The following is a 72,089-nucleotide window of genomic DNA, read 5'->3' as shown; positions in this document are numbered from 1 at the left end:
GAGAATCTTTGTTAAACTTTCAACAAAAAAAAACAGATCCTAATTTTCTTTATTCTTATAAAACTTGTCAGAATTATCAAACTGCATCAAATAGTTTTGGGTCAATAGACAGTTACTCTGTCCTAAATGGGCTAATAAATTAGTTTTCTATTTCTTATCCAATATTACATTGTAACCATTCAACATTTACCTGCAGCTGTGTTTAAGGACATTAATTCCAACATGTCATTTTATTCTCATCTCATCTCCTGTATAAACATAATCTCTGACCTTACAAATAACCTGAATTACGCAAAGTACACATATAAACCCTTTCATGTATTTAGAAGAGCCAAAGGGGTAGATAAGAAAAATAAATAAATTTGGGCCTCCGAACACAGACTTTACACAGGATTTAACCCAGATATAACATAAGGATGTGCATGTGGGACTATTGCAGGCGTCCAATCACAGACTATACGCAGAATTCAACCTAGATATGACATAAAAATAGGCATCTGGGACAGTTGATTTGTCAACTCTATGCCACGAATGCGTGTATTCCTAATTGTAATTGTAAATTATGCTTTTATCATAGACCTACTAGTAGGTCCATATCATGCTTGTTTCAAGTGAACCATTCAAAGAGGTTTCAATAAACCAATTTAAAAATCACCAATGATTCAAATTCAAACTGTTCAGTGGATAACAGATTCCTGGGTTCATATGCAGATCAACCTAATAAGAAAAATCTCTTTTTTTTCTTAATCATTCATTTTTCTAAATATTTCAACTCAAAGGGTACAAAAGAAGCAATTTATCCCACAAATTCACACTAAGAGCATCCTGCAAAGGTTTTTTTTCTGATAGACAAAAGAAATTACATACATGCCCACATACAACAAGCTGATGAAGTGACTTTGGTCATTTACTAAATTCCAAATATATGAAATGGTAATTTCAAATGTAAATTGGTGTAATTCATTCATTCTAGACAATGGCACTAATTGTTGTCAATTTTTTATCATTTTCAGGATTAAATTAAATCTAGAATTGCCAATGCTTTATGATTAGTTGATAAAGGTACACTTAATGAATGATACACATAATATTGTCGATATCGTAAACATGTAAACATCCTATACTTGTGCAAAAACACAACACAAACAAAAACATGATGTTCAAAGATTCTTTTTTTAAATCAAATCCATCTACTACTTTGGCAATTGCTATGGATTTTTACATGAAAAGAGAGAGAAATTTCATTTTATATTTTGTTTTATAAGGTTAAGACAAAAATTCAAAATAGTTACAATAATTACAGGCTAATGTATTTCAATAATTAACTTTCAAACCTATTTGACAGGTAACAAGAATGATACCATGGTCACATTTGTTCTACGGCGGCCGTACGGCGAATCAAAAACAGCCGTTTTAACATTTTTGTACCAGCTAAATATAGGTGGTTTGAATAAAAATGAATATAATGGCTGTTTTCGACTCGCCGTACGGCCGCCGTAGAACAAATGTGACCATGGTATAAGTACGCATGCAGCGCAGCAAGTAGTGCATCATCATCTCATAATTGGTGTGAATTATAATTGCTAACTAATCAACCATACTTAAATCTGACATTAAGGAACATGGGTAGCTTCTGCAACAGAATGAACCACAAATAACCTCAGGTGTGTCCTATATACTCCAAAGGTAATCAATAGAAAGCATCTAGATCGTCTTGGATTAAAGGATCTATGTATCTGTTCACTCAAAACATAGTTTCATAAATAAGTACAAATTGGTGGCAAAATATGAAAAATCTATGAAACGAAAAAGCATTGTAAAGAAACATGCTGATACAAAAAATAAATCAAAGGGCTTAGGTCTCATCAAGGGTCAATTAACTTTTCCTCTTTGACCTCAAATTAAACTCTATCAGGTCACTGGAAGGCATAAATGGTTTAACACCTTTTGACAGGTGGGATAGAGGAAGGGGATTATAGGCTAATCTACCCAATTGAAAGGGATTAATGGGAAGGTGGGGCTAAATCAATCATTGTGCTAATCAGCTGGACACAGTGCCACTCATAATCCCCTCTACATCAGCTCACCAATGCCATGAACCTCCAAGGTCCTACTCTATGTACTACCATGGTACGACAGGAAGTCTGGACTGTTCATCACCATTCGATCAAATTTTCTGTGGTGCTAATTTTGCTAAATTTACACTTTATAGAAATAAGGAATCCAGGATTTTGAGGGGGAAGGGAGGGGGAACATAAGCAGATGATTTTTTTTTATTTCACTAATGTGATTCACTCAAAGATGCAAAGTGTATTACATGCACAAAATTGTAGGTTGGACACTTTTTTTTTACATGTACATGTATGTGGTTTACCTACAGTACTCCAAATCAGTTTCACTCGCTTTTTTGGGGGGGGGGTCAACTGTAAAAATATGCAAGCATGAAATTTGAAAGGCAATAAATGCAAACCATGGACATTAAAAGTCATTTGAAAATAATGGGGATCTCCATCATAATCCTACAAAAGGCCATCTTCCATTTCGGGAATGTTATATGTATTGCATACAATTGACCTTTACTTCCTGGGTCAAGCTTACTGATCTGCTAAGCATTGTGGGTGGGCTTAAAAATAGTGGTAAACAGTGCGACTGAACACTTGGCAAAACTAAACTAGTTTTTGCACTCGCATTTTGAGTTGCAACTTTGGATTGTGATTCTAGCTTGGGAAAAAAAATTGATTGAACACATTCATATCTTGCTGATGCAACAGGAAAATACATTTGGAAGTACTGTAATAATAAATGTGTCTCCTTGGTAATGCAGACATGATCATCACACCAATGAGGACATGACAGGAAATATTCACCATGGTGTGGAATAAATCAGAATGTGAGAGCATGACAGAGTGATGTATATGGAGAACTATGTCATGGCACATGATCTGGGCCAAGGTGTTTCATCAATTATCCTGCTCGGCTGTTTGTGTCAAGACCCTCCTCAGGCTCCAGCTAATCTTGCAGTTCTCTATTCATAGATTAATCAACTTCATCTTATTGACTAAATCCCATACATGAATTTCATTTTTTTTTTGTGATAGCTTCATGACTTCCTCTGCCTTACAATACATCTTCATTTACTTGCTGAGATCAACAGGGAAATGCACTGCAGTCCAGGGCAAAAATACACTGGAGCAATGGGAAAGCAAACATAGGCCTAATATCAATTTTTCATGTTCATTACAAAATAGTACAAAAGGAACGAACGGAAGGAAAAAAATCAATCAAGTCAAGATCTTTTCTGTCTATTTCCAGATAAATTCATGGGTTTTGCTTTAATGTAGATGTACATGTAGAAGGGTCATAATATGCCTAGCTATCTATACCGCAAAATTACTAGCTTTCAGACTTGTTCTTAAAACAGGTCTATATTAATGATATCAGAAAGGTGCATGAAGGCCTAAAGTATCCTTGTACAAAATTGATTTCAAATTCATGAAAAAAAATAGGATAGGCCTAGATGCCTTTCAGTCATTCACCTGCAGTAGTTGAAGCCTGAGTGCAGCTTTAATAAACCTTGCATATGGAATCTCAAGCACAGACATGGCAACTTACGAGGAAATTAATGTCTGACGTCTAAGACATATTAACCGTCTAAACGTTTGACATCTACAACTAATAGAATGTTTGACGTCCATCGTTGTTGATCATAAAAGATGTGACTATGGAATAATACTGAGAAGAATCATTGGTATGTGGCAAGCAATAAATAATGAGGATATAGCATTTGTAATGAGTGCCAGATCTTTCGATATACAGAGGCATAAGGGTGCAACTGCCAGATATGGAAACTTCAAACATCATTTTGCTAACTATTCTAAAATTGATATAAAGACGAAAAACTTGATTGTATCTTCTTCAATAAAAACAACAAGAATAGCACAAATCTCAACAATAATCTGTGTCCAGAAAATCAATACATTCAAATTCTCTAAGCCATGAATAACAGAATTAATAAATTGTACTTGGGTCCTTACAATTCTAATTCCCTAAGATACTGTTTTCAGAAATCTATAACATGCCTGGTATGAATTCAAATTGAGCCAGATGATGTTCCTTGAAAGTGATTAGTCATTTATACTTCCGAGGATCAAAACCTATGAACATAAATGGAATAAAAAGATACCATACTGGTCACAATTTAACATCATCAAGGTTCTTGGATTATTACTAAATTTCCAGGACATGTGATGCTTATTAAAATAGAAATAACACAAATTATAATATCATTAATACCTATAAAAATAGCCTGCTTCAATAATATGCTTTTGCCAGTTTTGATACTTCCTACTGCTTGGTCCATATAGGAGGCATGGCTTCCAACATACCACTTTGATGAAGATTGCTCTAAGATTATCATACAGATCAAAGATGGTTTCGATTATAAAAAAATCTGATGAAAATAATATCAAATTATCTCATCCGCTTGCAAATTGCAATCATATAAATTTGATTTACTTTTGAGCCAGATGAATGCAAAAATTTCATACTGTTCAACATGTAACCTAATTGATAGACGTAAATCTCTCTTAAATATTATGTCATGGTTGTATTGTTGCTCCATCAACACACTAACATGGATGAGTTGTAATGTGGCTCAGTGCAGATTTCTGACCCGTATCTCAATTATTGATTGATAAAATACATTCATTAAGAATGAATCAATGCTTTCCAAGGCCCCTTCGGACAAATAAAAAATGAAACTAACTCCTTAAGAGTTAGAATTATACCTTATTCAGACTAAAGTGAGAATATTTTGAGGTTGGAGTACTATAATCCTTGATGCATACCCCTAATATCATACAAAATAAACATCCTAATAGTAATATCATTATCATAGTACTGTATTTATTTTGTGCACTAGCAGCTTCCATTGAATTCTCAAAAAAGTAAAAGAATCACTACAATCCTTGAAATGGCAATGAAAGGAAAACAACTACATAACTGGTTTCCCATGAAAACTGGAAAATTATTACTAACTTTGAAAGGTATTTAAGGGAAAATGCAACAGAGACAGAAATATATTTGCTAGGTTGAGAAATTCAATTAGATCAAATAAGGCTACATAATAAGATCATAACACATATTCATACACCTCCCGAGTACCTCATGTAGTGGACAGATACCAAGGCCCGTATTCTGAAGTCAGGTTTAACTTAAACTCAGGTTTAAAGTTGTGGTTTAAGTATGGACAGCCAATTGTTACATGATCACTAACGGTACAGATCTCATACATGTACTTCAGCTCATTCGGCTCTCAAATCATTCATAATTGTGTAGGAACTAGGAAGTATAAATAGATTATTGTCTTCACCATCGATGAATCAGGAAAGAGCACAGTAAACATAAGAAACATACATTACAACTCAATAAAAATTTTGATACTTTTGGCTACCCATACTTAGACCACAACTTTAAACCCGAGTTTAAGTTAAACCCGACTTCAGAATACGGGGCCCAAAGGGGTTAAAAATACAACCATAGAGACAGGTGAACTGATAATCACCATCAGGGAAAGAGGGGTAAAAATTGGATTTAACTGCACATCTGATATTGCAGAGAATCAAATATTGCTTGCACAAGCTAAAATGAACACTTTTGGGGAACTTGTCCGGAACTGGAAATAGAACATTAATATTAGACCCTGTTCACACTTAAGTCACTTTACAGGACCGGTCTAATGGGAACCGGTCCAGTGTGATGGAACACTGAACGAGATCAAGGAATCAATTACGTACAAGTGATCCTCTGGACTAGCATTCGGCATTCACATTGGCAGGGCTCCTACACTAACCCCTTTTTTTCTACTGGTCCAACATGTTCATGTCGGACCAGTAAATACCCAGGTTTTTAATATTTTACTGGTCCAAATCAAAAATTTAATGGTCCAAAAAATAAAGGAAAACCTGAAAAAAGACTTGAGTTTTTTGGCTGTCTTTTATTGTCAGTACAAACACGACATAATTCATGAGAGCCATCTTTTAGATGTCAGAGCCATTTTTATAATTCACAAAAGAGAAGAAATATCATTTGTATCAGTAAATCTGGCTATTTTTGAAAAGTTACTGGCCCACAGCAATTTTTACTGGTCTGAGACTGTCCGACCAGCACCAGTATCGTGTGCTGACATTGGTCTCTCAGCACAGGAGAAATCCTTCATTCCTTCTAATGTGAATGATCATCCATCAGTCTCAAAATGCTACTGTGAATGGGGTCTAACCATGGACCTATTACGAATGGTCTAACAAAATACTGTTGACTTGCACAAAAGGTGGTTTCAAACCGCCTCGATCACAAGAATCCCCATTAAATTACCAGTACTTTTTTAGGCTAAAAATACCCATTAATTTATTCCTGCATTCACACCGCCCTGAACCATACCCTTCGGGATAAGTTCCTGAAGTTCGAGCATGCGCAGTATGGTCTGATAAACAGGCAAGGCGCGAGATTCAAAATCACTAGCCCAGCAGCCACCCAAAGCGCCCAACGACACACTGGGATAAAAAGTTCCCGTAAATTGCTTTCACATCGCCAAAATACCTGCGACCTTGGAAAAATCCCCGCGAAAGTTCTCGTAATTTCGCCAAGTACCTACTATTTAGCGGGTATTTTCTTTTGGGAAAATTACGCGTAGTTTGCTTTCACATTACCAAAATACCTGGTATTTTCTGATCGGGGTAAATTTCCGTATCAGAGAATACCTGGAACTGACGAACTTCGAGGCGGTCTGAAACCACCTAAAGTGACTTGCTAGTCCATGGGATGAAGATAAACATCAGTTCAAGGGAAACCCTCATCCAAACAGACACACCAAAATCTCCTTCCATCTCTGAGGATAATTCTTTCCCAGAAATCCTATTTGATCTTGTCACAAGGGTAGAAATCTATGCACTTGGTAGAGATTCAAAACCACATCCTTGTTTGTAGATGTGTCCCAGTTATCCAATATTATATATCAGGCTTTGTGTAGATATAAACTTCATTGATGAAAATTTAAATGAAAAAAGTTAAATTAAAAAAAAAACAGAAAAATAACAAAAATATTGCTGAAAGTTTGAGAAAAATCTATCAAAGAATAATAAGTTATTCAAATTTTAATTAGTTGATTTGTGATTTTTTTTTCTCAGAAATTGAAAAATGTTTTTACTGTACCTTCAGTATATCAATAGACAAATCATTTCACACCAGTTTCTAAAAAGAAAGCAAACAGAACTCATCACGAACCATTAAAAAAAATATAATTTATGCATTTTATATTATGTAACATATGAGACAGCTGCTCGTTTATGACATCACAAATCCAAAACTTTCTAAATTCTAAAAACTTTCTTGAACTTTTTTTTTTTCCTCAAACCTTCACAATTATTTTTTCTTCTTACAACAAACTTTTCTTCACGATGAACTTCCCCTTTAATAATGCATTCTAGTTTATTCTTCTTGAAACTTGCTGTCTGAAATAATCAATATTTTGATTTAATGAGATAGTAAACAGGCTATATTTACATTATGCATATTTCATTATCAATAGCAATACGAAGAACATGAAAATGCAACAATATTTGTCGTTACCAAGAATGTCATGACCCCCTCTCAATAAATGGGGTCAAACTTTCAGCTTTGATGATCCCCATTTTCTTCCAGGCATAGCTGGTAAGAAAAACAAAGCTGTGACTCATATTGTTTTCTGTGAAAGCATCATACAGTTTCGGACCCTACATAAAAAAAATTGCTATTGAAGCCTCTGTGTAGACCATACATCTGGGGCCCCAGTAACACAAAGCTTAGCAATGATCGTAAAATACTTTTCTACAATTGATTGCATTGACTACAATGTACAATCAATCGTGAAATCAAGCGTACGATCAATCGCTAGCCTTTGTGTTACAGGACCCAGATGTCATAGTAATGAAAAAGACGATGACTGCGACTGCGTCCAATGCAATCAACACTATTTACTGTAGAAACATGGTTTTGAAGACATTTAGCTCAAGCCTCATACCTAAAATAAATTGTCTTTCAACTATGAAATGCTGAAAAGGCCTACAATACTAGAGTCAAATTCATTTGTTTGTAATGCACAGTGGGTGGATTTAGAACAAGGGATAAATAGAGAAAGTGAGTACTGTCCCAATGAAACCGGTGTTTCATGCCCGCGTTTTGTGTTATGATGGTATACATGTTCATGATTCTTGCAGAATGCACCCTAGGCCTAATATGCAGTAAATATACATTTTGTAATTTTCATTAGAAACAAGAAACTTAAAACAAGTATATCAAGATGAAATGTAAAGCATTTGTTTTGCAAACCTATTCGCATGACAGGATCAGGCCTATACCCACCTTTCACTGTGACTCTTTACAAATCAATAATCGCATTCAGATGAATTGTTTGAAAAATGACATTTGTGATGGGAGGAAAAAACCATTTGTAATGGGAGAAAAAAACTGATCAATTTTCAGTGTCAATATTTGAGCATGTGCAATGTATGAATAATTCCCAAGCTAAGTGTAGGACATGTGTGTGATAATCCAATATAACCTTACTGTCAACAAAAGTGGCCTATTTCTCAAGTATCATTCCCTGTGTAGAATGTAAACATAGCGCTGTTACCTTTTCTCTGCTCGGCTCACCTGCCAGCCAGCCCGTCGTCCACACACAATGTGAAGTAGGGTAGTGTCAAGTGTGAATCTCACCAACCGGGGTAAATATTCCAATTATATGCAATCCAAGAGAGAGAGGTAGGCTGGCACTAGGCCTAGGTAGCAGCCAGCAGAAGGTATACACTCACTCCACTTGTCAACTGAACGTCTTCGTCTTAACCACCAAAAACCAGCAACGCCATCTATCACCGACTATTGGCGGGGGATGTCACCACACCAGGGAGACGAAAGCCAATGTATCAGGGGGGAAGCGGAGCGTGCAATAATGTGCGAAGCGGCTTGAGCCTTGAAGAATACTTATGAATAATGGATGTATGGTTTATTTATTTTTGCCCTAAATCGCAGTCTTTTTCCAATTCCTCTCAGCGCCGGCGTGATTAGCGACTCCTCCTTTGTTCTTTTATCTCCACTCAATCAGATATGAGCATTCCACCGATCCGTTACCATCCTTCGGAAGAATATAGCTTGAAGGATCCATTCATACAATTTAGAAAAAAAATAAAACATAGGGGTATGCCTTAAAGTGGATTGGGCCAAATAATCTCAATTTCATCACACTTCCACCCAACACCCCTCTTCAATATTTGATTGGCTGGTGTGATGAATATCAGGAGAATTCCACCGGGAGAGTTATGATTGATGAAATCATCCTACTTCTGCATCCTCTCAAAAAATCAGAATATTCATAGAAATTCAGTGAAAAATCAGGAGTTATTGGTTGCGTGACATGTCTCAGACTGCGATAAAAAAAATTAGAAGCTCCCGATACACAACGAGGTCAAAGCGCAATGGGATTAGCCATTTCAAACAACAATGTGAATCTGTAATGTAAAGAAGATCATCAACAAATTACATATTCAACAAAGTATCACTGCTCACAGTTGAACCACAAAATGACATCTTTGCACATTGGTGTTTTTAATTTGATACAGACCCATAGATCACTTTGACAAATAAAACTCCAGCTCCATCAGCCTTAACACACAATGCATCTCTCTGAGTTGTGTTTGATGAATTCTACAATAGTTTACAGCCAGTAATGATTTGTAAAGAATATAGGTGTTAATTCAACAGAAGGCAGAGTGTTGATATCAATGAGCCGTGTCATAGGACCCATTTCCATTCCTTTGAAGATTTATGTAGCCTATAATCCAGGAAGGTTTCCATTCAAACTTTTCCCAACCTCCATGAATAAAAGGTGAATGTAATCGGGTGGCACAACACGTTGTCAAAAAAAAAAACAGCGCCTCGTTCCTTTCATGGAGCCATTCTCCTGTGAAATGTATGTTCCCACGTCTTCTGGCAAAATGTGCAACAGTCCTTGAAATTTGTTCCTAAATCAGTAAATGTGCCTGCAAATGTTCCATTTATCAAGCTCTCCGGGTACACCTTTCTTTTCAGATTTTACTCATGCGGTATAACACTTGGGTATAATACATCCAAAAACCTTCAAAATAATTCCACAACACAAGTCACGTAGGAGTGTAAGTGCATTTATTTCAGCTCTTTCACAGCGAATTCTACTTCTACTAGAGAAGGAATCCCTTGTGTCAATAGTGGTCAAATAAATCCTAGTACTGACCTAAATTATAGAGAAAATCACAGTGACTATGGGTCAAATATTCTTGAGCCAATGTCAAAGCTAGAATGACCCAGATCAATATGTAGGTTAGGACAGTGTCAAAACATGAGCTGAACTAAACAGTCCCAGGCATGGTCAGAGACGGATGAGGGCATGGGTGTTGAGAGATGGGGGTAAATCCCCAATATTTCAATTTGATTGATCGGATGTCACTAGGCACCCAGAGAGCCCAAGGATGATAGAAATGCCCTAAAACAAGCAGGAGTTAGCAGTAGTGTCAATCCAGAATATACCGCAGGTTCTGTGTGGAAGAGATGCATCAAAGCAGCATGGAGATAACTGACCACCCTGTTAAATCATCCATCTGGCAAAACAAATCCCATATTGCCATCCAAAGAAGAGATAATCACGCATCATTTCCGTGTAAAATAAAATCAAGAATGACGGGGCCTTGTTCGCAAGTCTCTGCCCCGAACATCAACTAATTTCCACCTGATGTCCACTTCAAAAGGCTAGGCTTGACTGCATTGATTGGTGCTTATCCACTGACCAGTACATGTGACCATAGTGGGTGAAGCACCGCTAGTGCACTTTTGAAGGTAAATGAGAGCACTAAATGATTGTTGACATACAACATGGGACAAGAGTGGGCCAGAGTGTGAGTATAAAATGACATATCATTAGTCTAACCTGCAAACTCTATTCTTTATATCCTTCCAATTTGAATTTATTACAAATCCTTGAATTCATATTTCTGTTTGCATATTATACCGGTACACATAATGTTGTTTTTTCTAAATCTTGCATCAGATGATGCATCATCTGATTTTTTAAGGATATCCCCTCAAACACAAAACAAAGAATCTTTTTTTTTTACAAGTAGATAAAAATAACTTTTCATCACCATGTTTGGAAGTAATACATGTATAAACTTTTATAAAAGCCATTTCATCATAACATTTTTAATAAATGTATTATAAATCATGTTTGAATGAATTCTTTCCAATTCTCATAGTTAAAAAGAAAACACTTGTAAATCAAATTAATTTCATAGAGGTTCTAACAATCACAGTCTGATTTATAGACTATAAAGTTACAGCCAAGAGCAGTGGATTAGTACATTGGGGTGAAGGGGAGCAAGAAGACCAAATAAACTCAGAGGGACAAGCAACGATGGTAAATAGAGAGACACAATTGTTTGGACTGTCTGGTTAGGATATCACTAAAGGACAATGATGTAATCAAATCATCTTTGCAGAGACAGCATGCCAAATTATTGGGGAGCCGCCCCCACCCCTCCACACACACACCCTCACACATAACACACAATCACATGGTTTTGATGTGGGGTAGAGAAATATTACCGGTATTCCCCCTTCTTTGCACCTGCAAAATATTTGCACAGACAACAACAAACTTCAGTCGATCCAAAATTCCAAATTGTAAGTGCTTAGGAATTCCTTCTCGAAACTACTTATATACCAAAGCTACTATAAGTATTATTCTTAAATAAAAACTGCATTTTTTAAAGCAATGTGTACAGAGGTATTGAAGAGATGCACATTTAACAAATGGGAAAGCTGGTAAATGATAGGTTTCACTACTTGGTCTACATTACAACACTGCACATTTTGAAAATCTGATACAGCATAAGATCTAACATTACATTTGCATCAATTTATTCAGTGATTTGTATAATTACTTTGTTTTTTTTCATCCATACATTTTATTTATTCATTTTCCATCTATTAATCTATCCATTCATTCATTTATTCATTCTCTAATCTTTTCATCCACTATTCAGTATACTTCTGTGATAGGATCACTTCATCCTTTTTAAGACCTTGCAAATGAAAAAGAGGTGAAACAAGGTATTAAAATGTGAATGGAAGATGCTGCATAGGTACAATTTAATATATATCAAGGATAATGTGACATAATTGTCTTCATTTGAATGAATGGACAAAGACCCATGGGTTGATATTTGCCTTGGCCAAATTTGCATGGCCCGTTGAAGGTTTCAAAAGGGGGATTAACTTCTTCTTTCTTTTATTTTTACATTTTGATAAACCCAATAAAAAAATTTCAGATTGAACAACTTTCATAACCCTTCAGTAAAAATGCACTATAAATTAACAGGACTTTTGGAATCAATCCAGATAAGCTGTGGCTAGTGACTGATCAACAATGGATTTATGTTATTCAAATTATTCAATCCCAATGATGTGAGCTCTAATATCCAAGCTCTGGGGTGAAACCTTTGAGGTTAAACATTTAGCTGATTCCTATCCACATAGTCATTTTTATTTAGGCTGCGATTGCACACAAGCTCTAATTGGAAAGAAAGAATGGGTAATATTCTTTTAAATTTCTTCAAATTTTTTCTTCTTCAATCCATCAGAAAAGAATTTTTAAGGTACATACAGGCTGCATATTGGAACTTATACCACAAATCTAAAAATTATCATCACCGGAAAAACTAGCTTTGAAAGCATAATTCTTTTCCCACACTTAACATCCCAATGCCTGATTCCTTCCAGACGGACAATAAGATTAAGAAATAATCCATAACCTGCCTATTGTACTTTCCCAAAGCACCAGTTAAGACTAATCCTTTCAACAATAGAAGAGTCTGGATAGTACAATACTATTGCCCAGTGCTGAATTATGTTCATTCATCCAATAAAAGTAAAGTAGATTGGTGTGATGGGTTAGCCCTCTTGGTTTCATAATGAGAGGTAAGCTCTATTTACACCTGATTAACTTATAGATTGGGAAGACAGTGAAAGAGGCAGATCAGTACACCTTTTTTTAACATTATTGTCAGGGGGATACGTGGAAGAGAGTTCTGTTAAATGATGCACAGAACATGTATGCTGTCTTTGATAAAGAAAGATAGTGGGGAGATGAATTATTTAGTCATTTGCTCATTTCAATATGCGAGTATGAATGTGAATGATAATCTACTAGTTTACACATCTAGGCCCCCTAAGGCCTATCTCCTGTAGAACATGAATCTCTTCAAATGAAAGATCCATTGTGACAATACTTTTAGAGGTTTTACTTTCAACATCTTTTGATTTCAGTTTCACTCTCCTTGCATGACAACACATAAAGTACATGCTGTGTGAACTCTATAAGCCAATCATCATCACATGGTTTTCACATTTCTCCTCCATGTAGAAAAGGGTCTGCACCACAGAGCTCTGCACACTTCCCAAAGCTATTCCTTCAACCAGTCTAGCCAACAAAAGCTCATGTCACTCCAAATTTGTAAGGACACCTTTTCAGGAGCAATAAAGACAAGACTTTGAGAAAGTGTGTCATTCATCTTGCAGTCAGCCCTATTATCACATTATGCCTGAGGTCAATATGCTCTTTTCTTATCTAAAATGTAGCCCTTAACAGGAAGGCATATGTACTGCCCTGGTATAAAAACTAGGTCTGTTTTCATGCCTGCTGATCAGAAAATACATGTAAATTATGAGAACTTGTTCAAGCCGCATAATATCTAAATATGAAGTTCTCATAGTTATGCACTATCAACAACATTCGTGTGTTCCTATTCCTATTCTTCCTATTTCACATCTACAATGTTTCGGTTTCACATCTAAAAAGTTCCTCAGAGAAATCAATACAAAATATTCTTTTACTTTTCAAAAATTACCAACTATCTTGCAGGTATTTCTTTCAAGGATATTATGAGTATTTTGTTTTCTTTACACTGGTAAAATACAATGTACAGTGTATTTTCAAATTATTTATTAGAATTCCCAATCAGAAAATACCAAGTATTTTCCCTGAGCAGTTGGGTATGAAAGCACCTAAGGAGATTGTATGCTGAACCAAAAGTGATACCTCCTCGGTTTACCTTATTAGCTGAAACCACTAGCAGTAGCAATATATAATGCACTATTTGAGACAGCTTCCACTTTAATCATACCAGTCAATGATAAACAGAAAAATACTTATGCATTTTGTAAAACATTTCTTTGAAGTCGTGATGGTGATGATGATGACTGTCATTATCATCATCATAATTATTAGTAACTATAACACTAGCAATTAAATATTTCCATGAAGCGCTTAGCACATATATAGCTCCTCTTATTGCATTACAGGTAGGCCTATGTATGTTGACCATGGTCATTAGGTTCTCCAGACCTGCCAACATTTGAAAATGGAAAAAAGGAGTCCACGAATCGCGCGAAAGCCGAACTCCCAATGGCGGGGGTGCAAGCTGGAGGACATTTAGGAAATTTCACCCTAAAAACAAGCCTTCTGAAGCCCTTCTTGAGCTTTTTATGCCTTGTCCTTTCTCTGGAGCCTTTCATAAGTGGCTTTTTTGGCACCATGTATTACCTCTCTTGAGCAAGTATGGCATAGTTTCTTTCTACTCTCCATAGCCAATTTATGTACCATCAGAGAACTTAATGTTCTTGTGCTCAGGCTTGCTCTCTGCTTAGTTTTGTTCTTTACCACGATGGAAAATACTCTTTCACAGTCACTGTTGCTATGAAAAATTAGCAGAACTGCTTTCATTGTTTTGCATAGGATTAGGAGGGAGTCTCTGTGTGCCTTTAACAGACTAAAAGAAAATACAGCAGGGGTCTAAAAGTTTGCAAGAATCGGCACTGAAACGGCAGACTTGTAAAATCCAAAGCATTTAGCTCACTAAGCACAAAGCACATATAAAAATATCAGGAAAACATATAAGTTTAAAATGTTACCGTTTCTAAACCCTCAGCTGGCGAAACAATCCATTTCCCACACGGTATTCCAGAACGGCAGTAGCTAGTAGCGGAGGCACGCAAGCGCTGCGCTGCATCGTATGCATAGAGTTACATTCGCACTACACGCGCTATGAATCCTCGCGATCGCGGGCGAACTGTCCAATGTCAATACACACGATCGCTGTCGGATAAATAGCGCGCTGGCCGTGGCTTGTTGCGCTTCGTATATGCACACACGGAGCACAGGCCCATCACGCGTTCTTATCCATTGAACTCTGAACTCCACGTACGCGCGCGTAGTGCATGCGTTTAATTAACGTTACGCACGGTATGCGTACGTACGTAAATGTAACATTGAGAGGACTCAGAGAGAGAGAGAGGGAGAGCCGTAGGCAGACGGAAAGTGCGTCATTTCCCAAAGAAAAAAGAAAATCATCTGAAATACAAAGAAAACAGAGTTCTCCGCTTTTGGGCCGCTATAAATTCTGAAAAACGGAGAAACTCCGGAAAACCCGGAGAAGTTGGCAGGCCTGGATTCTCACTTGGGTGCATATATACCGTGTTTACAGTGACACGGCTCGGGGGTTCGACATGCAAGCCGTGCTCAACACGGCAATTTTATGCTGTGTAAACGCGATCAGTGTGATCCGCGAGCCGTGTCGAACACGGCTTTTTTGATCCGCCAAAATCGTAGGTTTCAACCCGCGAGCCGAGTCAGACTCGGCAATTTTTTCGTGTGTAAACAGAAAGCCGTGTCGAACTCTCTTGACCAGGTCAATGCGCGCGCTTTCACTTTTGGCATTGTTGTTGTTCGCACGGACAAGATTCGATTCCGGCGGTGAATTTCCCGCGTTTAATTTGCGACGTCATAATTCTTCTTCCGTTCGAGATCCGCGAGCCGTGTTGAACTCGCCTTTTTATATGTACGTATAAACACGATCTCTGATCCCTTCTTCGCAGTGTTCAACCCGGCTCGCGGATTCAACACCCGAGCCGAGTCAATGTGTAAACACGGTATTAGTGTAGGCCTATCAGCAATATCCACTCCTTCGGGAGTATTCACACTATGAGAAGTAAAGATAAAAAGCCAATTCTTCTCCCACTACATCTGCATATTCTATGTTTCTTATGGAAATAGCAATTTGTAATATACAATGTAGAGCAGTTAATCCAGGTTACAATGCAGAAAGGAAAAGGAATGTAAATGGAAAACTATGAGGCCGTTCTCATGACGCTTTCTAAAACTAGTTTACTGGAAACCGATTCAGGAAACCAGTTTGGAAGATCGCTTTGCTAGCGTTCCCACTTGATCACATGAGAGTGGTTTTCAAAATCACTTCACGTAAAGCGATGTTGTTGCTATGGAAACGCTCTCAGTGGGTTGCACGTTTCGCGTGAAATTCAAAACCACAGCGTAGGCATTCTCCACCTGTCGTGTGTAGCAGCGAGCTCAAAATGTGCGCAGATTGCTTCCCGAAAACGGTTGTGTCCTCACTCACGCTTAAACCAGTTTAACGAGGCAAAGCTATCTTAAAACTACATCGCAAGGTGGTTTTCTGAACCGGTTTTGGAAGATTGTTTCAAAGATCGCTTCAACCGTTCTCACTACACATTAAACTAGTTTCCAGTAAACTAGTTTTAGGAAGGTAGTGAGAACGGTGTCCTAGTTTACTTTATTGTACTGTAATAGACCTCCAAACCTTTTATCACAAAAATACATTAATCCTTACAGAGAAGAACTGGAAATGCTTGAAATGGGGAAATCATCGCCAATCATTACAAAAACATCATGTTTGAAGGGCAAATTAACAGAACTAAATGTTAACTTTTTCACTTTTTACTATAGGAATCTAAGATAACATGTGCTGCCAAGGACTTGCCGGGTTTTTTTTATAATCATTGAGGAACATAGCAATTACCCGAGGACACTAACTAATAAGCTCAATACAAGTCATCATCATTCTACTGTACATTTCCTGCTAGATCAATTGGGAAAAAACGTTTAAATTTCCTTTTTGCAAGTTTCATTCATAAACATTCACTTCCTTGGATAAATCCTTCAGGAAGTTTCTTTCAGATGTACAATTTCTTTTTAATACTTGAGTGATCTCCTTTTCCATACTGGAACCCCCCCCCCCCCCTTCCCCCATTTACATTCAGCATTTAGCACTTTTTTTGCATCTGTTTCTGTTGTGTATTTTGCATTACACTGTCATTATTTGTGACATCTTCACGCTGTTCACTCTGCTTTTCTTGATGTGTTTCTGTTCAAATTGTCATTTTCTGTCATTTTCATTCCATTTTTTGTAAAGGTTGTTTTCATTGTTTTCCCTTTCTCTCTCAGATCTTTCATCAACCCCTTAATTCTCTCCCTCTCTGAGCTATTTTTCAACACATATTGACATTAAGAAAGACAGGTGAAGGCATTTATTCACATGGCAGACTTCTTCATGATGGACCTTCTGCTATGCTCATCTTGAAGAATGCAAAGGGCAAACAGCTGACCAACAAATGCATAAGATGGAAATGTTCTTTTTCACATATCAAAGGGCAAACAAAAGACTTTGTGAAAAAGTCATCTATAAGGTTTATATCAGGTGGTACCACTGATATATAACAAAGGGTATAGGTTCATTGGACAAAATAAATATCACAAATCAACAGACATAATAATTAATGTCTTAACTTTTTAAAAAGAAATACAGGATTATTGGTAATGTTATATTCTCTCTCATATTTCTATTTGTTTTATAGCCCCCTATCTATATGAATCCATGCTCACTGATGAATATATAATTTATTACAAACTCATTGCATTCATAATCACAGCAACACCATCACATCATAGCTATATTTCTGAACATATCATCACCTCTATCATATTGTCATTCCAATACGTTTTATCTTCTAAGTTAGCTTGCTTTGGGTACATCACCATTCATCATTATCATCATCACCATTATAAATACTTCTTCTTCTGCTATCTTGAGGATTGAGAATAGCCCGATATTGGGTCCTAGATAGGGTCAAGCATAATAAAATGTTCTTCACATGGACCTTCTCTTGTATGATACGCTATACAAGGGCAGCTATGAAAAATTATTATCAACATAAATCTATTTAGATCATCAATTCATGCAAAACCTAATAAAAAAATAATGGTACATCACTTCTCATTATCTATACAGATCTATAAAAAAAAATAAAAAGTGATTTACAAAATCAATTACGTGTCAATATGTTGATAATAAATTACAAATAGGTGCCTCAAATAGCATCTCGGTGATATGTTGGTTAGTCCTTGCAAAAGATTCTCTCATGAACTGGACTCAAAATTTAGTTGAAGAGTATCATAATATCTTCATCAGCGCCATGGTCTATTGGAGGCATGCAAACCATCACAAAATTATCTTTATATTGGTCTTTTTTTTATAGAGACCATCTTTTTCATAATTTTTGGGGGCTTCTTGCTCAATAATATGCTAAATATCCTGTCACAACCATTAAAACGTCCACAAGACCCACAATTCCATGCTGGTTGCCCCAAAAGGAGAACCTGCATCTGGTCAGAAAAGGGGAGGAATGTGCACGGGGCACAGATATCGAGATATCTTTTTTCCGGCAGCTTGACCGGTTGAATGCACTATTGCTCTCAGACTTTTATAACATTGATTCATGTTTTTATAGTATTTTTTTGTCATGAATGACAATAATGATATTAAAAATGACAAGAAGCCCACTCAGTAACTTGGAGCTGATGGGGGTTAGTGAAAATAAACATCCTTATTGTCAAATTATATGGACAGTCTGTAAGTGACTCTCAGTTTTAAAAAAATTATCCCTTCTTATTAATCTAAAATAAAAGAAAATGTTGCAAATCTGCTTGCTTTTAGTGATAAGATTAGAAAAAAACTGCTCTTCATGCTTGAGTTTAAGTCTAACTGTTCCATCTCAACTTACCTGGGCAATGGCTTCAAATTCCTCATGTTTCTTCTGCAACGCCCTGGCTTTGTGCAATGACTTTCCAATACTGGTGTGTTTGTTTAAAAATTCCTCTCCATAGTTCTGCAGCCAAAACAACACCTGCAACAACAAAAAAACACAAAACCATACATCATTCATGTGTATCAGGTATGACTCTCCAGACACTCCAAAATAATTTCAAAACAAGGCACAATGGCTGGATGGCATTATAGTGATCTTTTTAAACGAAGAAGCCAGGACCAGAACCCAGTAGATGCATTCATGCTGCATGGAAAAGTATCAATCGTCATATCAGATCCACTGGAGAGGATGGTGAGCCATATGTCCCCTTGTCATTAGCAATTTAACTGTACAACATGATTGTGATATACTCTTCCAATACTGCAAACAAACAACTACAAAGTATTCACTTCCTGAGAAACACATAGAAAATTAATGGAAAACAATTGCATTGCTGTTATATATCTTCAAGCAAACGTCATGCAATATCACATTTCTAACACGTATAACATACAATATGTAGATGTCCTTCAATGGACGAGAACTATCAACATAATCCTAACCGACTGTGGATAATGACAAATGCAAGAAACATATGATGTACACAGTATACAAACCATGAACAACCATCAATCATTCAAATTCTTTAAAAACAATAAATGATATAAGTTTGAAAAAATGACAACAGGAAACCTTGATTAAATCTGAAAACACTTCACCTTTTCTATGGAATCTTTATCCATTGCAAAGCAATCACAGACAAGCACAAAAGACGATCCACAGAGTAGGAAGTAGAGGCAGATTGTATAATTGATGCAGTATATTTACAATCTATACAATGGAGGTTTGATCCCTATACAAGACTATTGGTGACACAATGTTATATCTCCACTAGAATCCAGTTTAGAGAGTCTGCGTTGAATTCAATTTACACTTCAGGAAATATGGTGAAAACATACACAAACAAATATCACAGGAAGTTCCTTGTATACGAACATATGCAAGTATTTCCTGTACTTGAAGTATCTTGCTAGAAATATTCTTGGAAACCTATCTGGAAACAGCTGAAGCCTGTAATATTTCTTCAAAATGCATTCTGGTCCTTACTTTAGGGAAGCCAAGAATATAGACATGGGCCCTTTTATGCTGCATGAGACAGAACAAAATTAAAATCACTTTACTATTTAAGCCCCATTTACAATAAAAGATTAACTATAAATGATCTATGTATTTTTTTCTAACTATGGTGTTTTGAAATACACGTACATGAGCCATTAAACATTTTCAGAATGTGTTTAGAGTGGAAAATTTTTCGATTGGAAGAGGAAAGAAACTAAGCAGGACTCTTGCTAAAAGCAGTGGCGTTATGTCATTCACACTTTGTTATTACCTTACACTTCATTTCATGCTCAAGATGAAGAGATATTAGATCTGGTTTTTATGACTTTATGCTTGTCAAATCTTCACATGGGTCTATACCTTGGCAATAATCAATTTAAATAGATCACTTTTGGTTTCATTCTGCAACAGACGTTCAGTGCACCTATCTGAGGTTTCAACCGATTGCATGCGTTGCACAGCCGTTAACAGGAAGATACACTCTTATCACAAATTAACTCAAAATAATTAGTCCAACATATGTGTTAAAAGGTCATACTGATCTTTAAGTAGTCTGTATTTATGTAGTACAGTTTCTTCCCATTTTTTAAAAGTTGTTATAGGCTTTGATTTTAAGTTTTAAAAAATTGCTTTCCAAACATCATTGAAGGTAATTTTTTTTTACCTGTTTTGCAATGACAGTAATGAATCTTATCTTCACATTTTGTCCATAAAATATTCAGAAAAAAAAATACATGAAAATTTTGAAAATGACAGTCTAAAATGTAACACAAAAGAAACCTTGGAAATAATTACTTGGTAAAATATCAAGAATATTCATGAAGGTTTTAAACTCGAAACCTAACAAAAAATTCACATATTTTTTCAATATAACCTTGTTATATGTATAGCAAAGGGTTATTTGACCATATTGATAGGAAAACGTGTCTGCCTTTGAGTAAGTAGCTAGAAAACCTACAGCTAAGAACCCTCTGCAAGAATCTTGTTTTGGACCTGTGAGTTGAATGATGTGACCACTATTATACCAACTGCTAGATCATTGCTTACAAACTGAGCCATTATAGTTTAGATTTGAGAAGGGTTAAGTATTAATCTATTATGTTATGCAGGGCCTGCTGGCAGATCAGTTTGAAAACTGACGTGGTTACCCTGGGTAAATGAACCATGAATATTACTGAGGAAGAGCCCCTCAGACCCACCTGTGCCGTATCATGTTGGAAGACACAGAGCTGAACCCTCTGATTTATGACAGTCTTTTTCCTCTGCCACCTCTCATCTAACTCCCTGTGCTGCTGCAGCACCTCATGGATCAGATCCAAGAAGTGACCGGCCGACTGGGAGTAGTTGGTCTGGGCAGTTACAGAGTTCTCGCTCTCCGGACTCAACGGTTGCTGCAACGCCGCCAGAAGGGCTTTGCCATCAGAAAGAACCTGGTTAGGGGCAGGATATGAAGAGTATGTTTACAAGCGAGATACATTTTCAAAGACTATCCTTTACTTTTTTATTCATAATTCATTTGTGATTTTGTCTTCCAAAGGCATCTTTGTGCCATAAGTACAGGGTATAAGTTGTGAAGTGCTCATAGCAGAACATTTTACTGAAAATGTCAGTTTTGTAAACATGTTTACAAATTTTACGATTTAACATCTTTATCATCATCATTATAAACCTCCATCTTCTCAAGCTTATCACCAGCATCATCATCATCATACCATCATCATACATCAATAAATGTCATCATCCATCATCATCACACATCATCATCACTCATCATCATCATCATCATCACCATCATCATCAACATCAATCATGTCATCATCCCCATCATCATCATCATCACCATCATCATCATCATAACCCTCATCATCATCATCATCATCATAACCATCATTGTCATCATCGTCATCATCGTCATCATCGTCACCATCATCACTATCATCACCATCATGATCATCATCATCATCGTCATCATCATCACTATCATCATCGTCATCATCATCATCATCTTCATCATCATCATCATCAGCATCATCAATACCAACTCCTACAACACCACCACCTCCACAGTCACTGATATAATCATACTTGGGTATATTTCTGGTTGATGTCATCGGACAAGGCATGGTGCTGTTGCAGCATGGACTCCAATTCACCAACATCGTGGGGGAGCTCTCCATCCAATTGGCATCGGGTGCTCCAGTCATGAAAATTGTGTTCGTACTGCAATAACAAGGGTATGCAAACCATGAATGAGTCAATAATAAATTCCACCATTATACAGCCCGTGAAACATTAGGATGACATCACCTAGCACTTCACAGACTTATAATAACCCTGATTGTGGCTTGTCAGAACACAATACATTTTTTTTCTTTAACTACCTGGGTAGCTTTTGAACAAGCTTCCAAGAGACGCCCAATCATTTTTAATTGAATAAGTTTCCAATGAAATATGCAGATGAATGAGATACTCAAATAATTTTTTTCAAAAGGACAGTATTATAGGGTGCAAGACCAAACCTTGTTTAAAGAATATCAACATCCAATTTGCCCTCCCTATTCAACAAAGTCTAAGATTCATAATAATACTGTATGTTTATATAGCTTAATTGGTATTAATCATTTATCATAGCCATCATTAGATTCTGGCATGCACACACAGAATGTAGACCCTTTCTCCACTCCCTGGGTAGCATTCTAGTAAGAACTACCAAGCTTGTATTGCTATTTGGTCACACAATGCTGTATCCTCAGCAATTTGTGAAATTGTGTAGCCATGGATAAATTTTTACAAGCAGATTGATGACATACCCCATAAACCAAATAATGATTGTTAATTAGGAAGCCCTAAGTGCTAGACTGCATTTGCTTAATGACCCAATAGAAAATCATTTCCTGATAACAGGTGATCAGATAACATCTCTTATCAAAACATTAACAGACATCTAAAAACATCACTGCAAGTAGTGTGTGAGGGTGAACTGTTGCAGAGATAGAAAGGTATGATCACAAGATGGCGCTCTTCCACATAAGTTTTCAGGGGCATTTACTATTATCAGAGTTTGGCCAACAAGACTTGTTTTACAAACTTGGTTACTACTTTCCATATCAAGGACTGGCAAATAGATGACCTTGAATGCAAATCAAAGCTTTTGAGAAAACCGATTAATAATGATCATTATTATTCAACTTAATTAACAATGGCTGAATTTAAGTATGGTATTGACCTTCCATTGTTGGTATTGGGCAGATTTTTACATCAGCACAGCACAAAATAAAATAAAAGTGAAATACTAGGTTATACTGACCTCATAAACTTTCTTATGAAACGTAACTGACATGGCAAGAAGCGTGCTACGTTCATCCAGGGCCACAGCAAATGCCCTCCACTCGCGGTCGATTCGTAGCATATGTGACCTTATGACCTCTGACGCATAATGACCATTATCTATCAGCTGCGATGCTGCAGAAAGTACTCTATTGATGTGAACATACATGTTCTGTGTTGACAAAAAAAGATTGATTTATTCAAAATTGTCAGGCATTGGAGATAATATAGATAAAGCTATTTTCTGTAATAGTCATTGTAATCACCACCATCATTCTTAATCATAATCATCACCATCATAAATATTATCATTATCACCATTATCACTAACATTATTACCACCACCATCATAATCATTATCATCATGAGCAAACAATTACATTCAATATTGAATGATGAAGTCAATTCTACCACACTTTTATGGAGAGCCATTTGCCAACCCATTAATCATCATAGGCTATTTCAAATCTGCGGTAAAAAAGAAGTGTTGACATACAGTTGTAAATCATAATTTTGCTATGTAATTAAAAGATTGAATAAGCATATCATGATTTTCACTTAATTCTTTGGTTAAAAAAATAAGTAAGGAAAATCTAACATTCTGTAGGAGTAAAAACTGTTTTTTTTTAATGCCAATGACACTTTAACACATTAAAAAACTCTGGCAAAGTGAATTACCAGAGTTCTTCTTTTGTGCAACAGGCCCCAGGAGTTCCCAGCCAATCAAATTCAAGGATTTTTACTAAAAACTTATGATTAAGAAAATTACAACTTGTCAGAGCAAACAACTTCTGTAACATGATTCAGATTAAAAGTCAGTTACCAGTGCTCCTTAGTCAATGGGCAATTCCATGAAGTATGTACATCTGACCCCTACATGTAAGAACTTCCCAAAATGATTTATCTCCACTTTGTGCTTCATATGAAAAGGTCTAGTGCTCTCAAATTATCTTGGCTCAAGGAGTTCATGAAGTGACGTAATGAAGGGAAAAGATAGGGGTCAGACATACAAATAGATTGACTTTTAAAAGAATTGCCCTTCAATTTTTACTGAAAACAACTTTTTACTAATGTAATGGATATGCCCTCACCATAGACTGTGAAGCAAAGTGATTGTGTTCATCAGAAAGCTCAGCTGCCATGTCTACAGAATGACCCAGGTCGGTATGATTGATCAGGAATAAATCTCTGTGATGCTCTAACCAATCAAAGAGCTGTAACAAGATAAATAATAAAACAAAGATAAAGGGATAAATACTTAAAATAATCATTTATCCATAAAATACATATCTAAAAATATAACTTTTTATCATTATTGTAGAAGAACCGAAAAACATTTTCCTAAGAATCAAACAGATAAAATTAAATATCCTTGGTCATTTTTTATTTTTTTTTGTATGATTTCAAAATGGACCATAGAATAATACAAAAATGTGTTTCTACCTTAAAAATCTGGCCTTAGTTGTCAATTTCAACAAATGTCTAATTTCTTCTAAAAATGAATTTCGGATACACACAGTAATGCTTTTGTCAGGATATATATTCTATTCCTCTATCCAGGCGATTCAACACAAATCCTGTTTCCATGCTGACTGAAAATATGTAATCTCTGCACAAAGCCAGTGAGAATTATTAAATTCTGTGGTCAATGAGCTCATCTTTACATTTCAGGCTATAAACTTTTCCATCTAATTCACCACAGTGTCAAATACAAAAACTATGGACAATTTATCAAGTCAAGCATTAACATAATTTATCAGCTATCTTCTATCTTCTGAAACGTAAATGCCCGACTCACAAAGGTGGTTGGAAAACACACGGTTGAGTCCATGGTTTATGCAGATTTCCTGTATAATTATTTTACCGCGTATGATAAACAAGTGGAATGCCTATGGCCGTCTCACCTGCACGACGCGATTCAATATAGCAGCAGTGCTGACTTTGAAAACTACTATAACTCACACGAGATGTTCAGTGATTCTTGGTTACTCTCATGTCCACATTTTATGAACTAGACCAATACACTTACAGAGATATGATGGTAATTCAACAAAAAAACACAACATGGCCAAAGTTCATTGACCTTACATGACCTTTGACCTTGATCATGTGACCTGAAACTCGCACAGGATATTCAGTGATACTTGATTACTCTTATGTCCAAGTTTCATGAATCAGACCAATATACTTTCAAAGTCATGATGGTAATTCAACAAATACCCCCAATTTGGCCAAAGTTCATTGACCCTAAATGACCTTTGACCTTAATCATGTGATCTGAAACTTGCACAGGATGTTCAGTGATACTTGATTACTATTATGTCCAAGTTTCATGAATCAGATCCATAAACTTTCAAAGTTATGATGGGAATTCAACAGATATCCCCAATTCGGCCAAAGTTCATTGACCCTAAATGACCTTTGGCCTTGGTCATGTGACGTGAAACTCATGCAGGATGTTCAGTAATACTTGATTAACCTTCTGGTCAAGTTTCATGAACTAGGTCCATATACTTTCTAAGTTATGCTGTCATTTCAAAAACTTAACCTTCGGTTAAGATTTGGTGTTGACGCCGCTGACGCCGTCGGAAAAGCGGCGCCTATAGTCTCACACTGCTATGCAGGTGAGAAAAAAATGTCCAATGCTGATACACGCTTTTGTCACTGGGCCAAATTGATGCCTTTCGCTGGGCTATCCATGCTATTTTATTCATGAGTCTACTGTTTTGAATTAATGAGTCCACTCTTCAAACAGTGGACTCATGAATAGAATAGCATATCTAACCATGGATATATTAAGCGTTATTTATACAGGAAATCTACATAAACCATGGATTCAACCATGAGTTTTTAAAACCACCTTTGTGAATTTGGACCAAAGACTTGCTCCTGGCTTTAATGTATACTATGGGTATTAGACATACAGTAGTCAAGAGGGAAATTAACTTATCTGCCAAAGATAACTCACACTGGGATTTGAGGAAACTGAAATAACACTGTTCTCAAGAGATCCTTTGAATGGCACCTACCTTTTTGGCATCTTGTTCAAATAATTTGAGTTGTAGGCACTGTTCAAGTTTGGCTTGTTTGGTGGTCCATTGCTGATAAAGATGCTGCCTTGTGTTGGCAACGTTATCGAGGAGCTGAAGGATCCGGGGCGCCACCGCCTGGAAGTCAGCGTTGAGCGATACCGTGGAGGAACTGGTAAAGCTACCCCCGTATCCACTGTCCACTGTGACCGAGTCTCCTCCAAATACACCACATATTCTAAAGATTGGAGAATATATGTTTTTCATCATTTCAAGCATTATATTTCTTATTCTGCCAGAACAGAATTAACTCATATGAAAAAGTGAAATATCTCCTACAATACAGTACTATACAATTCATTCTTATAGCATTCTTACTCATTATAATGGCTAACTTTATAGCACTCATAAAATCACATTGTGATAATAGTGGCATTAAGATTTAATTACCCAGTCAGAACCAGGCTGTCACAGTAACTAGCACTCAATTCTATTAGGTATTTATTTAACAGCACTTTGCCACAATCAAATAGAATAAGAAGTGAATAAAGAATAAAAATTAAGAGAACCATTTTCATATTCTTCCCAAAGGGAAATGTAACTCAACTGGTAGATTCTTTGAACAGAACAAAAGAAAAAATATAAGAAGCTGACTGGTAAAAGTTGAAACAAAATCTTATAAACAATATCAAGGTCACAAATTTTTCAATTTTGTGAAAATTTGTAATCGCTAAACCTATGGAAGTTCAAATTGGCCCAACAGGTAATGACACTGTGATAAAATAAGAACAACTTTGAGGGAAAAGGTAATTGGGGGAAATCCATAAGATCATCTTCTATTCATTAGGTACGTATAATGTTAATTTCTGATAATGGGAGAATTCTTCCATTTGCAAAAATCTAATCACGAAATCCAGCAATGAGATTTGCAGAGTTTTCATGATATAATTTGAAAAGGCTAAAACTTCCTTATTCCTGGCCCAATTTCTTTCAAACCGTAAACATTCTATATAATATTTATTTTCACACAAGTCGTTATATTACCGATACTGGATTCTCCTTTAGAAAGAGATCCACTGGTATAGACTCAAACTACACAATAGAATGGATAAAATTATGGTTTACCATTTTGATAAGTATCTACAAAGGCTGATGGTATAAAGAAGAGTACATGAAATAGAGAAAAGAGAGAAGAAATGGAAAGACAGTATAGACACAAAAAAGAGCAGAAGAGTAGAATATGCTTAAGCCAAGAGTTGCCAAAATTGTAATGTCATAAACTAGGAGACAGATATGCAAGGCGGCTCTGATGAGAGGATGGAGCGCCCTCTATGTTCATATCAAATCACTGCAAATGCATTCAAAACCTACCTTCTTAGTACTTTCTGTCCTTCCTGGTTGACAGCCTCTACAGGCATCTGTTGTATGCTCCGTCTCAACATCTCGTGATCCTGCAGAGAAGATTGTGCACCCTCTATGTCCATGGCAAAGTTCATGCAACCGAGTTCCAGCGTGATCTGTTCTTGATGTTGCATCATGTCCACAGCTTTACAGATGAAATCCTCCAGGGCCTGTATCAGGGTTGAATATAAAAGTTGGAAGTCTTGAAGAAGGGTTGTATAGATGAAGAAAATTACTATAGGTAATGTGCTAAATGTTAATCTCCTGACTTCAGTTCAGAGTTTGACTTTAGATTGGTCAAATATGAGAATTTTGTCTTTGTTTTCTTGACTGTTTCATTCTCATTTTGGAATTCTATTTGTGCAATACAGCAGATCATGAAATTATTCATCACTTCAGGTAAAATGAACTATGGAGAGCCAAAATGTCAGTCAAACTTTTCCTTGTATCCAAAAACAATGAGCTCTGTGCCTGAGATCACTTAGCTCTGTGCCTGAGATCACTTAGCCCAATGTTTAAGAAAAATATGTATTATAATCAAATCAAATAAATTATGTAAACAAAGTTTGATTTTCATATTATAATCTCATTTGTGGCAAATAATGTATATTGCAAAAATATTGTGAGTAAATAGTATGTCGATTAGCATCAGCATGTATTATTTTCAGCTTTATATGATTTAATACATGATAAAGGGGGTGTTGCAAGGAAATATTTGTGATCAATTGCAAATATTCTGTCGCAATTTTACAACTGACAGATCAACGTTAGCTATAGCAAATCAGATCAAACTTCTAGTTTCCAGGAGCAGATTAGCAATCAATTACTAATTTGTAATTAACTGCAAGACATATCATTGATTTAGGGACCAACATTTTACTTGCAATTGATCGCAAGTTTCTTGCAACACCCCATAAGAGACTCACTTGGCATACCATATGTCAGTCTACGAATGAGTCATTAAATTTGTGTAAAATGTTTAAATGCTATCTTTGAAAATAAACAGGCGTCTAGGGCTAACTGGCGGTAATTTAAATTTCCCCCCTATAAAATGGTTGTCAAAATAGAAAACATTTCTGCTTTTCAAAGGCGTTTAAACATGTTGACTCAGTCGGTTTTAAAAATTGGTAGAATTTGCAACAGCTTCGTGAAACAGTCCTTAGAGTCAGGTTTCCATAGCAAAAACAAATCTACTATCATAAATCATTCGCAGTGTTTTTTTTTTTTTATAATTTTTTTTATAGAGTGCCGTAATTGCTGGTATATTGAACATTCACTATCAAGATGTGTGTGCTGTTTGACTATCAGCGTTATCCGAAGGGCCAAAAATTCAAAGCAAAGGACAAGGCCAAGACCTGAACCAAGGGCCTAAGGCCAAGGACTTCATAACTCCCAGGCCAAGGTCAAGAACTAAAGGTTTGATGCAAAAGACAAGGCCGAGGCTGGCCTTGAGGAACCCAACAATATCTAACCATGGTCTATCAATGACGATATGGAAGCAGTTTGAGAAAGGGTTTGGTTCAAGGTGTACTGAATTGTTCAAACTTGAAGGATTGCTGCATGTGTGAGGTAAACCTGACCACCCCAGCTCATAGCAACAAAACCAGATTCTAATTTTGGATTTATTTCTACTCCCAATGTTATGATTACTATATATGAGTTAGTCCAAACATTCAAACCATAATTTGGCTTGAATCATAGACCATTGTCTTGCTATATTTACCAATCTGAGCTGTAGCCATTCCTCATGATCGTAATGCATAGTACCCTCCATGTCCACCGTCAGCTGAGCTGGATCCACCAACTTAACCAAGTTCTCTGATGATATCATTGTCGTCTGAAAATTCATGGAAAATAAAAATAACAGAATCACCCAAATTATATACAAGATTTATATGCACCTCTTGTCTGTGAAAAACTCTCCCAATTTATTTTTTAATAATATTGTCTATCATAAAACAAAAATGTTGTAAAGGAAAGATTTTTTTAAATGTACATTGATTCATGCAAAAGCTTCCATTTTTATTCATTCTTTTATATAAATATGTTTTTGAAAAACTAAATTCACAACGATTCATGAGCACATGAAGTGACTTGAATCACAGTTCATCTCTCTGTCCATGTACACACATTCCATTTTCATTGCTGCTGTTCATTTATGAGCAAACAATGGATCAAATCAACACTGACTAGAATAGATTATTTACACACTCATGATAATAAAACAAACACCCCGAGTACAATTCAAAACCAAAACATCCAAGGTCGCCCAATTATAGACTATCGCAATGTTTGCTTTATGTTGTCATGACTTTATATGCATTCATGCAGTAATGAGCAAGAGTGGGCGGGATTCACGATTGAAAACACTTTAGTCAAGTCATGAAAACAATAATTGCCGCTTTATGAGTCAGTTGAGACACATGCTTCTTATGCAATTCATCTAAATTTTTTGTTCTTTCTCATTCATAACTGAGCAAGTATCCTACTTTTGAAGCTTTTGAAAATCCGATAAAATATTATACAACTACAAAGAAAGGGGTTACCAGTGAAGTTCAATATGCTAGGAAATTGGCTGAATTAACCACTTTTAGTTCAGAACTTGCAACCATGAAATGTAGACCGGTTGTTAAAAAAGTAGGGTAATAACTTAACCAGATAACTTAAACTTGTTTACCGACTACCAATTGCCAAGTTCTTTTTGAATATTTTACAAATTAACAATAATAATGATACTATAAAGTGGATATATGCAGCATCTATCTAAAAGAATGCAAGATGACTAATACTGTGATAACTTGAAAGCTCAGACAATGTGGACAAACAATTTAGTTATGAATTTAAAGGTTAGTTAGCTTAAAATAAGTTGCACAGGTTTACAACTGGCATTCCATGAATAATATAATGACCATTTCATACATATAACTCAGTGAATAAAACATCACAAAAAATTTCAATGGATACAACATGTTTTTCCAACCTCTAAATTGAGCTTGAACTTCTTAAACTTATGTATACTTCCTCTCCAAATGAAACTAATTCATTAATTTGGGGGCTATTTTTGTTACAAACTGCTACTTAATAATACAGATTATCCAAAAGTACTTTTCCATAAGCTTGTGAATGAACTGAGTTCTGAATATATATACCTCAAACTTGAGCTTAGAGCTACCCATGCTGGTCCGTTGCTTCTGCCAAAACTTCTCTGGCTTGATGATGTACACCATGTGAATGTTGTCAGGAACACATTCCTATTACAACAAAAGAAAGGTGAAGAAATCATTGAAACGGTCAGAGTCAGAGTGTCTAGCCTCTAGACTAGAAATCGAAATAAATGAAATGTAAACATACTGAAAAGAATGCAATAATATTTGTTCACAGGAAATATCTTTATTATTTCAGCTTCCTCACACTACTGAGATTCAAAGTTAAACCTTAAAAGAATCAAGGAAATTAAAATATGGAAGTTGGATAAGTGTGTCATATTTCTTCATTTTCTTGTCCAACTTCAAGTCTATGGTGTCTCCTGTAAACTTAAGGAGCCATTAATCACATTAAAGGGGAAGTTCACCCTGAAGAAAACTTTGTTGTGAAAATAGCAGAAAAAATAGTTTTAAAAAATGGTGAAGGCGTGAGGAAAATCCGTTAAAGAGTAAGAAAGTTATTAGAGTTCAAAATTTTGGATTTGTGACGTCATAAACGAGCAGCTGCCCCATGTATTATGTAATATAAAATGTATGAATTTCAAATTTTGTATGGTTCCTGATGACTTAATTTTGTTTTCTTTTCATGATCGGGTATGAAATGATTTGTCTATTGATAAACAAAAGTTACAGTGAAAACCATTTTCAATTTTCTGAGAAAATGACATTTCATTGATATTTTACCATTCGTTATGTAGGAATGCTGCTCGCATATGACGTCACAAATCAAATAATTGAAATTCTAACAACTTTTTAATTATTTGATGAATTTTTCTCAAACCTTCGGCAATATTTTTTATTATTTTTTCTGCTATTTTTACAATAAACTTTTTGTCAGGGTGAACTTCCCCTTTAAATGCACGCTATTTCACTGCAGTTGACACAACTGATCTCAATGCATGTACATGCATGGAGATCAATTTTCAACAAGTTGATGGCCATCCACCGTTCACATCCAGCATTGCAAGAATATATCCACTGTGGTGGCCATAAAACATAATTTGGTGGCCTCCATTTACCGGTATGTAGACAAAAGAGACGACAGCATTTTGCCATCAGACACTAGAAAGAGAAATTTTTGACATGACTGCTGACTAAACTACATCCTTATGCACTATAAATCTAGTATCTCACCTGTAAAGCTTTAAGGACAGGTTTTATGTTGGTCCATGTTGATCCTCTCATATCAATGATCACGGTGAATCCAAGATCCCGAGCCTCATCACTGGAAATTTTTTAAAAAATACACAAACTATAAATGAAATGCGAAGTGTTTAATATAGATAATAATAATAGTACATAATTCTAGGCAATAATAAAGCAGAGAATTCACCATTCCCTTCTCTACATATTTTAATCATTTTGTCAATGCTGAAATGGGTGAAAGGGCAGAGGAATGAGATTTTTTTTTTAATGTATCTATTAAGGGTCATGATATGAATCCTTATTTTACTTTTATGGTTCAAAATAGCCATCATAAAGAAATGCTACAAAAATTTGTTAACCAGGCTAGAGCTATCCCTTTAGTTGTTGAACTCCAAACAGGGTAGTCCAGATTGGACCTTGTTGTTTGGAAGTGCCCTTTCCCAAAAGCTAACATAGAGGGCACATGTCTCCCAATCTCTAATCAGCGCCAATCTACTCATCTTCAAGATGAGTAGATTGGCGCTGATTAGAGATTGGGAGACATGTTCAAGATGAGTAGATTGGCGCTGATTAGAGATTGGGAGACATGTGCCCTCTATGTTAGCCAATCTCTAATCAGCACCAATCTACTCATCTTCAAGATGAGTAGAGATTGGGAGACATGTGCCCTCTATGTTAGCTTTGGGGAAAGGGCACTTCCAAACAACAAGGTCCAATCTGAACAGGGTAGCAGCAACTCTGATATTTTAACGTCTATTGGTCTGATGCGGCTGGGGTTTGAACCCCGACCTCCCGGTTGTGAGATGGACGCTCTACCAACTGAGCCAACACACCAGTCTAACAAATCTATTGTGTTATAGTGTTCTATGGTGTCAAACTATAGTGTTTTATATCACCACTGTAGGGTGGCTGCCATATACGTTCTGAAATCATGTAGGCATATGCCATATATACATCAGATTTCACATAATATTTCACTTGATGCTTGTCATTATTGAATTTATTCAATTACCATTGAATTCAACTGATCGAACTTATAATAGGCCTACAAATGCTGTTCTGACAATCTGAAAGCTTGCTAGGCATGTCAATTAGTCAGCACACAAATAATGAGACATGTATCAAAACATTAATATTCATATTAAAGTGAATTTTGAAGTAGTAGTGAATTTTCTGATTAGATAACATACAAAAAACGTTGGAAAGACATTAAATTGATAGTCATGTCTTTATGTGAAAATATAAATACACATTTTGCGATTCACTTTCAAACATGCATACAATGTGAGATCCAGCAACATCAGCACGTAGGACTCATATTCGACCCAGTACTCGTTTTTTCATTGGGGCATTATGGTTGTCAATTTAGCAGAAATATTCAAGCTTGCTGTTACTCTGCAGGTACAAATCAAAGCTGATTTATTTTCCTGTGCTGGCTATACCATGCAAAGTGATGTGTATGTCAGCATGTTATGACTTTGTACATAAGCATGGAAGATTGATGGAACAACATGAAATGTTTTCCAAAAGACCTAGAATAAGGGAATGAATGGCAAGGTTTCATTGGCTGTACGTGCAGATATCTCCATCAAAATACATAATTCATCATTCATTTGTTGACCTCATCGCTTGCTTTGTTATAAATATTGAAACATTTATTAAAGCCTACATGTATAAGCCACCATTTAAAGCTGGATCCTTTACCCATGATGCAACAATTTGATTCAGTCTGATATGCCCACCCCCCCCCCCAATACACCATTCATACCATACCATTTCCATAAAAAAGGGATTACAATACACTTAGATATTCTTGATTTTTAATGATGCAACAATTTGATTCAGTCTGATATGCCCATCCCCCCCCCTCCCCATACACCATTCAAACCATACTATTTCCATAAAAAAGGGGGATTACAATACACTTACAAATTCTTGATTTTTAATGAAGATAGATTGGTCACCAATATTTGTTTCAAACCAAATTCAAAAGATATAAATGAGTTCAGGATTACATGTATTAGGCAATCATAAGGCATTATCCTATGTCATTAAATTCACTGTGACTTCTACAAATGGTTATTTTCTTTAACATCCTATTTCAAATGCAATATACTATTTGAAATGTTTTAAATATTCCCATTTAAGGCTGCGTTTATGCGACCTCGACCCAGAATCATGATTTGAATCACAATTTGAATCATGATTCAAAACAGCAGCATGAATCACGATCCGACAGAATCAGCGTTTATACGACCATCTTTCTAACGCTGTTTCTCCCTGAATTCGGGCCGATCCAGTGCGCATCACAGTGCGCAGTTTGACCCAGGAAGTATAGGTCAACATTTTCGCACGTGTTTCGAACTTCACGTCGGCTGCTAGATTTTTGCTGCCGCCGGAGCTAACGCGCGATCGTTTGTGCAAGTGCAACGCTTACTCGGCTTCCGAAAAATAAATCTTTTACTTCCAGAATTCCGTGTATTGTACCTCGTATTGTTTTTGATCGGGAACCAGAAGGGGTCATCATCCTCCCTCCCACCTCCCGATCGATTTTTCTTGTCTATGATGGTCCTGTACTGGGCACGAATTCTGTTAATTTTGTCTCGACAGGCGGTGCCACATTTCTGTTGAAATCCCTCCCTCGCAAGCGCCGCTGAAAGGGATCGTCTTATTTCTGTGAATCCCGGTAAGGGATGCTTGTGCTTCAGGCTGAGCCCAAAGCACAAGCAGAGCCCTGAGTTCATCGTCAGTCCAATTTGTGCCTTTGGAACTTGAAGAAATGATGGATGAAAACAATGAAATATACAAATGACGCTACAGTACAACCCCGGGGGTACAATACACAGTATGATAATTCCTAAATGCTGGCAATACTGCTACACGAAAATTAACCTGCACGAAACTGCGCGCGCCTTTGAGTCGAACCCGGAAGAAGCACGACACAATGACGTCATAGAATCATGATTCAAATCACGATATCGTTCATACGACCTTTTTCGTTCGTGATTCTACAGAAACGTCTTTCCAAACGCCCCTTTTTTCGTGTTTCATGTTTGTGATTCTAATCATGATTATATTCAATTTCGACTAAACGCAATCGTGATTCTGCAGAATCGTGATTTGAATCATGATTCTAATCATGATTCTAGGGTAAAAAAGTGTCGAATAAATGCACCCTAATATGACTGAACACTTAAACTTTTCATGCAGACTTGACCAAACACCTCCACACTTGAAATGCATCTCAACAACCCCTCCCCTCTCCCATCTACCCAGCTTTAGATAATTAGTCTTTATCATTTTATCTTTCATTATCTCGATATTTTTTTCACTTTCTCTTTTCCCTCTATCTCTTCTGCCCTTTTCATTTGATCCTCCTCCTCCTCATTTTCCTTTCTCAATACATGTACATTTTACTTTCTTATTTTCTCTATTTATTTTTTTTCTATTTTTCATAAATCAGCTTTCTTGGCTTCTGTATCTCTCTCTCTTTCTCTCCATCTCAGCAAGCATCCATGTAACAGGATCTATGTACCCTAGCAAGCAAAGCAAGCCAGCATGACATACCATCTTCAACAGAGAGAACAGCATATGAAATCATATCTCTCAAACAAAACAGATGCACCCTGTCAAATAATGCATTCCCACATGCCATCTTTCAACGTGAAAATGAATCGCAAACTCACATCATCTTTATCTCATCTCATATTATTGTCAAATACTTCCTGTGTGAAGAAAGGTAAGTGTGAACAAGGGCCAATTTCATTCATAACTCTTTGAGATCTGTGCTTGAGACAAAGACGTTTCAGATGTCATATAGTGCTCCAGGAGGAAACGTGTTTTGTTTCATGTCACAGTCATCCTGCTAACTAATGAATGCACTGTAGGCAAACTTGAAGTTAAACACTTCTAATGGTACCAAGACCACAATTATTATGATAATAATAATGACTATTGTTATTATTATTGTTATTGTTGTTGTTGCTGTTATCATCATCATGTACCATGTGCATATTATACAGCAGCACAGGATGGATAGGTGAATTGACAAATTTGTGAAATACAATATTACAGCAGCAGATGAACATACATGCAACGTTCTCGCCAGGTCCACTCTGACGGTTGTCGGCGCGAAGCGACGCAAGCCGCGCAGCGGCCTCGGTGCGTGCGAAGCACGCACGGGGGAGGGTTCGGGAGGGGGGTGTCCCCCCTCCCGCGCGAAGCGCGGTAGCTATCGAAAATATCAATATCGACGAGCTTAGATTGCTGCTAAATGCACCACATTTTATGTCTGTTTAATGCTTTTCCGGCCACACAGCCGTAACGGTTGCGCGAATTGCGATTGAAGAAGAAAGGCAATTACTTAGATCTATAACTTAAAAAGGTGAAAGGAAATGTCGATCTCATTTGATACTTACAGTTCATTGATTTATGCACATTGATGGCATCGATAAATTAAGTCCATTATTTCAATGTTTAGACCGCTACATCCTTGTAAAAGTGCGATTAATTTTGTGAATGCGTGTTGCTTATGTCAATGACCGACTACATCTACGGACCGCATGCGTAGCCCTTTGAGCTTGCGCCGTGTCACGCCCTTACGAAATCCAAGGATTGTTCCGACTTTGTTTGGAAGCCTCGGAAGTCCAAGTAATGGACATCGGTATTCATGAGAAGGGGTCCCCAATTAACTTATATAATTTGCATGAATTTTTGTTTTGTTTATTCAGATACTCTCTGAAACTAACTCTCATAAGATTTCTGTTGATGATGTTTACACTTATACTCTGTTATCAAGATTCTTTTATCACTGTCAATTATTGCTGCGTTTGTTCGTTACTCACCTATAAAATAATGAATGTGCTCATCACGAGCGTGAGAATTATTTTAGTCATTCATAAAACTTTAATATTACGATTTTGTTATTAATTGCGATTTATAATGTTTTGAAAGTATAGGTTAATTGATAGGAAAAATATTTTTAGGTAATACACTATGTAGGCCTACAAATACAGCGTACAAATAAAAAAGAGAGAGGAAGAGGGAGGGAGGGGGTTGTAGACGGGAAAGAGCGATAGGGGAGGGGTCGTGGCGTGGACAATGACAAGGGGATATGGAGATCGTGTGTGGGGGATTGGTGAAGAAGTCAATATTCGAAGCGAATATATTTTTTAGAATTCTACTGAATTCTACTGATGATGATGGCTGAATAATCTTTCTTTACATTTAAATTTAAAAAATATTTTCTTGCATGATGAGTGGGAAGATCGAAGTACGTGATTCAATAAATTGCATCAAAATATCACTTTAGGTGAGTAGTTTTAAATTTACAAAAATTCACGTTTTAACAGTTTATTAAAAGTAAAAATATTTTCTTAATCGTAGTATAGCACTCATCCAGCGTAAACAACATGAAGAATATTTGAGGTCACGAAATCAGCTGATTCGCACTCAAACAACAGGTTAAAAGGTCACACACGTGGCACACATTCCAGGGTGGGAAATCGGGAAAGTCCGTTCAAGCACAATGATTGGCTCAAGCCCAAGATAATGAATACTAATCAGATCACGTGCCATCGGCTTTGGCGCGTCTCGTTAACTCATTTCATGAATATCATCCACTCGCAGTAATCAGGCTAACGACGTTGTAAAGCTAACTGTATAAAAGCACAATTCCGATAGAAAATATAACATCAGTGAAATTGAAAAATTCATCCAACGATATTCAAATTATACCAGCAACTCATTGTGGGCGTAAACAACGAAATACATATCCTCTAAAACGTTCACACAATTCGTGAATGAATTGTCAATCCCCCTGTGTATTTCTATCGAAATCTATTGAATCACGTACCCCTCCCGACCCAAGGTGGATTTTTCAATCGCCATAAAGATTATGCAGCCACAATGATCAATCACAGTAGACACATCCATAAATGAATATTAATTTCATTCGCTCCGAACATTGACTTCTTTTCGCCAATCCCCTCCTCCATAAAGTCACAAACATCCCATCATTTGCCCACGACCACCCCCCCCCCCCCCCTCCTTTATTTTTTTCTTTCTCCTTCACACAAATCAATTTCAAATAATATTTTATTTTAAAACGTAGTTGTTAAGCAAAATTCATAAAGCATTCACTGTGATGATTAAAAACATTTCTCAGACCGTGACAGGTGCGCTCATTATTCAATTGGCAGGCCATGAGCAATAAAGAACAATACAAATGAAAATACACTGTATGTACGTGTAAGTCACATTAAAAAGATGAGTTGTAATGATGTGAATGATATTAATAAAGAACATTACTTATGAAAATTGTAACAGATTCAATGAATATCTGAAAAAAAAAAACATTCAAACTGAATTAGTTTTGGATCCCATCTAATTCTGGAAGACTCGGATCCCCAGATCAAGGATTTTGATGCCATGTGCGATTTTTTTTTCCTGAATGTGGTCGTTGCGAGCGCTAGTGCAGTGATACAGAACTTGGTACACACCGTCGCGAAATTAATCAACACTTTGAAAAAATCGATGTAGAGATCAAGACTTTGGAAATTATGGAGTAAAATCGGAATATAAATGTGAATAAATCATTATGCTGTAAGTAAATGAGTTGGACATTATGTCAATCCATTCCTTTGGCTTTGTCATTATCAACGTGATCTTTGAATAATTCTCTCAATTCGCTCGACCTAGGGAGTGTCATCAGAAAAGCATTCAATGAATTCATGTACCGTAGTCGATGTAGCCCCGATGTAGCAAAGGCTGGGACGAGATGAAATTAAAATCCGATCGAATTTTGATATTATTTTTGACACTTTATTTTTGACAAAATAAGTGAATACATCCGCGGATAATATCAAATGAAATTCCTAATAATCTGATAATTACATTGCCCAACCCAGTAACCTACGGTACCCCTCTCAACTCACTTTATTTTTGAGCGTATTTACTACCATTTTAAAGACGTACCGGTAAATAATGTGAGCAATGCGATACGCAAATGCGAGGTAAACATCTTCGCGCTTCCCACAAAAGAGATTGGGCCTCGAGTCGAGGTCGTATCGTATAGCGTAGTGAGTGAGTCAAAGAAATCCCGGGAAGAAATCTAGGACGAAATAATCGTCAAGTTTATTTTAGGATCTGAAAAGCAGATTTTGTTATTAAATACATTCAGTTTTTTTTGTAGATCTAGGCCTGTTTTACAGTTGTCGGCCACGGTTGTCGGGGAAGTTCACGGTTGTCGGATTTCCCCTGAAAATTTTCAGGGTTGTCGGCGCCCGACAACCGTGACGCGTGGTAGCGAGAACGTTGCATACATGTAGTTTCTACTTTTTCTTCATTAAGATGAATAAATATCAAATGATAGGCAAAGTCAATGACTTCCCCCACCCCCTCTGTAATCAAGGAGCTTCCTCCTTGCTGTAATCGAACATTATGAATTAAAGCATTGCTTTTTCAATCTGAATATGCAGATAATACTATGTGGGTGCATGTACATAGTCTTTATCAGCAAAGATAAAAAGCGATCTTAGAAGCCACAAATTTGGTATCACATCAAGCGCATATACCAAATTAAACATCCTTTCTTTAAAAACATAAATATTCTCATCTTAAAAATCAATTTCCTCATACAATATAAACAACTCTTTAGGTGGTTTCAGACCGCCTCGAAGTTCGCCAGTTCCAGGTATTCTCTGATCGGGAAATTTACACCGATCAGAAAATACCAGGTATTTTGGTAATGTGAAAGCAAACTACGCGTAATTTCCCCGAAAGAAAATACCTGCTAAATAGTAGGTACTTGGCGAAATTACGAGAACTTTCGAGGGGATTTTTCCAAGGTCGCAGGTATTTTGGCAATGTGAAAGCAAATTACGGGAACTTTTAGCCCAGCGTGTCCTTGGGCGCTGCGGCGTGGGTGGCTGCTGGCCTAGTGATTTTGAATCTCGCGCCTTGCCTGCTTATCAGACCATACTTGTCCTGAAGGATGTGTTTCGGGGCGGTGTGAATGCAGGAATAATTAACAGATATTTTTAGCCTTAAAAAGTTCTCGTAATTTAACGGGGATACTTGTGATCGAGGCGGTTTGAAACCACCCATTGATACCCAGATTCCCGGATATCATGTTTCATTGTTAGCTTTACATAGATACATTAGGTTATCATCTGTGCTCATATGAACTATATCTAGGAGTAATTCTGGTAGGGGATTACTTGGGATGTGAAAATCATAAATTAGCACTAATTAATGGATAAATCTAAAATTTGTGAGTCTTGACAAGATACAGAAAATTGAAGCTCTTCTGTATTTGTTTTTTTTTCCATTGCACTCTTACTCTTCCATAAATTATTTGTTGATTATTGAAATCATTTATTTTTCTTGGGATTTGTTATGGTGGACAATCACTATACAACAATCATGCCATTGGATGCTCCTGATGAAAATACATGAAAACTAAATTACATTGCACATGGAGTCACAACGCTTTCAGGAATTGGAAATTATTCAGAGCACGTCTGTCGCGTACAACCAATAAACATTTGGAGTTTATGATTAAAATCATAATTTGTTTTGGGTTTTTTTGTCTAGATGGATCCTTCTAATGGGCGAGTGGGTGCCAGCAGCCATACATGTATCATCAACCCTTACAGTATGGAGCCTCAGAATGGAAATTGTATGCCAGAGATCTTGCGATACAAAATAATCTCCAAAATAATATCTTTAAACAGATCTAAAATTGATCTAGAAATTAATGTAGCTTGTTATAAGAAGAGAGTTTGTGAGAAGAAATCATTATTTTAGAAGATTAAAGAGATGAGTGAGAAAGAGAAGGGAAAGAGAAAGACGGCAAACAAGGGGTTGGAGAATAAGAAAAAAATAATGAAAATTAAAATGAAAAGGGAATACAAAGACGAAAAGACAAAGGAGATAAACCAAAATAACAATAAGAAAGTAAGAAGAATAGCCAGATCAATAAGAATAAAGGAAATGATGATAAAATTAGTTTCTGAGTTTAATTAGATTTAAAAAAAAAAACAATAAGCATAGAATGTTGGGTGCTAAAAAAAAATAAAGAGCAGTGTATCACTTTAAACAAATCCTAGGTACCAAGAAATAATTCATGTAGTGATAGTGGAATACTATGTCTATATGTACATAACAAAATGTAAATAACAATGATCAAACATAAATTGGCCTATTATTACAAATCAGAATTTTGACATTAAATGATATTAGAAACTAGATTTTAGAATTATTAGAAATATGAAAACAAAATGGAAGGAATTAAAATGAAATCAATGATAATGATCATTATCATGATGATGATGGTGATGAAAATGCTGCTGCTGCTGATTGATGGTGATTATATGATAATAATCTAATTGAATCAAATGAATTAATAATCTACAAATGTAAGATACCTATGGAACTCTATTTGAAATTGTTTGTAAAAAAGTGGTTATGGTCTATATCAAAAGGGGGCACAAAATATGCCACTACCTGCAGCTTTATGTAAAAGATGGGTCTTTATCAATCTAACAAGCCAAGCATATAGATTATCTATTATATGGTAAGATCTAAAAGGGCATTAATACTGTATTAATGACATGGGTTAATGCCCTTCTATCACTAACACATGAATTATTCCTTATCAATGAATGGATGGGAAAGCTGTAACAATGCAGTCAATGATTCTTCATCCAGACCTCTATAATAGCCTATTGTATCTTATTCTCTCAACAAAGCGCATCTCTTTCATACCAAATCAACAGCATTTTTTACCACCCAAAGGGGTTAAAGAAGTACCTCTCAAGAACGATTGGTAAAAATCAACCACAATTCAGTGACATAAAGCTCAGCTTCCAAGGCTTTTTCAATCAAAAGATCCAGAAAGTACATTCACACCTGCCCAAATCACAAAAATGTCCTAAATTACATCTAACAAGACTCTATCAGACCTAAAAATTTAATATTCTGATAATAATTTTCTGCATCCCACTGGCCTGGAGCAGTAGAGTTCACACTCCTATAGTATCAAATGATGAACTTTCTTTCAACCTCAAATCAAAAGTTCTTTTCTTTCCCAATGCAAACATCCCTGCAACCTTGGTAAATAAAAATCTGTAAAAAAAAAGTTCTCAAAAATATGAAAATCACCTACTCTACAGGCATATTCTTTCATTGATTGCTTGGCACAATACGAGGTATATTTGTGATTGGGCGAGTGTGAAAGTACAAAGTGATGGTATAAACTTTTGATAAGTTGATGCATCACAGATCCAGCCTTTGTTGGTCCATTGTAGGGGCTGGGTAGAGAGCACTGCCCCTCTTCTGTCACATCAACCTATAACAAATGAGAATTTTGATCCCCTTTGATCCATTTCTCGGTTTACTTTGTCCCTTTTGTAGAAATCAGATTGAATTGGAAACCACCATCCATCTTTCATTTATTGCAAATGCCTGAATTCACATTGCATTCATAATTATCAAACAAGGGAGCTGGACTATTGAAACATGACAAGTGCAAGAAGACTATAAATGCCTGTATTAACAGTATCATTCCTGCAAATTTGTAAGGTCCTTCTGTATTTAAATCTTTGCCTGGTTCATATTACGACATTTGCAATACATGTAAACCTGGAAGGACGACACAGCAATTTAAAAATCAAATAGGCAAACCTTGTGTGATGATATCATTTGATGGTAATTAGCACTCAAAAGTTTCTGTTCCCAAAAATGGAAAATAAAACAACATCATACATCAATCTTTCCTTCATGATGATTGTTCAATTTTCACCATTTATAATAAAAAATCAAAACCTTTGATTCCTTGACCTATTCAATGAAACTCTAATATTCCAATTTCTGCTTTTTCAGAAAATATTTTATAATTTGTCCTTTCAATACCCACTGGACTGCTTTAACGATAACTTGTGAAATAATAACCTGCGAAAATTGGTGAAGTTATCATAGTAACAGCGGGCTCAGACTTCTTGGCTTGAAATCTGTGATGGGTCTCTGCCAGATCTACAATCAGATGTAGATCTAAACTGCCAGTTCCATGTGAGAATCAACCAATCAATCCACTCTTAGCAAGTTAGCATAACATATGCCTGCCCTCACTGAATAATTTCATAATTAGTTGGTGTCATTTTGGGGGGCTGTTACTTCATAAATTTTCAGGGTCTTCATTCGTATATAGTTCGACCATCCTTTGCTCCATGTACTCTGTATATCCTATCTTACTCTTACTGCCATGTATCACTCATCACGTCTCGACAGATTAGTAACCTTTCAAATCATAAATTGCCTCATGACTGTCGAAATTGTGTTGCAGTGTCAACTTGGTATAACAACTTAAAACATCATGATCTCAACGGAAAGCCAAAGTTTGTATACATTGCCCATGAGTCACCTACGTAAAACATTGGACCGTATCTTAGTCATGGCAGGGGAAAGTAAACCGTCACATTCTCTCCTTAATGAATTTCTCCATTATTTCTAGCTGCTATAATGCTTGCTCTGTCGCTATGGAAGCCATGGTGCTTCATATTCTATTCAGGCAGGCAATATACAAGTTCATGACAAAAATGGTTAGTCACAGCAGTTTTTTTATGGATTTATGTTGGTGCTTTACATATCTGAGTTGTTATGGAAGGAGCGGGACACGATGAAGCTTTTTCAGCAAGCATCATGCCCAATTGCCCATATGCTGTGATGAGTGCATGTGAGAAGAATTCATAAACAATGTATTAATGCAAATGTAAGAGAAACAGAGAGGGGTAAAATGAGCAAAATGAGGCATGTAATTAATGGGAGAGAAGAGAGAGATTGAAAGCAATCAAATCATTAAATACATGTAGAAATACAAATAAAAAAGAAGCTAAAACCATGTTACATTTTTGTTTTAGTATTCATTGATTACTTGACTAAAGAGGCAGTATCTGAGTATGCTGGCATACATGTAGGTGTTCTTAAAAATAATGTGTTGTACTTGTACACTGAACATCTTGTTCCAATTGAAAATATTAATTGACAACCTAAACTTGTTGAGATATGTAACAGAAAAACAGCCATCCCCCTTCAAAAACACAGAAGGCAAAAATTATTGCACAACTTCCTGCAAAGTAAAAGCAAAGAAGGTGACAAAGTCTCACCTTGGGATACAACAAGAGTAGCACTATTAAAGATAGTACAAATCCTCAGTAATGAGAACAGGGTTAGAGAGAGATACTAGCATGCCTTGATTGATTGGACTTTATATCAATAAACAGAAAGCCTGGATTACATGTGCATGAACTGTGGGGCCTATCAAATGTAAGGCATCATAATAGTATACAATGAGAGAGTAATAATATTATTTACAGTAACCATTTATTGATTATGACCTTGCAATTCAAATCTATAGTATTTTTTTTAATTGATGACAAACATACAATTTTGAAATATTCCTCCCTCCCCCCCACAAAAAAAAATTGTATTAGTGTTAATACATGAATGAATGCAAAACAATATATGTAAGATGAATACAGTTTGCATAGACTGAGATGTTTTTTTTCCTTTTTTTCAGCTCTTTAAGGACAGACTTCTCACAATTGAAAATATATCAAACAACAACTGATATAGAAACTGTATTTGGTTTCATATTGTTTTTTGTATCTTTTCTAATTTTTAAGTGTTTACATAACAATTTTGGGTATTTTTTAATCACAAGACTTCTTTTGAAAAAGCACAGTCACACAGAACACTTTCCAAAAACAATTTTTGTCCTTTTTTTATTGCAGCAGAGTATTTGTAGATCAGTTGGTAGAATGGTGACAAAATTAATAAAAAAAGGTAAAATGGTGCAATGAATTACCTATAATGATATTCAGAACACAGTTGCAAAAAGTAAATAAGTGGAGTGCCTCTAGCAGTCTTGCCTACATTACGCGATTCAATACATGTGTATAGCAGCAGTGCTGACTTTCAAAAAACTACTATAAAATAATTACTCGCACAGGATGTTCAGTGATACTTGATTACTCTTATATCTAAGTTTTATGAACTAGATCCATAAACTTTCAAAGTCCTGATGGTAATTCAACAAATACCCCCAACTTGGCCAAAGTTCATTGACTCTAAATGACAAATTTGGCATTGGTCATTTGACCATTAAAATGTTGATGTTGATTCCCCAACATGGAATAAGTTCATTGACCCAAAATGGCCTTTGACTTTGGTCATGAGACCTGAAACTCTGGCAGGACGTTCACTAATACTGGATTAACCTTATGTCCAAGTTTCATGACCTAGGTCCATAAACTTTAAGTTATGATTTCATTTGAACAAGTGGAATGCCTCTGGCCGTCTCACCTGCATCACGCAGTTCAATATAGCAGCAGTGCTGACTTTGAAAACTACTCTAACTCGCACAAGATGTTAAGTGATACATGGTTACTCTTATGTCCACTTTTTATGAACTAGACCAATAAACTTACAGAGATATGATGGTTATTCAACAAAAAACCCCAACATGGCCAAAGTTCATTGACCTTACATGACCTTTGACCTTGATCATGTGACCTGAAACTCGCACAGGATGTTCAGTGATACTTGATTACTCTTACATGTATGTCCAAGTTTCATGAATCAGATCCATAAACTTTCAAAGTTATGATGGTAATTCAACAGATACACCCAATTCGGCCAAAGTTCATTGACCTTTGACCTTGGTCATGTGACCTGAAATGCGCACAGGATGTTCAGTGATACTTGATTACTCTAATGTCCAAGTTTAATGAACTAGACCAATAAACTTTCAAAGTTATGATGGTAATTCAACAGATACCCCCGATTCGGCCAAAGTTCATTGACCCTAAATGACCTTTGACCTTAATCATGAGACCTGAAACTTGCACAAAATTTTCAGTGATGCTTGATTACTATTATGTCCAAGTTTCATGAATCAGATCCATAAACTTTCAAAGTTATGATGGGAATTCAACAGATATCCCCAATTCGGCCAAAGTTCATTGACCCTAAATGACCTTTGACCTTGGTCATGTGACGTGAAACTCATGCAGGATGTTCAGTGATACTTGATTAACCTTATGTCCAAGTTTCATGAACTAGGTCCATATATTTTCTAAGTTATGATGACATTTCAAAAACTTAACCTCAGGTTAAGATTTCGATGTTGATTCCTCCAACATGGTCTAAGTTCATTGACCCTAAATGACCTTTGACCTTGGTCATGTGACATGAAACTCTAATAGGATGTTCAGTAATACTTGATTAACCTTATGGCCAAGTTTCATGAACTAGGTCCATATACTTTCTAAGTTATGATGTCATTTCAAAAACTTAACCTCAGGTTAAGATTTGATGTTGACGCCGACGCCGCCGTCGGAAAAGCGGCGCCTATAGTCTCACTTTGCTTCGCAGGTGAGACAAAAAACTATTTAAATTACCATCATTTTGAAAAAAAGAGAAAACAAAGAAGTGATCTTACCTTGGGATTCCACTCAAATAAAAGACAAGCCTACGGAGGTCAATTGGGCTGACCTTATCCAGGGCAGAGCCTGATGGGAAAGCAAGGATAGGACCCCCTCTCTTGTCTCGACCACCTACATGTACATGAGAGATATAGAAGTGAGTAATTATTGAAAAATGTAATGTACATTAGCTGTAAAAAAGATAGGTGAATATAAACAAATTTCATTTAAATAACAACGCAAAAGCGATTTTGTGTCTAGCCCACTTACATGTATGAAAATAACCAGAAATATCCCTAAAGTCCATAGACATGTACCATCCGAGTTTGACTGAAAAGCAACTTATGGTTGTGGAGTTAGGTGTCATAAGAGAGTCTTGCATTCAAACTTTAACGTTGACCTGAAAATGACCTTTGATTTTACCATGTGACCTCCGACTGCAGCAAAACATGCAGGTCCCTCAAGCCCATCTAACATCCAAGTTTGGTTGAAATGCGACTTACGTTTGGTTGCGGAGTAATAGGTGTCATAAGAGTCTTGCATGTAAACTTTAACGTTGACCTGAAAATGACCTTTGACTGTACCATGTGACCCATGTGACCCATGTGACTGCAGCATAACATGCAGCTCTCCCCCAAGCACCATCCAAGTTTGGTTGAAAAGTGACTTACGGTTGTGGAGTTACATGTATGTGTCATTAGGTTTGTGACGGACAACATTTGGATCCCTAAGGGTGTGTTTATGCTTCCATTGCGAGGACAGAATCAGCGTTTTCATACGTCGATTCAAAACGCCGATCATAAACGTGGTTCTGGGAGTGCTGTTTATGCTTAACTTTTCAGAGGCGAAATCACGATCGCAAGCTGGCTTCACATCGTAATTTTCATTGAGCAGGAAAGTGAGGTCAAATTTGGCACGCCTTTTTTCAAAAGTTTTTTTTCCGAGTGTTGTTATTACGTGGAGATAACATGGAGCAATGCGACTGTATTTGCCCGCGGATTTTCATCTCACCGGAAGCATGCACCAAATGATGTCATTTAAACACGTTTACGATCGTGGTTCTGTTTATACTTCCCCAGAAAGCCTGATTCTGGTCAAACGACGTTTACAAATGCACCTTTTTGTGAGTTTACGATCAGCGTTTTGAAACAGAGTTTAAATGAAAGTAAGCATGGACGCAACCGTGCTTTTGCGTTTGGAAACGCTGATTCTGGCCGGAAAAGTGGAAGCATAAACAGGGCCTTAGTCTCTCTTTCACCTCTGGTGGGCGAGACAAGAAGCAGATCAGGTAATAATTCACTCACACATGGATGCTTTAAAAAAGAATGTGCTGGAATCAAAGTCATATGATATCGTACAATTGAAGGATTAAAGAAAATGGACAGAATTTCTTTTATGAAATGGAAAATGAGGGTTTGTGTGTGTAAACAGAAAGGTGGATGTTAAAAAGGGAAATAAAAATCATTAATGACATTATTGATCAGCAAGGCATAATGAGGGGCTATTAGCAGATAAGCCTGCACAGGCATTTGCATTTGTAGTCTACATCTCAATGTTTTTCTCCTGATTTTTTCACTCATGAATTGATAACCCCATCTCAAACAATACGAGGTTTCATGCTGTCATTAATCAATTTTATTGAGTTTTTTTGTTAAGATACTTTATGTTGAAATGGGTTATGTAGTTGTCCCCTTTGAATACACATTTTATTAACATCATGGAAAAGTCTTAAAAGAAACTAACTCTGCAGACCCATTTAGTAAATTGCCATCACAGCGACTATTGACTGCTCCTATTTACTGTCCTATATTATCACACAGCCCCTGGTCACACTCCTTTGTAAAAATCTATGATACATTATATTATTACAGATGCATGGATTGTCAATTCATGCCTTCCATTTTCCTAATAGGCTCCATAATTACAGCATTTATCTTTCCGTCATTTAAATTTTAATGAGAGACATAAAATATTTAGGTTATGGTCTTAATAATACGTTTTTTTATGTTTGTCTCATTGTTTCCATCATAATTCATTTTATCAATTTCAACCACAGCACCTTCACTTCCATCCAGTCACCATCATCATCATAGGGTTTGAGTTACATGAAATAGAAAAATCTGAAATTACAAAAGCTCCTATACTTTTGTAAAGACAGATGAGATCAAACAAAAAGCTGGAAACATAAATAACAATGGTTGAAATCAACTTAAAAGCTGAAATCTCACATGCCTACATCATCAGTGTCACTATTCACCATCAGAATCATCATTGTAATTATCATTATCATAACTACCAACACAATCACCACTATATCTAGATCAACATCACCATCGTCATTTTGATCACGTCACTATGACTACGCGTTACATCATCATCCTCATCATCCTATCAAACACCACCATCACTTTGTGTTAGATCATCACAATCATCATAACCCCACCACCACCATCATTATGCAGAATATCAACACCATCAATGTCATAACCAAGATACTGTGTAACCGCGCCGACTTGCGGTGCAGATCTGTAAGCGGGTGCAGACTCGGCTAGCAGCGAGCGGGTCGTCCTGTGTAGCATTTACATGCTGCCCCAACTTGCGGAGCAGACTCTGCCCTTAGGGCAAAAACACAGATTAGAGGATAAAATTTACTTCATGAAACGCGCGCTAATTCCCGAGACAGACCTGACGTTGTGTTAACACAGAGAAAAATTGCCATGTCTGCACCAACTAGAGGGTCTGATCCTACTATTTTCGCGGAGCAAAATTGCAGTGTCTGCTCCGCGAGCCAGGGCAAGTTAATCGCGTTTACACGCCTAAAAAAGGACGAGTCTGCCCCAGCTCAAGGATCTGCACCAGCATTATGTTACATCATCATCATCAAAGCTTTAGCAAATACCTGAGAGGAAAGCTAACTTGTCCCTAAGGAGAGGAAGAATGTCTGCAGCTTTCAGCGCATCACAGTGGAAGGCACCTCCTGTATAAAAAAAAAATAGAATACAAACAATTATTTAGGTACTCCTCTGCAATGTTCATTTGCCAATTGGAGCTGCAGGGTGGTCTATTCCAACACCAAGTTTGTTTTAATAAATGCTGAAAATATATCAAACATATCAAAAAATGTTTGTTGAATATCTACTCTTGTCAATTTTTTATTCTACACTTTATGACACCTGTAAGCAGCTCCCAAATTATGTCACTCCATAACTTGCCATTTTCATTTTTTATTATGATTAGAAATATTCTCTTTTTTCATGGAATATTCAGACTCAGAACATTCAGAATCATAATGAATCCATTTATACCTAAATCATATTTCCCAGTATGGAGTACCACCTCTTCAAGTTGGGATTCTTCAGGTTTGAAATCTCTTGATGGAGTTCGCCATTATTGTAGGATTATTTCAAAATTGTGACATCAGCAATGAACTACATCTCTAAAATTTGCCTAATGTAGATTCTATCTCACAGATAATAAATTGAATACAAACATAAATCTCACAAATACATGTATATTATTCAAAATATGTTTAATAATATATCACAGTTTTAAAAACTATTTGATGAGATTTAATAATATTACACCTTATCTAAGATTTTCAAATTGACGGATAAGCTAGTGAGAATTTATTGCCGCTTTTTTGATTAATTATCTCTAGTTAATTTGCCAATTTGCTAATTTTCCCATCAAATTCTCAAAGTATTAGTATGGTTTAAAACTGGAGAACAGTATTCTTTCTTTTGCATGAAGACATTTAAAAATGACACAAAAATTTATCTCATCACTCCCCAATGATAGCATCCAAAACCCTTAACTGTGCAAAGACTCTAATATTTACAGGTGCTGAGAGGCGCATTCAAACAATTTTCTTTAGCTGAATCACAATAATGAATCTAAAATCAAAGCACAAACACAATGCATTGTTAGCACAGGCTAGTTTTCTAGCTATGTTTTCATCAACATTGATTCTCCCCAATTTCAAACTCAAAGCCACCCGCTGTGAATAGTAAGATCCATTTTGAACTAGGAAGTGTTGGTCAACTTGGAGGATACAAGTTGCAAAATGGAAACAGAAGTAGCAGACTCATACCCCTTTCATAAACCCAATTATGCAGCTAATAGCAGCATAATTTGGTCATAAAATCGGAGGAGGACCAGAGTTATCCGCATTATTTTGATGCTGCAATTATCCGCATAATAGCGGCATCGGGACCAGATTTTGACTTTATGAACATATTTCCAAATAATGCGGATAATTGCCATGGTGCCGTCACAAGGTCACCCTTTTGCAACACAACCCCATCGGAGGGGGCGTGTGCAGTTGCCATGACAATTATTCGCCTTTTTCAGGTCGGGCGCTCGTAAAATAATAGCGCGGATTATTTTCGGAGTTTGTGAACGCAATTTTTATTGAATTATCCGCATTACTCTTAGGCTGGTAATAGGAGGATGGGTCAATGAAAGGGATATAAATAGATGTCCTCAATCAGGATCTTTGTTCCATTCAAGTGATTTATAACAACCCATGTTCTGCAGAATGAACCTTTCCCAAGGAGGGGGTGTTTCACAAAGACTTTTAACAACCCAGGTTCTGCAGAATGAACTTTTTCCAAAGATTTTAATATGACTTAGAGCTGCACTTCAATGTCTAGTTGCGCGTGATACTGTACAAACGGAACAGCAGCATTGGTCAGATTATGCCAAGAGGACGCGCATTTCTGATCAATAAGATTGTGCATTGCATTTCATGTAGGCCTATGCGTTGGCATTTAAGTCATACTTAAAACTTTTGTGAAACACCCCCTGGACGTTTTAAATCAAATTAGTTCTACAACCAAATGTAATCACTAGACTGCAACAGTGGTCTGAACTATACTTCTACGGCCAAAGAGCACTTGGGATTGCAATCTTGAGATTAATCCAGCAAACTATCGTGATAATTGCGTCTCCATTACAAATAATCTTGAAATTGTTCTGATCGGGACAATTTAGCTGGATCAGAAATATAGCGCTAATTTGAAAACTCGGGCTGGAGCAGATGGCCCTATCGACTGAACGTAGCCCACAGAGACCAGCTTTTGTTTTCCTTAAAGGTCAAGTCCACCTCAGAAAAATGTTGATTTGAATCAATAGAGAAAAATCAGACAAGCACAATGCTGAAAATTTCATCAAAATTGGATGTAAAATAAGTTATGACATTTCAAAGTTTCGCTTATTTTTAACAAAATAGTTATATGAACGAGCCAGTTACATCCTAATGAGAGAGTCGATGATGTCACTCACTCACTATTTCTTTTGTTTTTTATTGTTTGAATTATACAATATTTCAATTGTTACGAATTTGACGATTAGGACCTCCTTGCCTGAAGCACAGAATGTTAAAATAATGGAATTCCATGTGTTCAGGGAGGAATAAAACTTCATTTCACATGACAATGACAAGAAAATAGAAATATTTCATATTATAAAATACAAAAGAAATAGTGAGTGATGTCATCAGTTCCTCATCTGCATACAGAGATGTACATATAACTGTTTTGTGAAATGAAGCAAAACTTTAAAATGTCATATCTTTCTTATTTTACATCCGATTTTAATGAAATTTTCAGTGTTTTGCTAGTTGAATTTTTATCTTTTTATTCAAATAAAGTTTTTGTTGGGGTGGACTTGTCCTTTAAGACTACAAGATAAGGGTATAAACACTTCATAACTGACCAACAGAGAGGAAGTGCTTACTCCAAAATGAATGACAATTCACTCTCTTGTTCATTGTCAAACTTTATGACCATCGTAAAGTTAAATTGGCTCCCCTTCAGTGCAGATATGATGAGAGCGTTAATGACAGCAGACTACTGTTTCCATGAAATCCTTCATTCTAGAGCGACAGTCAATCCAATATCATATTATGCGCTTTTATACTATCCAATCACAAAAAAAATACCTGGTATATGATTATGCGGATTTCTAATGAGAAAATCTTGGTCTCATACATGTACTTTGCCAGTGTGAAAGCAACATGCTTGTAATATCACTAAAAGAAAACACATGCCCACAAATAGTGGCCATTCTAAACTTGTCATACATTGATTCTAGCAGAAATGAATAGTTCTCATATACAATAAAAAAATTGTATATCACAATGAAACAATTTGTATCAATTTTTATTCACAACCAAAAATTATATTTACCATTATAGTCAAAAGTTTGCACATTTTACACAGATGTCTCAGTCGTTTTCTTTTCCACAAATATTCCCAATGTCGGATGAGTGACAGCTTAGGTAAAGTACAAGTGCATTAACCATAGAGCCTAAGGTATCTTCACTGTGAAAACAAAAAAGTTTGGTTTCTTTTTCCTCTGAGGTTTAAAGGTTATTACATCCCTGAACTACTTCAAAATGTTGATGGGTAGTGATGACACATGGATATCAGTATTTGCTGTGAAAGGATATAACTCCATTCCATTTACGACAAAGTCAGTTATTTTATTATCCTACTAGACAGATAAAACTACTGTACACTCTCAGACATCTTCAGATATATTGATTACACTCCCAAGATTTCCAGATTACTGTACACTCTCTAAAGCCCCTACCACAATTGATGGTGCGACTGCTTACAACTGTTGTGATTCTGTGCAACATATATTGTGACTAAATGATTGCAAACGATTGTACAAGCAATTGTGAAAATCCCTTAAGACACAATTCTCATTATACTTTCTAAAACTAGTTTACTGGAAATCGGTTCAGGAAACCAGTTTGGAATATGGCTTTGCTAGCGTTAACATTTGATCACCCGAAAGTGGTTTTCAAAACTACTTCACCTAAAGTGGTCTTGTTGCTATGGGAACAATATCAGTGGGGTAACATATTTTGTACGAAATTTGAAATTGCAGCGTAGGTATTCCATATACAGTGTGTGGAGAAGCGCGCTCAAAATGTGCAAAGATCACTTCCCGAAGAACGGTTGTGTCCTCACTTACACTAAAATCAAGGCAAAGCGATCTTCAAAACTACATCGCAGGTTTTCTGAACCAGTTTGGAAGGTTGCTTCCAAGACCGCTTCTTAATCTACCGTTCTCATTACACTTTAAACTAGACAGCATTCTCATTATACTTTCTAAAACTAGTTTACTGGAAATTGGTTAAGGAAACTAGTTTGGAAGATCACTTTGCTAGCGTTCCCTCTGATCAGCCAACAATGGTTTTCGAAGCCATTTCACCTTTAATAAGTGGGCTTGTTGCTATGGGGATGCTCCCAGTGGGAGTGACATATTTCGAGCGAAATTCAAAACCATAGTGTGGAATAGTGCGCTCAAAATGTGCGAATATCACTTCCCGAGGAACCGTTGTGGCTTCACTTAAGCTAAAACCAGTTTAACGAGGCAAAGCGAGTTTGAAAACTACATCGCAAGGTGGTTTTCCGGATTAGTTTGGAAAATCGCTTCCAAGACCGCTTCGACCGTTCTCATTACACATCATTATTTCCACTATAAACTAGTTTCCAGTAAACTAGTTTAAGATAGTAGTGAAAACGGTGTCCTAGTTTCCACTAAACTAGTTTAGGGTAAACAAGTTTTAGGATGGTAGTGAGAACGGTGTCCTAGTTTCCACTAAACTTGTTTAGGGTAAACAAGTTTTAGGATGGTAGTGAGTAAGCCTGAGTCGAATCGATTTTAAAATCGGTGTTCGATCGATGTCATCGAACACCGGTGCAGATTTTGCAAAATCGGTGCATCAAAAAAAAAAAAAATACGTCGGCCGGCCGATTCGTTTGGTTTACACAATCAATCATCAAAATATCAGCAATGTCCAACTTTACTACTTACTTGATTTCTATTGCCCCCAAAATGAAACCGATTGAGTAATTATGATGCTATTCACCATTAATTTGAAGTTTATTTCGATCATAGTTCGAGTCTTACTCGTCTGCTCGTGCCGAGATAATTTATGCACGATGAATTCATGAATGGAAGTCATGGCCATCGATCGTGCATGCGCAGTACTGTTCTTTAATCAAACCAGAAAATGGCCGGAAATTGACGCGATCAATGTAAAATAAATCTTGCTTTCATGAACAATATTAATATCATGACCATAGAACATTATTTAATCGTAATATTTAACAATAATTTGCATATGATAATCATTAATATGAATTTAGAGCTTGATGTGAAACGTTTGTATTTCGTTTCAATTTTCAATGGCAGACATCTCATGACGATCGACTTGACTTCTTGAGTCGAGCTAGCTAGTGCACTTGTCTAAAAAAAATAATCATCACGTCAGGATTGATTCTCGAACATTGTCTACTCTACATGCAAAAACTCTGTTCAAGTTCGTAATATCACCATATAATAACATTTTACATGACAAAACAGAGAAAATTGCGTTTGATTTTTTTCCCATCAATTTGAAGCTAGTTTGTGCCCAACTTTGGGCTCTGATTTCATGAATGGGAAAATATGTCATACGTCATAGAACACGCATGCGCATTGTGCTTATTTTCTCGGAGCTTGGAGGAGACGTCCAGAAATGGAATCATAGAAATAATCCCAGTATTAATTTTTCCATATGAACATAACATACTTTGCTGACATCGTCAATATTCTTAGTATGACCATAAAATCTTGTTAAATCGTAATAATTTAGATGAACTTAGGGCTCGATTCGAACCATTCGTATTTATTTTGATCGCATGCTCAATTGTGTCTAAAAAACTGGATTGTCATCAGACATCAGGATTAATTCTCGAACATCGTCATAACTCATATTCCATGTGCAATCTTTCCTCACAATCATTACATCAGCATTGAATAGCAATTCAAATGACCATCCAGAGAAAATTACGTATTTATTCCCATAAATTTATTTGGAGCTCATTTTGGATCCAACTACATGCACAATCTCAGGCAAGTTACAGCGCTCTCCGTTGATTGCACTGTTTGCTGGCGCTGACGTCAAGCACGCCTTTCGTTTCGGGAGAGTGAGTGTACGGAGCTGCGGACGGGGCTGGTGAATGGACTGCGAATGCTAGTTGACCGAAAATCATTCGGATCGACTCTGCGTGATTCATGTCTTTATTATTGTTTCATTTTAAACTTATATGTTGTCATCTGCAAATATCATTGTTAAAGATATTTTGGGAAGAATTCTGCTTTGGTCCCCGGCCTTTTTTGTGTTTTGTGATCATGGAAAATACAAACGAACTTTGCTCTGTCATCTGCTTGTGCAACGCTCACCCGGCCAACGCCAGCGAGCGCATACCGTCAGTGCGTATAGTGCATATGCAAAGCGCATCGCATCGACGCAAAAACAAGACTAAATTTTCCCCGCCTTCAATATTCGATGCATCGATGTTCGATCGAATTAGAGCTGTCGAACACCGGTTTTCAAAATAATCGATATGACTCAGGCTTGGTAGTGAGAACGGTGTCCTAGTTTCCACTAAACTAGTTTAGGGTAAACAAGTTTTAGGATGGTAGTGAGAACGGTGTCTAAGTTTCAAGGATTGAAAATAAATCCAGATTGGCAGTGAATAACAAAGTAAAACATTAGCTTTGAATTAACCCTTGCAGTTTGAATTCAATGCTAATAGATTTGAAACAAGATCTCTAACGATTTAGAAGTTAAACCTTAGGATTAAAAATAAATCAAATGTTTTGCTGGTTATTATTCATAGCCAAACTGGATTTATTCTAAATCCTACAAATTAAAAGTGTACAGTATGCAATGAAAAAGATAAAAGTGAGAACCTCTAGTTCCCTCCCACAGAAGCAAATACACTAGACACTGCATATTCATGTGAATAATCAGTTCCGCTGATTTAGAATGTCAGTTTGGACCTTGATATTCATTGATGAGGTCATTATGAAGTGATTGGGTTTGAGAGTTCATTGATGCCCATCTGGATACTATACCTCAATCAGCTAATTGATTAACTGACATCATCACTAGACTATAAACCTGCATTGTGTCAACGCCCGCAAATATGGGCTTACTCTATGAAGAGACGATTATAGAATTGGTAGCAATCTTCACTCATTTAACGGTCATAAGAAGTGAAAGTTGCGGATGTAGAAAACAGAAATGAAATGTGCTAGTAGTAGTAGTAGTAGTAGTAGTAGTCAGGGGCCGCGGAAGTGGGGGCTGGGGGTTTCAGCCCCCCCCCACTTTTTTTCCAAAACCGAGTACAAAAAATGTAAAAATGACCATAGGATTGTGATTTTTTGCATGGTCAGCCCCCCACTTTGAAAACCGTTCTGTGGCCCCTGGTAGTAGTAGTAGTAGTAGTAGTAGTAGTAGTAGTAGTAGTAATAGTAGTAGTAGTAGTAGTAGTAGAAGTAGCAGCAGCAGCAGTTGCAGCAGCAATAGCAGTGGTATGAAATTGTTCTATGTAGTGGGGTAAAAAAAAAATTAACTTTCAAATTTCAACTTTTGTGTATTTGGTTTTCAAAAGGAATTGGTTTTAATCAAATTTACAAACAGCAACTTAGTACCGTATTGAAAATTTTGAAATGAACAAAAAATACGAAATGAACTTGAAATAAATTCATTACTATACACTATTTATTTAGATATATGTCATAAACTGTACATATGCACAGTACTTTCATTTTTAAATGAACTTTAATTCATCTCAATCTTGCTTGGGACTGAAAATTCCCCAACCTGTCCAGGTGGATTAGGAGATTAATTGAACGATGCTTTGCGCAGGTTCGTGATTAAGGGTTTCTACCCCCTTCCATTTACTCTAATCGTCCATCATACCACTGGCCCCAACAGATGCCCTTCATAGACTGGTGAATGGTCACATCTCAGCATTAATTCGAATGGAGGTGGGTCTCCATTAGCCAAGGTAACCTCATATTGATATCCCAACTACCTTTTTGATTAGCCAATTTCTATATTATTTTCAAGAAATGCTCCTGAAGCATAGTGGCCCAGTGGATTGGTCTCTGGAATTTGAAACAGAGGTGGGTTCGAACCCCAGCCATGGGGTATCTTCCTTCAGCAAGAAATTTTATCCACACTGTGCTGCACTCGACCCAGGTGAGGTTAATGGGAAGGAATTATTCCATGACGTGCTTTAGCACCTATAACGACGGGTCAGCTACAGCCGGGGTAATAATATGATGTCAAGAATCAAGTGCAGTAGAGTGCAGATGTACAGATATAAATAGACTTAATATTTCTATTATATCTAATATCCTATTATATCTAAAATACGTTATATCTATCATCCAGAATTCGCTCAATACAAAAGATTAAAAACATTGAGCATCAAGAAATCCAATTCCGTCAGCTCACGTGGGGAATTCTAGCTCGAGCATGCAATGTAAATTTGGAAAACCGAGAATACTCATTTTGGGGCTACATTTGAGTTGCCTGTGGTAATAGATACTAGATAGAAATTAGAATATCCTCAATGATATTCTGAATGTCACTTCACATCACTGAATAATTCCCAAATAGCTTGCTATTTTGCCCCCCAAAATCTAAGTTTACTTCGGACTGTAATCTGAAGAAGAATCCTACAGAATAGCCTGGCAATTGCAAATACATTACAAATGATGTAAAGACTGTTCTGAAGATTTTCCACATCAGAAATGGTACTGCAGCCGGATTTAATTGGAACCCTTGTGCTGGTGGAGATGAGCCTAGAAAGAATGCCTATAGTGTATGATCTCACAGTGATTTCAGCAGGCCAGTAGTGTTTACCATTCTTCTGTCAACTGACAGAAAGCTTTTCTTTCAGTCATTTCAGGTTTACAATGCAATGCAATATAAGAACAGCAGGATGCGAATGCTTCATCCCTCAACTAAGATGAAGTCCCACACCATAGTATTCTATGTAAGCTACCCACATTATGCATGCCTTGTAGCCAAGGGTAGAGGTTTATTTTAGGAACACAGGCTATTTTAAATTTCGGGGATTTTTTTTTTCGTTTAGGGAATCATTTTTCAGTAGACATTTGGGCTATTCTTCCAATTTTGCAATTTGTATAAATAATGACCATTTCTGCAAAAAATGAAATGTTAGCCAAAAATTTTGAAAAAGAAAAGCTCCGTTTTGAGAAAAATATTAATATTGAAAATTCCCCCGACTTGATCACAACAGAATGAATTGGGATCAGTGAATTGCAGATTTTAATGTCAACTTATCAAGGTCTGTCAGATGCAGATGAAGCTGTTGAAAACACAGATTTCATGAAGTGGAAAAGGTTATTCCAATTTGAATTCAATAGGCCTTTGATTTAATAAATCAACAGTAGGCTAATACAGTGCTACAATGTACATACTGGGACAACAGCGACATGTATACCATTTTGCTGTATCACGTATGTAATTGAGCTGGTGATAATGATACATTTACCAAGCAACGTCATATAAAAGAGCTTCTTGATACGTCAGAACACAACTTTGTGAAGTCTGTGTGACCCTACACATTCCTTCACATGTAGACTGAGTCTACTACCACTGTACTGTTTACCTCATTAATTATATCATCATGATCAATAACTAGATCAATTTGCAAATGATAAAACCATGCATGTAAATCAAGCCGCCTTTAATGCCTCGTTGGCTGGGCCGACGCACTGTACACACGTGTACCCTTCATGAAACAACTGACAATAGTCAGTGGGCCAACACAAATTGGCGTATAAAATCAGCACCCACAATGACATTATAAATGTGAGTGACCCTTCCAACATCTGTGGGGTAAGCACTGCAACAATTAACCCCTTCCAATTTTATTCATGTATACATGTACATGTACCTACTCCTGTAGCTTCTTCAATAGATTAAAGTTTCCTTCATTCCTTCCTTCCTTTCTTTCCTCTTCTTATACCCCTTTCACAGTGCGCTTTTCACCGGCGAACTTCACCGGCGAAGTTCGCCAGCGAAGGGGAAAGTGTGCAGTATGAAAGGTACACAGGAGAACTTCACCGGTGAAGTTCGCCGGCGAACTTCTCCACCTCTAGAGGTGGAGAACTTCGCCGGTGAAACTTTTCACCGGCGAACTTCGCCGGTGAAACAGCCAGTATGAAAGCAAACCGGAGAACTTCTCCTCTTTAATGACGTCAGAGGTCAAATTTTTTTCTCTCCCGAAGTCCCCTGCACCGAGATTCCGCGCGCAAGTACTTGCAAGCTCAGCTGAATGCTGCTGTGGCCAAGTAGATACACTCGAACATATTTTTTTTTTTTACCAACAATATTTATTAAAAAAGCACTTTTTTTACATGTATAAAATTTTTCAAAATATACAAATACAGTAATTTGTTTTTTTTTCTCGTAATACTTCCAAAATATGTTGTAATTAATTTTTTTTTTACCTTTTTGTAATAGATAAGAAGTAATGTTTACAATTTTCTTTCGTTTCGTTCTGCACGTGCCGAGCACTGATAGATACTATTTACTACCAGCAGATCTTGCCGTCAATTCATCTTGACAACTTTCATAATTGTTTATTAGATCTTGCCGTCATCTTGACAATTTTCATAGTTATAATTGTGGTGCGGTGGAAATGCCGAACGAGGCAAGAGAACAATGGAGCACCGAGGAAGAGAGAGTGCTTCTCCAAATTCGGGCGGAGGAAGCCATTATGGAGGCAATGGACAATCCATCCGCTAAGCTGTATGCAGAAGTTGTAGGTAAGCTTCGAGAAAGGGGTATAAATAAAGACAAGAAGCACGTGATTCAAAAACTGAAGTACCTGAAAAAAAAGTACTATGCGATGGTAGACCACAACAACAAAAGCGGAAACGATAAAAAAAATGTTCCAAATTGTGATATAATGGAGTCAATCTGGGGTAATAGGGCAACCACCAAACCCTTGAACATCGTTTCCAGCAGTAGGCAGGGTAGGCGGAAATCTGTGGTTGAGGTTGAACTTGAAGTTAGCACCACTGATGCAACAAGGAGCTCAGCTACATCTCAAGATTCAGATTACAATCAGGATGTAGACATGTTGGATGTAGAATCTGTGGATGAAGAACTGCAAAGTGATCATGGTGATGGGGCATCTACGTGTAGTACAGCATCAGAAACTGTTGGCCGTGACGCTGAGCATCTTGAGGTTGAGCCCGAGGAAGCTGTGCCTAAACCCGATGATGTAGTTGGGCCGCAGAACTTCGATTTGAAGAGTAAGCTAATGCTATGTTTAATTATACTGATCAAAATTACTTAAGAAGTCCCCTTGTGCACATGCACTGTTTCACTTTTTTTTATAATTTATTAAAATTAATACAAAAGATGCATGAGTGAGTCAGTAAAGCCTCACTGTTAAAATCAATTAAAAAAAAGTGATTCATGGGTCATGGCCTACATGATAAGAATTACCGTTTTTTGTTCATTTTGAATGGCACTGAGTTGTGCTAAATGAACGCATAATTTAGAATAAAAAAAAAAAAAAATTAGGAGTCCCATTGTGTTTACACAATCCATTAGATGCACACTAGCTGCCTCTCGAAAACTCTGTTACACAAGTTTTTCCAGAGGATTTTCCATGAGGAAAATTTGACCAGCCAAAAGAAAAAAAAAGGAAAAAGTTGAGTATGAAGGGCATATTCCCATTCAAAATATATGATGTGACTTTCAAGGGGGGGGGCATGCTTTTGCAAGAACAGCATATTAACATTAAAAATATTATCTATGGCTCTCAAAAATAAAAAAAACGTGCACATGCCCCCCTCCCATGGATCTGCCACTGCTGTCACGGCTGTCAGGAAGTTACTCAAATGATATTTGAAATATTGTATGAGTTCTCAGATGAGATTTCTATTTGAATTTCATGTGAATATTCATAGTTTTGTGCAGATATATGCATTGAATTAGAACATTGAATGGGGGCTGGGAGTCCATTCAATCATAAATCTGCGGTTACATTTAGATCATAAATACCACAGATGTCAGGTACCCTTTTTATGTCTAATTAGCAACATTTTCCATTTAAAAAAGACAAATTTATTTTACTCTCAGTAAAATAGCTGGTCATATACATCTTTTCAAATTGTAATTAAGAATAGTTTACTTTGCTCAGGTTTGTTGAAACAATTATATTTACTTTTTCAATTTTTTCTAAAATTTCAGGTGTGAAAAAGAAGCGACCCAAGAAAACTAAATTAGAGAAGTCGTTTGATGCCATGTCGGGTGTGATGAAAAAGAGTCTCAAGGACAACAACTCTGCTTTTCAAGATTCTGAAGACAATCGAATGAAACAGCAGCAAGAATTTGAGATGAAAATGGCAAAGCAGCATGAAGAAACACAACTTAAGGTCATGAAGGCATTGACTGATGTACAGCTTCAAACCATGTCCATGTTTGGTCAGATGATGACAGCCATGCTGGGCATAATTCCTCATCACGTCCGTTTGATGCAACCGCACAGAGGCTGCCATATTCTCAACCTTGGTCATCTTACTACATGACTGGGGCACCTCACACAGCAACGGGGCCGCATCAATCTCCAACAGGGCCACACCACTCTGCTACAGGGCCACACCACTCTGCTACAGGGCCACACCACTCTGCTACAGGGCCACACCACTCTGCTACAGGGCCACACCACTCTGCCACAAGGCCAAATCACTCTGCCACGGGGCCACACCACTCTGACACGGGGCCACACCACTCTGCCACAGGACCACACCACTCTGACACGGGCCCACACCACTCTGCCACAGGACCACACCACTCTGCCACAGGGTCACATCTCTCTGCCACAGGGCCGCATTACTCTGCCACAGGGCCACACCACTCTGACACAGGGCCAAATCACTCTGCCACAGGGCCACACCACTCCGACACAGGGCCAAATCACTCCGCCACAGGGTCACATCTCTCTGCCACAGGGCCACACCACTCTCCAACACTTCCACTGTTCCACTACTTTGACACCCTGGATAAAGATGTTCAGTAATGACTCATTTTTAAAGTCTTTTCTGCACTTATAGCCAAACTTTTTCTGGGGTATAATTAAGCACATTGTGTTCTCCTGGTATTCTTCTTTTTAAGAAAGAGCATCATGTAGTATGATAATGATCAGTCCCTTAATTCAGTTCAAAAGAAACTACCGTATAATTTGTATGACATCAAATTGATCCATTATGTCAAGTGCGTTTCATCATATCAAGCTACCTATTCGCTTAAAGTGGTTGGCTGTTTTCAGACTGGACTCTTGCACTGTTTGTCAATTGCCTTTTTTTAATTAAACCTACACTGTATGGCTTGAGAATAGGTTATTGAAGACAACTTGTAAAGAAATTCAGTTGAGTATTATTGCACATGTATAAAAAGTGAAGAGATAAATTAATTTTGTAACAGACTATATGCACATGTCCAATTTGTTTTAACTATTGCTCCTAGATCTACATGTGTTCAATGTTCATTAACCCTTGGCACTTTTTTATGTTGTACGACATTTTATTAGGTTTTTAGTTAAAGGTCAAGTCCCCCACAGACAAATATTAATTGAATTGAATCAATGGAGAACCGAAAATTTCACCAACAAATGTGAAATAACAAAGTTATGACATTTAAAGTATCAATTGTTTTTCACAAAACAGTGATAAGCACAAGTTGGTGACATGCATATGAGAGAGTCAATGATGTCACTCACTTTTTTTTAATTTTTTGTTTGAATTACAATATTTACATTTCTCTTTTTTTTTTACAAATTTGACAATAGGGACCAACTTCACTGAACCATATACTAGTAAATAATGTAATTTCACATGTTCAGGGAAGAATTAATAATTGTTTCACCTGACAATGAGGGCAAAATTAGAATACAACAGAAATAGTGAGTGGATGAAATCATCAGTCTTCTCATTTGGATACCGACCAGGGTGTGCATATAACTATTTTGTGAAATTAAGCGAAACTTTAAAATGTCATAGCTTTATTTTTTCGTCCAACTTTGATGAAATTTTCGGTGCTATGGTCGTTGGATTTATCTCTTTTTATTAAAACAAACATTTGTTGGGATGGACTTGTTAACTAGAGAAACTATTCAAGAATTATACTAGGTAAACAGAATAATCACAGCTGGTTGCTATTTATTTGAAACTTTTAGACTGTCATGGCATTAAAAAAATTGATGATTCAGGGCTTATATTTAATGTAAAGGGGTCAGTCGTTTCGTGACATCACAAGTCTTGGTTTGGAGGATCTCCACACAGTTGGTGTTTTAAGATGAGCTGTTCAAGGATTTCATTTCCCTATAAAATAAAAAAAAATTCCTAGGCAAAATTAATTTCTTTTTATTACAAAATCAGTCATTAGCACCAGCATCAACAACAAACAAAATAACTAGTCTTCCTGAACCTAATAGATAAAGCTTGTTCCAGAGCAAATAGCTGTCAGTAGTAAATTGTTCTCTTTATTCTTCTCTGAGAAAAAATAGGGATGTTACATTTTTAATTCACAGGGTAGAAAATACATGTTTAAACCTCTGTTCTTTTAAAATTACTACAAGACCACATTGTCTGTAAACACTTATTATTATTTCATACTTCGTATTCCTCAAAATATGTCAATCCTACCCTTTGACACGAAAACAAATTAAAATGTTGTAAAAGAAATGCATGATTTACCCAGTGCAAGAAGTAAAAGTGCTAAATCATTTGCTGCCCTGTTAATATGTACCTTGACATCACCAGCTTTGTAAATAAGTTTTTTCATGAAGTATAATATATAAACACATCTCTTCAGGTTTTTGATAAAATTCTGTATTCTTCTTTCTTTGTAATGTACTGTTTGAAAACATCCCTGGTGGGTGTTTCATAAAGATGTTTGTAGAACGACTGGTCATCCAGTTCACCTAGTGCAAGAAATAAGTGCCAAATCATTTGCTGGCCTATTTATATGTACCTTGACGACATAACCAGCTTTGTAAATAAGTTACATTGTATTATGAGTTCATGAAGAAGTATAATATATAAATACATCTCTTCAGGTTTTTAATAAAGATTCTGTGTTCTTTCTTTGTAATGTAATGTTTGAAAACATCCCCAATGGGTGTTTCATAAGGCTGTTGTAAGTTAAGAATAAAAGGTGATACATTCTTGTAGTGAATGATATTCACAATGTTCATTGGTAATTGAGCATGTAAGATAGGATCACCAGTCATTTTTAAAGCCACCCCAACTTACGATCAGCTTAATGAAACACCCTGCCTGAAAATGTTATAAATAGTGATAAATTATTTTAATATTCAAGTAATGGTTACATTCCTCAACTTCTTAACTTAAATGTAAATATCTAGACAAATGACATGGTAGAATTAACATACAAAAAATTGAAATAAACACAAAATAAACAAAAATACATGATCATGGTACTAGTATTATAATGTAACTACATGTACAGGTACTGTGGTTTACACACTCACTCTAATCAACAAAGTAATGTACACAATGCTCATGAACAAGTGAATTATGTTAAACTGAAAACCCTGCCTCCCTGTACAATGACAATGATTATAAATGATGATCATAGTCTAGTGGTGATAATGATTATAGTCTGATGACAAGTGATGGAGACAATACTCTGATAATGATAAATGATGGTCTGATGATGATGATAACAGGTCAGTGTGATAGTGATGAATGATAATGAGGGTCTGATGACAAATCTGATTGTGATAAATGAAGATGGTCTGATGATAATGAAATGGATTATGATTGTAAATGGTGATGGTACATTACAAGATAACGTGGATGATTAGGAGAAAACCAAAAAGAACTTTAAAAAGGAAACATGATTTCATATCAACATCTCAATAAATTCTGACACACAGGGTACGTACGCTACATGTACAGTATTGCTCGGAATAAAGTTGACACATTACCGCGCTGTACCGCGTAAGTCGACGGGAGATCGGGTACCGCGCGATTACCACCAGCAAATTCCCATCGGCGGGAGTCTCCTGCCAAGAGAAATTACGGCGGTAATTACCACGAGATTTTTTAAATAAAAATCTCGTGTATTACCGCGGTAATACCGCAGAAGGAGGGACGATCTTATGTTGATAATAAAATGTCACAATTTAGACAACTCACATGGTTCAAATTAGCCCTCCTGACTTGCCGCGATGTCTCTCTCGAAATTACAATACAGCAACTTATTGCCGTAAGATGCCGTCTCGATCTCCTCGAAACCCAAACAAAAATGTCATGGCTTGATGTTTAGCTTTGCGCCAGTGCACAATTTTAATGCACGCTCGTGTCATCGCCCTCAAATTGTCATCTTTCTGAACTTCTTTGAACGAAAGTCGGGTCGAGATGAGATCATGTACTTTCTGGGATAAGTTGTAAATAGTTACAAGAAAAAGGGAGCACCCAATAACGGAGGGACAGAGTCGAGCAAGAGGAGAGAGCGACAGATACGAGAGACGGGGAATGATCAAGAGAGAGGGAGAGAGCATTAGATAATGGATAGAGAGGGCGTGGGGGCGGGGTGGTTAGATTGAGCAAGAGACACCGAGGCTGGAAAAAACAGACCTATCGTCTATTTCCTTTAATTTCTTACATTCCTTTATCGTCATTCTCTCACTTGTTCGCAACTATAATTATTTAATTTTAATATTTTCAGTGCATTATTGCCCAACAATCCTCCTGCCGTATATGATATAAGGAATGATAAACTACTTTGTTTCTCCCACCACTCGATCAAGTCACAAAAACACAGCACGTACAAGGCATATTAAATGATTGCACCACGAATTGATTACTCATGCTTAATTATAATCAGTGTTGTTTTTCCCTTGTTTCCTCATATTCTATTTTTATCGTTTTTTATGTTGATATATTTCCATTTGACCCATGTCTCACTCATTAAATTTTTACTGAATCAATATCTCAGGTCACTTCTCCCTCGATCCCTATCTTTTTTTCCTCCATTCTTTAATCCTTTTGACTTTTTTGGTGTAATATTGCAAAGCTCTATATTCAATATTATCCGACGTTCAAGCTGGTGTTAATGGATGAACAAAGATAAAATATTTTTAAGTGTCAATTTATTGTCACCGGATCGTCATAATATGCATATATCTTCTTAAAGTTTAATTAATCTTTCATTGTTTGAATGATAGTTTTCAGAATTGTTTTTATATTCTCTCCTCTCTCTGATTCACGTCACCTCTGTCATTGTCTGCTGTCATCTCTCTTGCTCGCAGTGGCGTACCTCAGATTTTCCAGCAAGGGGGAGGGCAAATTCGTCCGCCAAAAAAAATTGACAAGCAACCCCAAAAAAGTCTACAAGAACAAATGAAGGATTTCGTACCAGGAAAAATTTTGGCCAGCCAAAAAGTCTTCAACCACAAATAAAGGATTTCGTATCAGAAAAAAAAATTACAAGCAAAAAAAAATAAAATTCAAGACCGAAGTAGCAGGCCATCTGTGTGTCGCTCGTCAGGGGGGGGGCACTCTCTCCCATCTGACCCCCCCCCCCCCCGCCGTAGGTACGCCAATGCTTGCTTATACCATGGTCACATTTGTTCCACGGCGGCCGTACGGCGAGTCGAAAACAGCCGTTTTATCCATTTTGATTCAAACCACCAATATGTAGTTGGACAAAAAAATGTTAAAACGGCTGTTTTCGACTCGCCGTACGGCCGCCGTGGAACAAATGTGACCATGGCATAATGGCTCGTGAGGTGCTGGTTTGCACAGCAAACCAGCCTGAAAGGTCGAGCGAAGCTTCTGCAGCCTCCGTAGACATCAGACTCGTTGAATCAGCTGAGGTACACACACTGCTGATGTGGGTCTACATTTTAGACTAATGTTTGCTCGACTCACTTTTTTCCCTTACCTTATCGTTCCTTAGATACATGTATTTAATTTGATATATAGATATTAGTTTGATTCGTATAATCACAATATTTATCTACCGTCTGTTACCAAGTATTGTTATCTTTGTCTTTTTTTGACTTAGATTTTGACTATATTTTCATGTATTATATGATGATTTATAGTTTTTATGTTTTCCTTTGGTCATTGATGAAAAACAATTTTATGCTGATCTTTTGTACCTGAATGTTCTAATAAACAAATAAAGGTGTATATTTGTCAATAAGTAAATATTTGGTCTTAACTAAGACCCAACGGTGGATCATATTATCCTGAAGGCACAAAGATGAACCACTGAAGTCAGACAATGAATTAAATTGTCCTGATTAACATCATGACAATTAACTGTAAGTATGAATGTCTTCAGTTATGTTTTAATGCCGGAATAAACATTTGCTTGTGCTTTGTGAAGGCTTGTTTGTGCTTATCCCTCACTCGGCGATATCTGCATTGCGACAACGACAGAGTAAGCCCGAGAGTAAGCATATATGGGTATACGATCAACGTTAGGCCTAATTTAGTAAAGTCTTTTGAAGAAGTGTACAAGGCTAGTACTAAGTAACTACATGTAGCTAGCTACAATCACTGTCAGTGACACTACGTCAAACCACTAGTACGAGTAAAGTTAAGTTAGCTGCTACTACTATACGGTACCGGTTACCGTACATTGTGAGCAGAGGCCGAGAAGACAGTGACAGTGCATAATATTCCGATTTTGTCTCTAAAATGGACGTCCATCATTCAAAAATACAATACCTGTATCATTTAACTGAAGAAAATGAGTTTAGGTTCAGTAACAATCACTGGGATAGCACAAAAGCACGAAATACTTTCTATTTGGTGATTTTGTTGTAACTTAGTTCGAGCAATCTGATTTTCTTTCGAGCTCGCTGGTATGGTATGGTATCTGCAAAAGCGCTAACGAGTACTCGCACGAGATGGGTTTTTCTCTTAATTATGGTATGATTTAGGAGTAGACTGAATAGATTATGCCTAATATCACTGAGAAATACGACAAAAAAAAGTTCTAAGAGGCATAGCGAGAGCTTTTAATATAAAGGATGGGAACAATTACTAAGGAAAATGTTTCTGAAATTGAAAATCCCATTTGAAATCGAAACAAACTTCGAGATAAAAAAAAGTGAATTTGAGCTGTAGAGGAACGGGGGGGGGGGGGTAGCACCCTCCCCCTCTCCATCGAGAACCATTAAAACATTTATTGTGGTAAAATAACGGACATACGTAAGTGACCTGACCCTTGGTTATATGCAGAATTTTTTTCGGGGGGGGGGGAGATGCATAAAATAAAAAAAAATTGAAGTGAGAAAAGCGACCGAGCTTGTCATTGCGTGTTTCCGTTCTGTTAAGAATGTTCAGACTTTTCGTGGCATATATTACCTTCATTTGGGAGTGAAACACATTTTTTTTTCAACTTGTAAGATTTTACTGAATAAGCATACCCCCCCCCCCCCCCCGTTGAAAAAGTTGGATCCACCCCTAAACTTCAATAGTGATGCTGTGATTAAAATGATTGACGGAGCGAATGAGGGAAAACCAAGCAATAAAACAATGGAAACGAGTCAGGAAGTGGCAGTATACATAAATTAAATAAAGAAATATATCCAATGAAGTGACATTAAATTTCGCAGTACGTTTTTCATGAATGTGTAAGAATGAAAAAAATAATTAAAATAAATCAATCAGCTAGAAATGTGGAAAGATAAACTTACCTTATTAATCTAATGCACAACATAGTTATAGTTTGAACATCGGGTATAGTCGAGGACGACCTGGCATCATCATGGGTGAGGGGTAGTTTGCAGGCACAGACCCTCATTGGAACAAGTGTGCCTCCACGCAAAGACTAGCACATACAAAACTTGCTGTCCAATCCTGAGCGAGAGAGCCTTCAGTACACAAGGCATGAGTAGGCTGCACATTCAGACCCTTATTTCGAGTGAAGGGTTTGCCCAGCAGACTAGGTGAGGGGTGGGTTATTTCTATTTCTTCAATCATCAGTTCTTCTAATTTATCCATCATTTGATTTCATCAGTCAGTATCAACCTCTCTTGTAACCACACGTACACATACGCCTGCTATCTATATCTTAATTTCTCTTAATCTCTATTAAGACGATCCCTTTATTTTATTCCTCAATTTCAATAGTTCCTGTCCTCTTCTATCGCTCTTAATTTTTGTTGAATATCTTGTCTATCCCCTATTTCATTCACTATCAATAATTATGATACTTCCAAAAGAACGGCACGATACCAAATTGAAGACAAAAATAAAGAATAGAACATAACATTTTAATAAACGAACATGTTCCGAGGTGTCGCACCTCATCCTCAGCCTGAAAATTATTAACAGAGTCATTGCTATTTATACTGTTAGGATGTCAATTATAAATTTCAAGAATGTAGTTACACAGGATTATAAGGTGTGAATTCAATTGTTCAATGGAATGCAGTAAAAAAAAAGTCTATGGATTCATCAGATAGGGGTGGGTTAAATTAAATGGATAACATTATTTGGAAATTGCACACCTGTTGGTTTAGTTGAGGTTGTTTCCATTTGATGAAAAGCCCTTCTTTTCTTTTTAGTTGAAAATCTGTTTGAGCAGTATCGAGAATTTTGAAACAATGGGTATTTCATTCTAACTAGCATTGGGGTGACGATTGCAAGTGTCTCCAGACATGGTAGACAGTGACTGTGTGTAACTACATGTACATTCTTGAAATTTATACTTGACATCCTAACTGTATAAATACCTATGACTCTGTTAATAATTTTCAGGCTGAGGATGAGGTGCGACACCTCGAAACATGTATGTCCTATTCTTTATTTGTGTCTTCACTATCAATTGTTATTGTCTTTGTATTCGTCTACCGTTCTTGTTCAATCTCTTTCAAGCATATAGGCCTATACCCTTAAGTATTTTATTTATTCAGATCATTCTTTCCTCTCTGATCTCGCCTTTTCTTCTCTTTAACTTCAATCGTTTCCTTCAGTCACACATATATAATATGACGGTACAAGACTCTTACATTGTTTTGTTTCTTCAGCATCAATAAGATCAGGAATGATGTCCTCGTACATGTATATTAATTCCTCTTGAAACGTGGTTAAATTGAACAACCCTAGCTGTATGTGAACTTAACTGGGGTCAATTAATTACACCGTCTCGCGCATTTTGTGGACAATGAATAGAGGTGTGAAGATTATAGAACAGCTAACAATGAGAAGGCTGTAAGTTACACAATGATCTTTTGTGTAACTGTTTGAATAGAACATGTATTAAGCCAATTAAGTCAATCCCGTTATTTTATTCCTCTATATCAATAGGTCCTGTCCTCTTCTATCGCTCTTAATTTTTGTTGAATATCTTGTCTATGTCTATCCCCTATTTTATTCACTATCAATTATGATACTTCCAAAAGAACGGCACAATACCAAATTGAAGACAAAAATAAAGAATAGAACATAACATTTTAATAAACGGAACATAGTCATTGCTATTTATACAGTTAGGATGTCAAGTATGTAGTTACACAGGATTACAAGGTGTGAATTCAATTGTTAAATGGAATGCACTAAAAAAATACAAATTCTATGGATTCATCAGATAGGGGTGGGTTAAATTAAATGGATAACATTATTTGGAAATTGCACACCTGTTGGTTTAGTTGAGGTTGTTTCCATTTGATGAAAAGTCCTTCTTTTATTTTTAGTTGAAAATCTGTTTGAGCAGTATCGAGAATTTTGAAACAATGGGTATTGCATTCTAACTAGCATTGGGGTGACGATTGCAAGTGTCTCCAGACATGGTAGACAGTGACTGTGTGTAACTACGTGTACATTCTTGAAATTTATACTTGACATCCTAACTGTATAAATACCAATGACTGTTAATAATTTTCAGGCTGAGGACGAGGTGCGACACCTCGAAACATGTATGTTCTATTCTTTATTTTTGTCTTCACTATCAATTGTTATTGTCTTTGTATTCGTCTACCGTTCTTGTTCAATCTCTTTCAAGCCTATAGGCTTGTACCTTTAAATTTAAGTATTTTATTTATTCAGATCATTCTTTCCTTTCTGATCTCGCCTTTTCTTCTGTTTAACTTCAATCGTTTCCATCAGACACACATATAAACCCCTCAAAAAAAGTTTTGCAACTCGTTTTGGGGGTGATATCTTTTTGGTTAATGAAGTATAAAAGATGAAACTGGTATCTTTGGAAAGCTGAATTATTCTTCTTTACAATGACATGCAATTTGCTGTGATTATGTAATCATGGAATATGCAGTCACCCTGAACATCGAGAAAAGTCAGAAGTGAAATGTTGCAAAATGCATTGATTTCCAACAAGAGTCTCAATTTCTATAGAATTTCCACCATGCAGGTGACAGTGAATGCACTCGGTCCATCCTCGAAACAATTGGAAATTCGCTATTGCAAACGACGCATTTTGCAACATTTCATGTCTAACATTGCTGCGTATTATCATG

The 72,089-nt window shown here is 36.6% G+C and overlaps 1 protein-coding gene across 1 annotated transcript; it reads right to left on the bottom strand.

The window, feature by feature from the left end:
• Positions 1 to 17,997: 17,997 nt before the first annotated feature.
• LOC121431938 (kalirin-like) lies at positions 17,998 to 52,514 on the bottom strand. The gene is made up of 13 exons (XM_041629720.1): positions 52,484 to 52,514; positions 49,625 to 49,702; positions 46,743 to 46,857; positions 32,231 to 32,321; positions 31,043 to 31,144; positions 29,617 to 29,730; positions 27,864 to 28,063; positions 26,493 to 26,730; positions 24,555 to 24,677; positions 23,444 to 23,635; positions 22,222 to 22,356; positions 21,336 to 21,566; positions 17,998 to 19,116 (listed from the first exon to the last, which is right to left on the bottom strand). The coding sequence occupies exons 1-13, from the start codon at positions 52,512 to 52,514 to the stop codon at positions 18,985 to 18,987; spliced, it is 1,782 nt and encodes a 593-aa protein (XP_041485654.1). The 3' UTR covers positions 17,998 to 18,984.
• Positions 52,515 to 72,089: the final 19,575 nt, after the last annotated feature.

This window comes from Lytechinus variegatus, chromosome 1 (genome assembly GCF_018143015.1).
Source record: "Lytechinus variegatus isolate NC3 chromosome 1, Lvar_3.0, whole genome shotgun sequence".
In the NCBI taxonomy this organism is placed as follows: domain Eukaryota; kingdom Metazoa; phylum Echinodermata; class Echinoidea; order Temnopleuroida; family Toxopneustidae; genus Lytechinus; species Lytechinus variegatus.
Note: the sequence above shows the minus strand (reverse complement) of the source record. Positions and strands in the feature narration are given on the sequence as shown.

Bases quoted from the DNA above. Each gene is read 5' to 3' on its own strand.
- LOC121431938 (XM_041629720.1), bottom strand. From the start codon at position 52,514: ATGGTCATAAAGTTTGACAATGAACAAGAGA. The intron at 32,322-46,742 runs GTAAGATCACTT...AAAAATTTCCAG, and splicing joins TATTTGAGTGGAATCCCAAG to TGATGAGGCTCGGGATCTTG. The intron at 23,636-24,554 runs GTGAGGGCATAT...TTGTCAACACAG, and splicing joins ACTTTGCTTCACAGTCTATG to AACATGTATGTTCACATCAA.